This window comes from Diabrotica undecimpunctata, chromosome 2 (genome assembly GCF_040954645.1).
Source record: "Diabrotica undecimpunctata isolate CICGRU chromosome 2, icDiaUnde3, whole genome shotgun sequence".
Classification (NCBI taxonomy): domain Eukaryota; kingdom Metazoa; phylum Arthropoda; class Insecta; order Coleoptera; family Chrysomelidae; genus Diabrotica; species Diabrotica undecimpunctata.
In genome coordinates this window covers 104598183-104670271 of record NC_092804.1, presented here as the reverse complement: position 1 = coordinate 104670271, position 72089 = coordinate 104598183, and the positions used below count along the sequence as shown (strand labels likewise).

The window sequence follows — 72089 nt, the reverse complement described above, 5'->3', positions numbered from 1 at the left end:
AAAATCCTTTATAAAAAGGTATATAAAAAACCCAGTCGGGCTATGTTAAAAAGACAAAACGTTTTCGGAATAAGTATTCCATCATCAGTGTCAATATATTACATGAATGTAGCCACTAAATATGAGGGTAAAAACCCTTTAAAAATTAATATATGAAGTTTAGTTTACATTATGTCGTGTTTACAGATAGGATGGTAAAGTTACCGTTGGATTGGTAACATGGCGACATATGACTCTACATTAAGTTGCAAGTCCTGAGACGGTATGTCTACGAGGACTGTCTACGAGAGTTGCTTTAATAAAGTCCTCGTAGACATATCGTCTCAGGACTTGCAACTTAATGTAGAGTCATATGTCGCCATGTTACCAATCCAACGGTAACTTTACCATCCTATTTGTAAACACGACATAATGTAAACTAAACTTCATATATTAATTTTTAAAGGGTTTTTACCCTCATATTTAGTGGCTACATTCATGTAATATATTGACACTGATGATGGCATACTTATTCCGAAAACGTTTTGTCTTTTTAACATAGCCCGACTGGGTTTTTTATATACCTTTTTATAAACGATTTTATTGGAAGATAAAATAAAGACTTTTGCCCTACGGGTGTCTCGGTTAAGACATTCTTGGGCACTTATGTCTATAGCATGTATTTCTGCCTGGAAGATAGTTGGGGCGTTTCCAAGAGATTTAGATAGCCTGAAATTGGGCCCAGTAACTCTCACTCCTGCCCTTTCAGCTATCTTAGATCCATCCGTATACCATACGAGTGAACCTTCTTCCACTTTTGGTTCAATTTCTTCACCCATTTGGTGGTTTTTTATGACCACTTCAAAGGGTGTTTCAAAGTCGAATTTGACTGGCATAGCATCTGTCGGCATGTCCTTAGAATCCAATGGAATTTCTTCTAATATTTTCAGGTGGCCAACTAGATCTCCAGGTTTCATTATTTGTGTCTGTCGCAGTTTTAAGGCGGTAGTTACTGCCTCCCTCCTTATGCAGAACTGCAAGGGAGGAAGGTTCAGCATCACCTCTAGAGCTGCAGTGGGACATGTTGATATTGCCTCTGTGATTCCCAGACAAGCTAGCCTCTGCACTTTTTGCAGCTTGGCGTTAGCTGTTGTTTGTTGTGTTTTTGGACACCATACGAATGATGCGTATGTGACCCAGATATTTTACTTCCTTGGCATAGTCTAATGTGATGCCATTCATAGTTGGAGCTTGTAAATTGTATTTACGTCTCCTTGTGAAAGGTATCAAAGTCGTTTTACTGGGGTTGACACTTAGGCCCTCTTTTGAGTTTATTATTAGAAATCAAAGTAAAGTAACTAACTCGACAAATTAAAGTAACTAACTAATTTAATGTTTCCTTAATACCAACTACGTTGTCTTTGAAATAAAATTCAGCATCCAAATGATTAAAATTATGATCCTGGGTAATTTGGAAAATAACACATTTTATTACCTTTTTATTCTTACCAACAGTAGTAGGAGGATTAATCGATCTAACTCTTAACTCACAATCAGGTTCTTTTGTATGTAGATAAGGAACATCAAACTTTGCCATGCTAATAATGGCAAAGAAACAGAAAACATATGCACACAAGACAACAACCCTAAATAATATCAAGTGAATAAGGCACTCAACTTCCACTAAACTCTACCAAGTTCTGACCAATTACTTCTTGAAATTTGGCATATCGCAGAAACCTACTACATATATACTATACAGGACCGACACTTCGGAAATCGTTTTCGAAAGTGGAAATTGAACCGCCAATAAACTTATTTTAAACTTAAATTGTGTCTTATTTCCAATAGAAATAGTAAATGTATTAAGCTGTCACAAGAAAATAGCTTTAGAACAATATTTAACATGCATATAAGCAGACTTTACAGGAAAGCAACAGTTAAAGTTAAAATTCCTGAAAATTTAGAAACCAACGCGATACAAATTAGGGAAGAAATTGGAGACGAAGACACGATATCACCTTCCGTTATTTACACTTGCCTTAGAAAACTTAGAAAATAGTTTTAAAAACTAGAACAAAACGGTATAAACATAAAGGAAGGCTACATAAATAACTTGCGATTTGCAGGTGATATTGTAATAATTAGCACTTGCATAGAAACGTTGCAACAAATTTATTAACAAAATCAAAACAAGCATTAGAGAAAGTAGGACTAAAAATGAATATTGCGAATTCAATAATGAATAACTGAAAAAGTGAATATTACTTTTGATGATAAAAAGACTTATCTTTTGTGTTCTTGGGACATAAACTAAAGCAAGGTAAACAAAATAAAACTGTAGATATTATAAGAAAAACAAGAATAACCTGAGTAGGAGTAGGTAAGCTAAGCTTTAGTGTAAAATATTTAAAAATTCCATATCATTTAAAATAAAAGCCTTTTAACACATATATCTCTCCTATCATGACTTATGGAATGGAGACCATGACCCTTACTAGCCATTTTCTATATAGACTTAGAACAACGCAAAGAGCTATTGGGAGTATCATGGTAAATGTAAGCTTCATATGAGAAACAAAAATCTAAGAAGAAAACCCAAAGTAGAGGATGTCATCAAAGCTACCACAAATTTATAGCGAAAATGGACAGGGCATTTGGAAATAGAGAGCGAAGAGATATAGACAAAAAGACTTATACAATGGCTACGATGAGTATATTATTATAAAGGAGCCATGGAAAGAAAAAAATTACGGATTAACAACATTAAAGACAATGCAGATAAAAACTGGCACCAGATAGCTCAAGACAGGCGAATATATCAAAGATTGTTTTCTTCTGCTTTTGGTGCCTATCCGTTCTGCATGTTGGCGAATAATATGGCTATTCTTATTTTGCTGGCAGCTGTTCAGGATAGTCCAGTTGTAGACTTAAAACATTTTGTTAGGTTATAAAGTCAAAAAAGTCTTCTTCTCTTTGGTCTTTTTTTGCATACATCTTGGCCTGAAAAATGAGCTTTACCATGTCCTACCTCGGCTTATTTCTCGTAATATGGTCCAGATATTCTAACTTACGCTTGATTTACGATCGATATCGCGTTCCTTACTCCTTCTACATTTGTCATCCGATCCACCCATCAAATTAATTAAATAATATGTTACCAAAAATATCTCAAGAAATCAGTAAGCTTCTACATAAATATATCTTGTGCTATCCAGTCTTCTTTAAATGTTCGTTGTTTTAGAAGATTATCTCCAACTGTATTAATTATGTCGCTTTTATTTGTTCAGAGCAATCGTTTATGTTAACAGTATTTTTCTATCTAGTTTGGTGCAAATTATTATTAGTTTAAAGAGACCTTCCTTACACACGAGCATGCAAAAGCACAAAATACACAGGCTGATCGTTTCCAAAGATGCATGGTCTAAGGAAAAGGTGTAGCCTAAGCAATGACTTAGAGAGCTGGTGTACTCCAAATGATTATAGCCTTTATATAATACGGGGTGAGTACTATCGTACATTTTGGAAACTCGTGGGAATAAAGTAAACATGGAGACAAACAGAGATGGTTTGAAAGAAACAAATCAGTGACTTTTCTGAGTTTATAAATAAATTATATAAAGGGAACGAATAGAAAGGCGACCCCGGTGGTGGAGTCTCTCCCTGTGGAAATAGACCAGAGTGGTCTCGACAACATTTACAATTGTTAATAGAAAACGTAAAATAAGCAAATTGGCCGTAATACGACCGGTAAAAATTAATGGCTTACAAAAAGGAAAAAAAAGAAATAACACGCATACGGTATTTATTGATCTTTATCTAAAACTCATTATATACTCGTATATATATATATATATATATATATATATATATATATATATATATATATATATATATATATATATATATATATATATATATATATATAATATTTATATACATATATACCTTTTAAAAGTTGCACGCCTCATTCACAGTGAATCATCCCCGTGTATTAATTTTCAAGCACCCTACAAATTGACAGTGTATAAGTGAACTCACACCCCTCAAAATCAGTCCTACTTGTATCCCCAACTAAAACAAACACTTTTGTCCAGATGTCCATTTCAGCAAAACAACTTTCACTAATTTTGAGCTCTTTCCCTAATCCTCGACATTTCCCACGAATTTTGGCAGCCGCATAAAGGGTTGGTAGTATTGTGCACCTTTTCCTATATTTATACCTTTCTCAATTATTATTATAAGCATGGGCGGCGTATTTTGGAGACAAGATTTTATTTAATAATTTATTTTTTAAAACGGTTTCTATCTAACATTATCAAATATCTTAATTATATTAAGAAATATTTTTTATTTTTATTAATTTTTATTTTTGTTGTTGTCAAGTTGGTATTTAACAAAAAAGCAGTTTGTTGAATATTAAATTGTAAATTTTTAAAATATATTCGCAAAACAACGAAATTGCAGTCCGTGTGTTTTAAATACAGTCAATTTTAGATTAATTAATTAATTAATTAACATCCTGGAATAAGACTGCTATCCATAAACTTAACACCTTTTGGTGTAACAATAAAAGAGTATCTTCTTTCTATAATGAACAATGTATTTAAAATTGACATATACGTTAAGAGTAAAATATAATATGTTTAATTTAGTTCACTGAAACATACTAGGAACTTAATCGGTAGGACCGTATATCGTTAGGCCCTTCGTTACGCCTATCTGGTTTCTTCAACAAATAACGCGGTCGCTTATTAGACGCCGAACGCAGCGTGCAACCGTGCATTTTTTTTTCTAGATTCAACCGTTTGACCAAAAAACGATAATACATTTTGGTATGCAACAAGAAGTCTGTAAACTACGTGCAGTATAAAAATCTAAACGTAGACAGTCACAACTTTAGTAAACAGATGTTTTGGAACAATCGTATTTACTGTCACTGCGAAAATGTTTTGGATTCGTGAGTACCATATAATATGTTGACTATTTATTGACAAGCGAAGTGTAACAGTAATTTAGCTATCCAAATCTATGTCGAGAATTTGTGTTTATTGGAATATCAAAAACGTTGTTCATAGAGCATTTAGGGAACAACTTCTACATCCATACCACCAGCAAAAAGTATACAACAAGGTGATCTTCCTCAAAAATTAACATTTTACCTTAATAATTAACATTTTGTAGGTGGTTTCAAGATACACTGGCCAAAAAACTTAAATCCATCTAAATGTAAAGTGTAATGTGCGGATAAATGTTTCACGAGAAACGGTGTGTATAATTTTCATAATTGCCACATATGGGGTAACGAGACCAGAAAACCAAAAAACCAAAAAACCAGAATTTACCAGTGTATCACCCCTATACTCACGTATAGTTCACAGACGTGGACACTCACTAAGTCTAATATGGATAAAATAGTAAAAGCACAAAGAGCGATGGAAAGATTAATGCTCGGGGTGAGACTTACATATAGACAAAAAAACAAACAAATAGATTAGAAGCAAAACCAAAGTAAAAGACGCAAGGAGAACATCCTGTCAAATTAAAATGGAGCTTCGCAAGACCCAATGCCCGACTAAAGGATAAAAGATGGAACCTCGAAATACAACAATGGAGACTATGATTAGAAAAGAGAAACAGAAGAAGACTGCAAATGAGAGAGGCTGATGATATTAAGAAGATCGGAGTACACAACTGGAAGCAAGTGGCGCAAAATAGAAAACACTAGATTGATTTTGGGGAGGCCTATGTTCAAAGTTGGATTACTTAATGCTGAAGAAAAAGAACAAGATGGGGTAACGAGAAGCAATATTTAATAAGTAGGACAAATTTTCAACGATAATTAAGCATCAATTTAAGGGCTGGTATAATTAATAATCGTTTGATAGGACCATATGAATTACCCAGAACACTAAATGAGTAGGCCTACTATAATTTCTTAATGCAGTAGGCAAAATGTTTTGCCGGTACTCTTTGAAGACGTGCCTTTGCAAACACGTTGTGAAATGTGGTTTCTTTACGACGGAGCCCTGGCACATTTTACATGACCAGTTAAAAATTTTTTTGATATCAGTTATCCTCGTCGTTGGATTCATAGGAATGGACTCATTCTATGGCCACCACGAAGTCTCGAATACAATGTACTGGATATTTATATTTAGGGTCATCTGAAATCGTTAGAGGCTGAATTATGGGAACGAATTTTTGATGTTGCACAAACTATCCAACATAATTTAGTTAACTATACTATTAACTTACTTACTCGGAATACACATAAAATTTCGTGAAAATTTGTACATCTGTTTCAATGGAGTAAGGCGAATAACACTGTGACACCAGAATTTTATATTCTATAGATTATAAATATTGAAGAAACCTTTTGAATGTGACCCAAGTACTTTTTTCCTTATTGCTGTTCTGCGGCAAATTAGCTTGTTTCTTTATTGTTTTTACAAAGAGAAGCTCATTATATCCAAATAACTGCTGTATTTCGGCTAGTACCAATACCATAAAGAATAGACTTTTTAAAAAAAAAATTTTACTCAGCCGACCTAAACCGCAACCGCTGAGATTTTACACTTACTAACTTGACACTCTAACAACTGCACCTCCAAAGTAATAATGATCTATAGTGTGACAAGTGCATGCTATTAAAATTTCAACCCTTACTTTAAGGATAGTAAATTTGGGAGAAATTTTCTACACTGCAATATGTAATTTTAAAATCTAAATTTAAAATTGACGAGTGCCAGAATTTTTTTAAATATGCAGTATTATTATAAAACTGAGACAAAAAGATGGCTCAGAAATGAGTGACTTCTGAGTCAATTATTAAAAATATATAGATAAAGAGCAGAGGCGACCCCAGTCGGGGAGTCTGTCACCAAATACTTGTCAAGAAAGGTCCTACAGGTGAACTTTTAACGAAATAAGACAACTTCAGTAGAACTTACTATTTATATTAGAAACTTAGATGTCGCCTTGATACAAGAGCGCTGGGTATAGTAGACAAAAAAACATAAACAAAAATAAAAACAAAATTAAATAAATTCATATTCCCACAAAAATTAATTTTGGATACGCTAATGTATTTTACCCTTCAATTGTTATTACCTGTGCCCCTTTATGTTATTTAAAAGGATTTGAGGCATTGACAAAAATACTTTGTGTAGTGATGTTATCAAGAATGGAGTTTATCTTGAGAGATTATCGTTACTTCTTGTAGTTGCTGATAATGTTGGTCTTATAGAAGGATATTTCTAAGCGAGGTACGGAATTTTATCTAAAATGAAGACCAAAATTGTATTTGAGTTTAAATAGTTTGTGGACAGTTCCAACATCAATGTGATATTTGTTTATATTTGTCTGGTATTTGTTCAGTGCCTCTGTTCAACCTATTTCCTATAATTTCTAAGCAGTTTTTTTCAGTATTTATTTCCTTTTCATTGTAATATTTTCGGAGTTTTCAGATTAACGCAAGGCTCTAAACAGTTGACTCTAAACAGTTGATAATTTTTAAAATTTACAGCTTTGTGACCCTCAAAATGCCATTGAAGTTATATATCTAACAAAATTATATTTTGATAATGGATGGAAAACTATTAGGTAAATAATATACTTACGGCGCTAAGATATCGATATTAGAATTGAACAAATTATTTGAAGGCAATGCTTACGAAATAATGGGAGTTTCAAAAAGGAATGTCATAAATTAAATTACGCATTCTGAGGACAAAAATAAATTTATTGAATCTAACTTACCTTAGTACAAAAGTGTACACAAAAAAAGTTACAGCCCTTTGAAGTTACAAAATAAACATTGTTTTTTTGCATTATCTCCAAAACTACTTGACATCTCATAATAAAAATGAACACGTTACTTTCTTGTTCTAAAAGCATTTTTCATACCAACGAAACAACAAAATCTAAGCGCACAGAACAATTTTAAGGGGGATGGAGCCCTAAATCCCCCAAACTTTTGAGTATGTTAAAATCAAATGAATTTTGTGGCATGATTCGTTCAACACATTATTTTTAAAACTTTTTTGCCTCTTATCACTTATTCAAAAAACTAGTTTTTTTCTAGTTGGCCATAAAATTACAATTAGTTTCTACGGATACAATAATAACAAACAGTTCCATCAATAATAGTCAATAATTTGAAGCTATTATTTATTATGCGAAAAAGATTAATATTAAAAATTTTGATATTACAATGGCCTACACATTTCAGGAAATGGCAGATATGCATTTAACTCTGGGTAAGTTGGATCAGAATAAATTATGATTTCAATAAACTATCGGGAATATCGTAGGCGAATGTCAAGGAAATAGTGCAGCAGCCGCAAGCCGTTATGCACTAAAATACCCCAAACGAAATACACCCGATAGACGCTTATTTCTGACCATTAATCGTCATTTACGGGAAACGGGTACATTTCAACCGCAAGTGGCTGGCAATAGTAGTTGTCCAATAATGGATGAAACTGATGAAGACATTTTAGAAATCATTGAAGAAGTCCCTGGAACAAGTACAAGAGTAATAGCTACTCAACTAAATGTTGCTCACGTAAGGGTTTGGAGGCGTTGGAAGAATCAGCTGCTTAAACCCTATCACTTAACAACGGTTCAAGAGTGATTGGTTGAAGATTATGATAAAAGGATTGGATTTTGCGTTTGGTTGTTACTGGAAAACACTCGAAATGTTAGTTTTATTAGAAATATTTTGTTTACCGACGAGGCTACCTTCAGTAGAAATGAAATAACAAGCACATTTGGGTCGACGAAAATCTTCACGCCAAAAAAAACCGACTCATCACCAAAGGACTTTCAAAGTTATTGTTTGGGCAGGAATTGTGGATAACAATTTAATAGTCCCAGTATTTCTTCCCAACAATTTAAATGGTGATAATTATTTGCAGTTTTTGGCAAACGATTTAAAAGAGTATTTGGAAGAAGTGAATATTACAATAAGGCAAAACATTACAGTATTACAGTAATGAAGTCCGGGAATACCTTTGCAGGCAGTATCCTGGTCGGTGGATTGGAAGGGGTCGTGACGCACCTATTTCTTGGCCACCCAGAAGTCCAGGTTTTAACCCCATTGACTTTTTCTTTTTGGGGTTTATGAAAGAGAAAGTGTATTTTGTAACAATAGAGGACGAACAACAAGGGGTTAAAATAATTGAAGCTGAAAATCAATTTCGTCAGAAAAATATGATTTTTCAGCTCATTCGGTGTTCCTTATTAAAACATACCGAATGTGTATTGAAGAAAATGGGGTTCGTTTTAAACATTTATTGTAATATCATATTTATAGAGGTTATAAAAATTGTTTGTACTTATTAATTCATTTAAGCTGCTTATTTAGTTGCACGTAATTTTTTAAAGGTTAATGAAAAGGACCGTAACTCAATAAAAACTGTTTTTTTTTTATTGAAAATTAACGTGCTCGGCAACAAAGGCCACTTACACGAAAACGGTTACAAATGTAAAACTGTTACAATAAATTACAAGAATATGTTATAGAGTACATATTGTTAGAATACAATCAAAATTATATTTTATAATATAACTGAACGTCTCTGAGGAATTTTAGACTTGAGGTTATTTGATCCAAGTTATTGAGCATGTCTTTTAAATTACTTTTAAGGCAATAAAATAGTCTTTTTGCTGAATATTGATGACATTCGGTGAGAATATGGTTAACTGTTAGATGTGATTGACAGGTCTGACAAGTGGGTCGGTTGCTGGATGACATCAGGTATCCGTGTGTTAATCTTGTATGTCCTATTCGAAGTCTTCGTGTTACAATAGCATCTCGTCTGGACATACTGGCAGAGATCAAATCAAGGGGGCTATCGACTAACTCTTGGATATGATGTAATGCTGAGTTATTGGTGTCCCAGTCTTGTTGCCATCGGGTTCTTGCTCGTTTTTTAATGTCAGATTTTAAATCTTTACTAATTTGTATATTAACCGTATTATCAGATGATGTTAAGGCAAGTTTTGCATGGCTGTCTGCAAGTTCGTTGCCTGTGATACCAATATGGGATGGTAGCCAGATTAATGTAACTGTTATTTTTTGGGAAGCGATTAGTTGGTAACAATCAAGGATCTTTTGGACAATAGGATGATCAGTGAATATATTTTGGATAGATTGTACTGAGGCTAGTGAGTCTGTGCATATTGCAACTTGTTTATCAGGTAAAGAAATGGATTTGAAAGCCTGAAATATGCTAAATAGTTCGCAAGTGAAAACGCTACAAAACGAGGGGATACAAGATGATGTGATAAGGTTATCTGACGTGGTAACAGAACAGCCTACTCCTGTATCATTCTTTGAGGCATCAGTGTAAAGTACTATGTCGTATTTATTTGTAAATATAATTTCTTTAAAAGACTTTTTAATGAGTTCCCTGGGTGTTGTAAGTTTATCGAATCTTGTAAGAGATGTGTTAAACTGAGGGGTGATTATAGACCAAGGAGGATATGGAGGTAGGGGTCGTGGGATTGTTTGTGATAGAGAGATGTTATTAAGTAATTGTGTTAAAATTAGTGGAATGGGTTTTATTGATGGTGATTTAGAATAGTAATGCTGGTTGTTAGTTGATGAAGTAAGAAGAAGATAAACTGGATTGGAGGTATTGGATGAAACGGAGGCAGCATAGGAAAGTAATAATTGTTCACATCTAATCCAAAGTAAGGACTCATTGGCTTCGCAATATAGACTTTCTACGGGGCTAGATCGAAAGGCTCCTAAACAAATTCGTAAGGCTGTGTGATGTATCGAATTTAAAAGGTTAAGGTGTGTTTTAGAGGCAGAGATATATATGTAACAACCATAATCCAGTTTGGAACGAATGATAGACCTATATATCTTAAGCAGGGAGTTCACATCTGCGCCCCAATGATAGTTTGAAAGAGTTTTGATAATGTTAAGCCTCTTGTTTGCTTCACCTTTTATTTCTAGAATATGTTGTTTCCAGGTGAGTTGCGAATCAAACGTTACACCGAGAATTTTGCATTCGTTGACAACTTTAAGATTCGCTCTCTCAATCATATTATTAGGGGATTGGAAGGGTGATAGTCTACTAAATTTTATTATTTTTGATTTTGTATATGATAAAGACAGGCCTATGGAGCTTGTTTTTTTAACTAGTGTATCTACTGCGGATTGAATAAGCTTGGAAGTTGTAGAGATAGATCGTCCGTGGCAGTAAATTATCAGGTCATCTGCGTATAGGACATGCCTAATAGGGGATATTATATCAGAGCACAAGTCGCTTATTGCTAGGTTAAACAGAGTGGGGCTTAATATTGAACCTTGTGGTACGCCGTCAGTTTGATGGTGTAGTGATGAAAAAATGCCATTGACAGAGACTCTAAATGTTCGTGAAGTTAAGAAATTTTGTATAAAATTAAATATGTTACCCTTAATGTTATAATGAGAAAGATTCTTCAGTATAGCTTGCCTACTAATTGTATCAAATGCACCTTCAATGTCAAACACTGCTGCAATGACTTCTTGTCTCCTGTTGAAGGCATCGGAAATATGACTATGGAGAAGTATTAGATTGTCTTGAGTAGAGCGATTTCGTCGAAACCCTGACTGTTCTTTTGGAATTATATTATATTTGTTAAAAAACCACGTAAGACGTTTATTGATCATTTTTTCAAAGATTTTGCAGATGGTACATGTTAGAGATATTGGTCGATAAGCGCTGGGTGATGATCGTGATATGTTAGGCTTTTTAATGGGTATTACAACTGAGGTTTGCCACTGATTAGGAAACTTGTTAGATGACCAGATTAAGTTAAACATTTCAAGAAGTTTAAGATGACCTAAACTAGATAGTTTTTTTATAAAAATGTAAGGAATATCGTCGGGGCCGGAAGCAGTGTTCTTAAGAGTTTTAATAACCGAAGTAAGTTCTATGTAAGAGAATTGGGAATTTAAGTAATCGATATCTTTGACAGTTGCTGAAGAACTTGGAAAGGAAGCATCGACTACTAGCTCGATTTGAGAGCAATTTATTTTGCTTTTAAATTTTTTGTCGAAGTGACTGGCTAGGGTCTCACCAATTATCATTTAAAATTAGACTAGATATTTTAGTATTTTTATTGATTCCTTGAATTTGTCGTATTTTTTTCCAAAGATTAGTAGGACTGGTATTTTCATTGATAGAAGATACATAGTTTCTCCATGACGATTTTTTACTTTGTTTTATAATAAATCGCGACCTGGCTCTAGCTTTTTTTTATTCTGTGAGATTTTCTGGTGTTTTATTTTTTCGATAATCTCTAAGTGCCTCCTTATGTTGTTCTACGGAGATTTTGCAAGAATTATTCCACCACGGAACCCTTTTATGTTTGTGTGAAACAGAATTTTTGCCAATATGCAAATTGGCAGCTGAGAGTATCGTGTTTGTGACTAATGATAAATTGTAGTCAATATTGTTGGATAGTGTGAGAAAAGGTAAGGTGGTATCTGTTTTGGTAGTGTAGCTTAGCCAGTCGGCATTTTTGAGTTGCCAGTAGCTTCTGGATATAGTTTGTTTAGAGTTGGGGATATCAGTGGATATAAATATGGGGTAATGATTGCTATCGTAAAGATCATCAGCGACTTTCCAATTTAGTAAAGGTGCGGATTTTGGATCACTAAAGCTAAGATCTATAGAAGAAAATGTGCCTGATGAGAAATTCAAGTGTGTACTAGAGCCTGTATTTAGTAGACAGGAATCTGTACAATTAATTACATTTTCCACAGTTTTACCTTTGTTTGACGTGCTACTGGAACCCCACATAGGGTTGTGAGCGTTGAAATCGCCTACAAGAATGTAGGGAGAAGGGAGCTGATAAATGAGGTCAAGAAGTTCTATTTCCTTTAGAGAGTGATTGGGTGGAATGTATACGCTACAAATAGTAATCTTATTAGGACACCAAGTGGTTATGGCGATAGCCTCAAGTTCGGTGGTGAGAGGAAGGTGCGAAGAAAATAGTTCACTGGAAATAAAAATTGAAGTTCCACCACTGGCTCTGTTGCAGTCAGCTCGAATATAATGATATCCTTCAAAATTGTTTAGGACATTTAGTAATTTTTGAGTTAGTTTCTTGTAAGCATAAGATTTCAGGTTGTTCTTCGGTAGTTAATTGCTGGATTCTTTCTATGTGAGGAAAGAAACCATCGCAGTTCCATTGAATTATTTTGAATGTAATGTTTAAATGTGATAAGTGTGGGACCACTGTAAGGATTGTTGAGAGCATTGAGAAATAGGAGCGTTAGTTTCATCGTCAGATAGGTAATCGGATGATGCATTTAAATTGTCGGAGTCTTCAGGATTAAGCTGTCTTTTAATTTTTTTTTGCAATCTTGTTATTCGGTTTTTAAAGGATCTCTGTTGATTGCGAATGAAGAAGAGATAAATCATTAAGCAATCCCTGGATATTGGAAGTGAAATTGAGAGCTTCTCTAAGTGGGTCCGGTATGCCGTAGGTAATTTCTAGGAAAGCTATAAATTGGTTTTCAGTAAGAGTTAGTTCGGATAAATTATTTTTATAAATGGCTTGGACTGAATTATAAGAAACGGGTGTCAATTTATGTTCTTTTGTTTCAATTGTTTTACTTTTTTTCTTTTGCGGCTGGCTAAAAGAATAAGTGGTAGATTTTACAGATAAGGGGGAAGGCATTTGATTAATAGTTGGTTCTGGAGTAGGAACTGGAGAAAGTTGAGAAGGGGTGCCAGCATTACTGTCACTGGATATAGCCCGTTTCTGTCTCTGTACGGGAGGTGATGCTAACTGTGAAACTAAGGGGATGCTTTTTGCCACATTAGTTGTAGTTTCGGGGTAAGATGTGGATGGTGCATTGATTTGATTGGGAGTGCATTCGGGTATCGTTGTATTTGTGGGTATGGATACGGGGGTAGTAGGAGAGGGAAGATTCAGATTGGGCTACAGAAATTGGTTTATTGGTACAAGTTACAGCAGTATGACCATCTTGTTTACATAAAAAACATTATAATTTGTCAGTAGACACAAATATTCGATATGATGTGTAGTCATGAGTTATTAAGAGAGGTCTGGACTAAAAAGTTTTCTTTATCCGGAATAACGGACGCCACTCTTCGGAAGCTCATTATATGTGCATATTCATCACCTAGCGAGCCACATTTCACGAATGATACAGGAGAGACTATCTGTAAACCGATATCTTTTAAAGCTTCTTCGATAGTGCTGTGAGGTATCGTGGGAGATACATTTGATATAAGAATACGCTTAGCAGGTGTTATAAGTCTTCGGATAGGAACAACTGTTGAGTTAATAATGATACTTTGGTGGGCACTGAGAGGATCGTCGATTAGTTTAACAGAGTTTAAATAAATACAAATGCGGTTATTTGAGATTCGAGACGCAAAGATGATATTTTTTGGGGTAACGATGTCTCCTATAGCTTTTATGTAGTCAAATAGAACGACATTAGGAAGGGCATGTAAGATAATGGTTTGAATTTTATGAGTAAACGTAGGAGGTGGAGATTTAGATAAAGTGGCAGCAACATAAGACTTGGTATTATTGATCGTGTTATTTTGTGAGGACATTTGAGTAGTAGTTGAGGTCATTTTAGTGAGCGGTTCTGGATACCAAAACCACTACACATAAATTTTTATTATCAATGCAACAGATGTCCTAGTGGGACTCTGTGGATAAAAGGATTAAAAATAACAGTTACCTTAATTTTTTTTACGCCACTGGAAAGTCAAATTTACTAATGCACTTTTGAACCATTAAAGTTAAAATGTTTCGGTGAAATTGTCACATATCGGTCTTTACTCGTCGGCTGCTTAAATTGGAATGGAATAGGATTTTGATTTTGCCACTATTCACTATTTACTCGTTCAGACTTTACGAATAATCATTTAAATATTTAAATTTTAAGGAAAAACTTTGAAATGCGTCTATACACTTTGACAGTTGTTTGACGTTTTTTTTTTTAAACTGTTTTTTAAAAATAGTGATAAGAGGCAAAAAAAAATTTAAAAATAATGTGTTAAACTAATGATGCCACACAATTTATTTGATTTGAACGTACTCAAAAGTTTGGGGGGATTTAGGGCTGCACACCCCCTTAAAATTTTTCTATGCCCCCTTAGATGTTGTTGTTTCTTTTTTATGAAAAATTCTTTCAAATCAAGAAAGTAACGTGTCCATTTTTATTACAAAATGTCTAGTAGTTTAGGAGATAATGCAAAAAAAACAATTTTTATTTTGTAACTTCAAAAGGCTGTAACTTTTTTTGTGTACACCTTTGTACTAAGGTAAGTTGGATTCAATCAATTTATTTTTGTCCCCGAAATGCGTGATTTAATTTATGACATACCTTTTTGAAACACTCTGTATATTATGTACATCGAACAATCATCATCACTTTATCTATTTCTTACACGAGTTCTGCTGGTTTAATTACATGTCTCTATAAGGTCATACCATGCGGTATTAAATATATACTTACCTAAGCAAACCGTTTCTATGTTGAGTCATACCAATAGGATATAAAACAGAGCTTATAAAACAAAGAGATTCGTTTTTTTGTTATTACCGTAAACTTGATATTAACAAAATTAATATGTTTGACAGTAGATTTTTATTCATCCAATACAAAAATCCAAACATATGAATTTGAATAACTGGAAAAAGTTTCTCATTTAAAAATTTTGGAAACCTTTAAGAAACTTTTTTAAATATTTTTAAAAAATTTCAAATAATCATAGGTAAAACAGATTTGCATAAAATTTAGGGTATTTTATAAAATACCCTTTTATACGTCATTATAAAATACCTGGTAAATGTAAAAATTGTAAGAGAAACCTTAAGACCACTGAGTGTGAGAAAAACCAAGCATTAATCATACATCAAAAACAGAGACTTCGACAGATCCCAGATACACAACATGCCTAGGAACATACGCACAGAGTACAGTGAAAAGATACAGCAACAGTTATGAAAGAAACACATTGCAAAACTAGAAAAATCGAAGAATCAGCCCTCATTTTATTTAATGAAGAAAAATGTGAAGCAATATTAAAAGCAATGTAATTGAAGACGAGTCGAACGAAGAAAAAACCATCAAACATATTACAGAAATAGTTCAAAATGTAAAGGATAAGCACTTAAAGGCAGATAGATTATTGAAGAAAAAGTCATGGATGTTACATGAGATCCTGAAACTAACGGACGAGAGAAGAGAAGCCAAAAATGACCCAGACAAATATAAAACCATAAATATATTAATAAGAACGAAAATCAGAGAAGCGAAAAAAAAAGAAACAAGGGAAAGATGCGAAGAAATTGAGACTCTGCTGTCAAAGTACCATAGTCACAATGTACATAGGAAAGTTAAAGAACTCACAGGGGGACTAAGACGAAGGCAGAAAGGAAATATAACTGATTCTGACGGACACATCATCTTGCACAAACAGAGTAAAATAAGAACGTAAAAAGAATATCTAGAAAAACTATTTGAAGACCAAAGAGATAACACCTTTGAGCTAGAAGACGAGGTAAATGATGGATCAAGAATATTACAGCAGAAAGTTTACTCCGCAATAACACAGTTAAAGCAATAACACAGTAACACACTATGGAGAAATACCAACAGAATGGCTAAAATATGAGTTTATTGCACTTCCAAAAAAAGACACACACACGCAGTGATCAACCCTGCCCCTAGGAACATGTGTATACTAATGTAAGAATGGGATCCACATGTCCGAAGATCAAACCGGTCATACTTCGCTAGTCGAAGTGGTACCTATCTGACCCCCAGGCTTTTCCACCACCCCTCCTCATCGTGTGACTTACGTGAGGAGGCTTATGATCTGAAATTTACTTAAGATGCCCTGGGTAATAGGACATCCTCGGTTTTTAGTGAATGTGGTTATGCCACCTAACTGTAGGGATAGCCACATCTAGGCTTTTCTCCCTATTTACTTTACTGACTCTATTGATTTTACTCTAGCTTTACGTCGGGACTTGAGTCCCTAAAAAAAGAAAAAAGAGCGTGTGTTCCGACCATAGAGCCATCAGCCTGAGCTGATGACTCTATGTCCGGAAAAGAGTGTGTGCTCGGTCACTCAGCCACCGATTTGGCAAAATAAATTTTGTTCTCCTCGCCGGCTGAGCACCCGAGAGGGGTCCGGCCACCAAGCCCATGTATGCCGCACATGACCTCAGTGCTCGGATTTCGCGAGTAGATCTTTCATTCGATCTGCCTTAAGGGCCGAGTCCGCGGAGCGGTATATAGAAGGCCTGACGGGCCCCTTCTATGTTTGCTATATAGGGTAAATTTACGTGAAATGGTTTAATGAAAAGTATGAATATATCAATATGAATTTACGTAATTTAATCAGAAAACATATTTTTTTTTTTTTGTGGACTTCCTTGTGGCTTCGGGACTATAAAATGCCTGGGCAACAATTCTTTCCTTTTTTCCTTAATCCTATTTGTGTGCGTGTATTGGGGTGTGCATTCCCAAGTGTATAATGCTCTCACACACCCCGGTGTATATTGGACTTATAATTACCTAAAAACCTAAAAAGAAAAGCGTACCCTCTCGCCAGAGTTTTTTTGGTGTGTTTTCTGAATGACTGCATTTCTTTGTTCGTTCTTCTTGCAACCATCTCATTCTTTATTTATTCGTTCGGGTTCTGTTGTTTTGGTCTTCTATGTACCGTCCTTATGTTTTCATTGTAGTTAGTCAGCTCTCTTAACATTCTGCTTGGGTGGTTTCTTAGTCCGTTGAAAATTTCATATGCTCTCTCGTCTAGTGTGCGTAGGATTCTTGTTTGTCCTGAGTCTCTATATACGTATCTCAAGGGTACGTACCTTGGTATCTTGAGGGCATCTCTGACTATTTGATTCTGAGTGGTCTGTATCTTTTTCCTGTTTGTTTTACAGGTGTGTCCCCACGCTGCGGATGCATATGTTAGGACTGGCAGGATAATACTATTCGCAACCCTAATTTTGGTTTTAAATCGTAGTTTACTTTTCCTCCCTATAAGTGTTGAGAGCTGACTTTTCAACGCTTTGGCTTTTAGTACTTGCTGATTGATGTGCTCAGTGAACGTTAGCTTCTTGTCTAGATGTACCCCTAGGTATTTAGCCTGGTTGGTCCAGTCTACTGGAGTGTTTTCGATTGTAATTTTGCTATTTGGTACACTTCTTCTGTGACTAAACATTACAGCCTGTGTTTTGTCCATCCATCCGTGTTCCATCTTTGGAATCTGTTTAGTGCTCTTTGCAGATGATTAGCTGCATGATCCGGGTTTCTCCAGCTAACAGCTATTGCTGTGTCGTCAGCGTAGAGACGCAACAGAGAGCCTGGCTCTTTTGGCGTGTCGGCCGTACAGATGGTGTACAGGTAAGGCGACAGCACCGCTCCCTGAGGCACACCCGCCTCCAGGGTCCCGACTTCGGATAGGGTTGCCCCTATTCGAACTCTGAACCTTCTGTTGGCAAGATATGACGCAAGGAGGCATGTCATCGCCTCACTGTAACCAAATTCATTCATTTTTATAGATGAGTCCATGGTGCCAGACTCTGTCGAAGGCTTTGCTGACGTCCAGAAAAGCTGTAGCTGTGTACGTTTTTTCATTAAATCCTTTGGTGATAAATTCTGTAAGTCGTAGTACCTGTAATTCACAGGAGTGTTTGCTTCTGAACCCGAATTGAGTCTCTGGTATGGTTCCTAGCATTTGTAATTCTTCATTGAGTCTTTTTAGTATGACTCTTTCCGCTATCTTGCTTATAGATGATAATAAGCTAATAGGTCTGTAATTTTGCGGAAATGTGCCATTTTTACCAGGTTTTGCAATCATTATTACGTGTGCCTCTTTCCACCTATCTGGGAAATATCGTAGTTTTAGCATGCTGTTTATTATGTTAGTGATATAAACAACAGCTTTTGTTGGTAGATTTTTCAGCGCCCTATTTGTGATGTTGTCGGGTCCTGGGGCTTTTTTGGTATTTGTCATTTTTAAAAGTTCCTTTATTTCTTCGGGAGATGTATGTGTAATACCTATTCTGCCCTTTTTCCTTCTAATTCTTCTCGCTGCTCTTTCTACCTCTTCCTCAAAGTCTATGTCATCGTCGGGGTGTTCGTTGTTTCTACACGCCCTTTCTAATTCGTCCTTCATGACTTCGGCTTTGTCGATTTCCGTATGGACAATCCCGTTTACTCCGTGTAGGGGAGGTATGGGTTTCTTGTCCTTTCGGAGGATTTTAGATAACTTCCAGAAGACGGATTTGTTAGGATTTAGCTCATCGATATAGGAGTCCCAGCTTTCATTTCTATGATTTTGAAGTTGTTTTTTTACTTCCCTGTCTAGCTCATTTGCAATCCTTCTGTCTTCTACTGTTCTTGTGCGGTAGGCCCTTCTTCTTTTCCGGTTTTTCTCTTTGATTAGGTTTTGAAGTTCTATACTTATATCCCTGAATCTTCCTCCTTTTTGTCTTGTGATTGTTTCGGTTTTGGAGCTGGCATCGATAGCATTGTTTATTACTTGTTCTAGTTTTATTACACTATCTTCTAGTTCTGTAATATTATTAATTGTTGGGATGTTACCGATGTTCTCGCTCACAATTCTTCTGAAGTTTGGCCAACTTGTCTTCTTTCTGTTGTGGGGCTGCAAATAGTTCAATTCTATTGCGCCCAGGGTCAGGACGATTAGGTTATGTGTCGAATCGCCTTCATTTAGAGAGTGTATCTCGTATTGTTGACCCACGTTGTGTAGGATTGCAATGTCAAGATACGTAGGGAGTTCTCCGTGGAAACATGTCGGTTCTGTTGGTCCGATGACATATGTGTTCGGTCTGTTCTCGAGATGGTTGCAGAGATATCTTCCGTTTCGGTTGGTCGTCATGTCAAACCAATTGGGAGATCTAGCATTTAGGTCTCCAATAATTATAGTTGGCTCTTCTGAGTTCAGTATTAGGCTCAAATCTTCGTTGAAAATCGGATCATGTGGTCTGACGTAAGCTGACACTATTTTTAGTGTTTCGTTGTTGGCCTTAAGTCGAATAATTGTGGCTTCCATTGTCACCAGTCCGTCTGGTGATGGGATGTGCTCGTGTTTAAGTCCCTTTTTGACTAATATAGCTGTTCCTTCTGATAATGCTCTATGATCCGTTCTATAGATATCGTAGCCTGGAAATTTTGTTTTTTTCCTTTCCACTAGTTTGGTTTCTTGAAGGGCTACGATATCGAGCTCTAATCTGTTTATTATTTCATCCAAAAGGTTGATCTTTTTGAATATTCTGCCGGAATTCCATGACCCAATGCGTAGATTTTCGTTTTGGTTTGCTAACATTTACGGACGGCTTCTCCAAATGCAGTCATCATTTTTGTTGATTTGTCCATCATGGATATCATTTCCATCATTTTGTTATTATACTCTGTATGGAAGTTTGCGATAAGGATAGCTGCGTCCTGTACCGACACTTCTTGTGGTTGTGCTGGAGCTTCTGTGGTGGTTTCAGCGGATTTTTTCGCTGCCTGTGCGTAGCTGACTCCTTTGTTGATTGGAGCGCTGTTTATGGGTCTTCCTACCGGTCTTGTTGGGGCAGGTGTTTTCTTTTTGGGGTCCTTAGAGCATCCTCTATAATTTGCTGTGTGCGCTTCACCACAGTTTGCACATTTAAGGTCGGTTTCCCGGCTTTTCTCACAGTCGTTACTGATGTGGTTTTCTCCGCATTTTACACATCTGGATCCGCAATGGCAAGCCTTTGAGCTGTGATAGAACCCTTGACAGTTATCACACTGTAGGGTGTCTTTTGTGATTTTGAATTCATCCTCCACATAGATGCGCATGTAGCATATATCAGATATTTTTTTGATTTTTGCAACGTCTTCCTCTTTGAGGGTGACGATGAAATGTGGCAGTACTTTTTTATCAGCTTTTTTGGAGATCATATTGATCACCCTTGTTGCTTCTATTCCTTTATTATATAGTTCGTCTTTAATTGCTACTGTGCTAGTAGTAGCAGATAGCCCTTTTATAATGACTCTTTTTAGTTTATCGCTATCTATGGGATATGCGATGAATTCTACTTTTGGAGTGTGTTCTTCTAGGATGTGTACCATTCCTAGGTAATCTTTTCTAGTTTTTGTGTTAATAACAATCGATCTGCCTGATCGTGCAAACTTATTGACTGATATTATGCCTTGGTTGGCTGATCTCTGCAGGATTTTTTGGTGTTCTCCTACAGTTTTTAGGATTATCGCCGGTGGTTTCGGCTCTTTTACTATTGGCTCTTTTACTGTAGGCTTCTCGCTTGTTTGCGGTGAGTCTTTTGGTACGTCGTTTTCTTTTTCAACTTGGCTATTTTTGATCAAGTTATTTTGGGCAGTTTTCTTTTTCTGGCTTCTTTCATGAGCCTCTTTCGCAGCCTTGTTAAATTCGATTTCTTTCCGCTGATTTATTATCTGCGTCTGCTTTTCGGCGACGCTTATTTTTGTTTTCACACTACTGTCTGATTTCTCAGTAGTGGTGCCTGTCTTTTTTCCTTTTTTGTTTTGAACTTGTGTCCAACCTGCAGGTTCTTTGGTTGTTATGATTCTTTCCGGCTCTTTAGGCTTGCCCTTGCTGCCGGATGGCTTTGCGGGGGGAGGTGAACCGATTCCTAGTTCAACTAGCTTTACAACGTCGTTATCGAGGGAGGCTTTCCACGGGTCGATCTCCATTATTGACTCTTCTTTCTCCTTGGCTGCTGTTAATGCCATTATATGTTGTACAAGTTTTTGTATCTCCTTGTCCTTTTTCTTATTTTCGTTTCTCAGCTCAGTCATCTGAGCGAGAAGGTCTTGGATTTGTTTATTCGCCTTTTCCTCGCGGATACGGCTTTCTTCTTTTAGGGATTTAATCTGTTCCGTCAGTACATTGACTGACCTTAAAAGCTCATTGGCCTTTTCCCTTTCCGCCATTTCTCTGGCCTTTTTCTTTACTTCTTCGTCTTCCGGAGAGTCTTCTTTGGGCCTTAGCCTTTTCATTTTCTTGCCGATTTCGGGCTCGGCTTTATTTTTGGAGACGTTGTCCACGACGGGTGGTGTCTCTACTACAGTTGGGGACGGGGCTTCGCGCGATTCTGCGGCTAGGCTCGGCTCTTCGTCGATGGCGTCCATCGTATTAACATCGTCATCGGTGTCGATTTCGCTTTTTTCTTCCTCCGACTCGGGCAGATAGGAGTCATCGTCAGAAGATATCACGATTTCTATGTCATTGATCGCGGGATTAGTCGATTTAATAAATTTATTATACAGCTCGATCGAGCTGTCAACAGAGGGGTTTGATGATTTGGCTAAATCATTCTCTTCTTCTTCTTGTGTTGTCACCTGCGTGACAGCACTTTCTGGGGGGGGGGGGGAATATCACTTATATTGCCGTAAGACAGTGAACAAATAGTTCATAAGAAAATTCTACTTAGACGACTCTGTTTTTTTTTTCCACCGACTGACCGCTGTCAGTACGGCTTACTGGGTGTCGTCCTAGCTACCTCGCGGTAGTTCACTCCCTGTATACACAGTGAGGGATCCTCTTCCTGTTTCTCACACCTCAGGAGCAGGGGCCGTTTCTGTCCGACCTTGTCAAATGTCAAGGCCTTACAGTGTCATCCCTGACGACACACTGAGGTGATCCCGAATTCTTCGCAAATGCAAAGCTATTATAGCCTCCGCGAGGAGCCTATAAAAACAGCTCCTCGACGGTTTAACTAGTAACAACCTCGCATCCGCTTTTCGCTAATATGTAGGACAAGTGCCTATGCCACACTCGGTGTCTTACCCACCGGGAGCTGAAAAGCTCCGTTGACAATAGGTCAGTGGCCCCCACCTAAGCACGCTTCTCTCGTGAGCACGTCCGTACTGTTCGGCTGCTCGAGTCGAACTAAAAAAATGCGAAGATTACCGTACTATAATAACCCTCATGAGTCATCTCCTAAAATTGTTCGTAAAGATAACTTATAAGAGAATCTACAAGCTGTGTGAAAGCCAAATTTTCCTCAACCAGTTCGGATTCATAAATCCTATTGGTACTAGAGAGGCTTTGTTCTCAGTACAGTACAAGAAAGCGTTTGATCGAGTACGCTAAAGCATGCCAAGATGATGAAAATACTAAAAGAAAACAGCAAATCTCAGAGTTAAAGGTGAACACACTGACTGTGAAAATCATGCGTGGAGTGAGGCAAGGCTATATTTTGTCTCCTCTAATCTTCAATCTGTACTCTGTACGCTGCAAATAAGATAAAGATTGCCAATGATGATCACCAACATTCGTAACGGATAGGCACATCAAGAAAAAGAAGAAATATTAAAAGAAGTTAGCAAAAGATTATACCAACACTAATGGGTTATTAGAGGCTCAGAGATACATCATCTACAATTACCTACATAAACACGCACAAATAAGAATTTGATAACAATCCGAGGGTAAAACTTCACACAATCTTTCATATCACAACTAGTCACCTACAATATTGAGGCCAAATACGTTAACCTTTCAAACCGGCTGAAACAAAGCGCCAATTAATAAACAGTTACGGGTTAAATGAATTTGAAAAATTATTTCCGGATTAGAGATTGAAACGTCAAAATAAATGTTTTTACAAATTACACAAAAGTGTAATTTTTATTCCAGTCAGTTGTGGTTTAATCCCATACAAACACAATTTTTAATTTAAACATGCGAGAAGAACATACAGTTTCAAAACTTCCCCAATCTTTAGATTTGTTTATTTCTCACGGAGCTGTACAAATGAACGCACCAGTCAGTTCATTTGGCTTGTTATTCTATTTTGTATCAGTCTCTCTCTAAAAAACCAATAAATTAACTTTATTATTAATTTCTAACTCCTCTGTCACATGTATAATACATATTATTTCAACTCCTCAAAATGGTTTCTATCCTTTGCTTCCTGGGTTATTTTTTTTTAAGACTGGAAAAAGTATGCATTTCTGCATTTTATATTTTTTATTACAGTTTGATGATTTTATTTTCTTGAGTATATTTTTAATTTTTTATTCACAAATATTTGAAGTATTTATTGGCTTATTACGTTAAGTAAATTTTTGTAATAAAGTATTTTCGGATAAGATATTACACAAGTATATTTTACTTTCTTATTTGAAATAATATGATATTAATATCCCTGCAACAGTTTTGATTCAAATCAGAGATTGGCTTATATACAAACACCGAGTTTTTGTCTTTCTCAAATATTTATGGACGTAATCCAAAGATTGAAAAAATCACTACATACTTTACAAAATTATCAATTTGTCATCAATAAATTCTCCAAGAGAAACCCATATATTCTTTTCATCAAGAATATTAATCTTTCGTAATACAAATCACTTTTTGCGTAGGCATCACAACAAATTTTGCACGATCGCAGCCTAATCTTTATCGACACGATTACTTTCTTGGCGTCTGTATTTCATTATTCCTGTTATTTTTTTACTTTGTCTGTATGTGCGGCCTCTTTAAGTAAGCTGGATCACATTTAGACTGCGGTCAACCGGTGTAATTTATTCATAAATTCGGAACATTTATTATGAAAACGAACCGTTTGAATTATTGAAAATAATCTACGTAAACAGAGCGATTTATTATGCACAGCAAATCTGAATATAGATAAGTTAAATGACATATTATTATTATTCATTTTTTGTTTTTTAAACAAAATTATATGAAGCATTAAATTAAAATAACAATATTGTTATTACGTTGAATTTTAAATTATTTCTTTTAAACTTTTACTTACTATTACTACGTACAAATGTCTTTATTGGGACCATTGAGTATTAGTCCCATTATGCAATCTTAACTATAGAGTCTTAACTATACGGATATTTATCTCTTCTTTAATAATTTTAGGCCCAATGAAGTCATTCCCTAGAGTTCGATCAGAAAATTAAGGAACGGTATCGAAACAAAAAATATAGAGGTTAAAAGAAAAGACGGGGATGCATGTAGCCTCCATTGTTATTTAACATTTACAACAAAGCTATGTTTAACGAAGCATTATGAGGGAAAGAATACTGTATAAAAACTAACGGAAAAATGACATCATCAGATTCACAGCCTCTAGCCTTTTTTTAGGTGACAGTATAGAATCACTAAAACACTTAATAAATACAGCAAAATCATACAGTATTCAATACGGACTGAAAATGACCGTGAAAAAAACCAAGATCATGATCGTTACAAAGAGACATACACTAAGGTGACTATTAATCTAAAGAAAATAAATACGAATTGCGTACCCGAATCTCATTCTGGCCAGGAATTTAAATTGAAAACAAACATTTGTAAAATTAATTAAGCTGTGGATTAAGAGCTATGTATTATGTATTCTTTACCTTTTTAGATCGAAATTTAAGCTGGATATTAAAAATAGAATATAAAGTAAGATATAATCATTTGAAATGTGTTGATACAGATGGATAATAAAGAATGGATTCAACGAGTTACAAATGCGGAAGTAAAACAAGCATAGACCGAAAAAGAGGATCTCGTCGCTAAAAAACCTTCAAGATTGGTATAATCGCAGATCAGTTGATCTTTCTAGAGCGACTACCAATAAGAAATGAATAGCTATAGTAATATCCAACCTTCGGTAAAGTAAAGAATTGAAATAAGAAGAAGACTTTTAAATGACACTAAAAGTTAAGATAATTTTCTTCCTTAATTGTCATTTGCGTGGCCATATCAATAAATTTTTTATATCCAATGATTATTTTACCTATTATGAGCATAACCAATCAATTAGGTGCCACTAGTAAGTTTTTAGTACAGTATAATTCCAATATAGCTTTTAGTTGTAATTATCAAGCTTAAATATGAGGATTTTTGGAATGACACTAGTAGTAGTAAGGATAATAGTACTTTTTATCTCTTGATTCCAAGAGTACTTTTCATCTTTTTATTCCAAGAACAAGACGTAACCAGACCCATAAGTTCTCTTCTGGTTATGTTTACCGTCCTTGTTGTCCGTTCTTCAGATTCATTGTCGGAGGATATTTAACCACGAGATACGACGGCGTCCCGCTCGTCTGCTGCCAAATACTTTACCCGGTATAACGAGTTGAAGAATTCGACATTTTTTTTCTTTCCGAATCACATGGCCGAGGTACTCAAGCTTACGTTGTTTCACTGAATTAAGCACTTCTTTTTCTTTTGGTCCTCAACGTTGGTGACATGGTCCACACACGATATTTTTAGTATCCCCCTGTAGATCCACATCTCGAAGGTATTAATCCGCTTTTCTGTGGCTTGCGTCAGTGTCCAGGCTTCAAATCCACTCCACACTGAAAGAATGTAGCACATCGTTATCTGCATCTTGATTCCCAAACTGAAATTACTGTAGCACAGCAAGGATCTTAACTTGATAAATGTAGACCGTGCTATTTCAATTCTGGATCTAATCTCTTGAGCGTAGACCCATTGTGAGTTGAGGGTAGTTCCGAGGTAGGTGAATCTGTCGACTCTCTGTATCTTTTCACTTCCTGCTATTAGTGCTCCGGGATCTAAATTTGCACGGCTGACAACCATGAATTTAGTTTTCTTAATATTAAGGTCTAGTCCGTATGTTTCGCTCACAGTTCTCACTCGGTGCTCACAGTTCTCACTACAGTTTTCTAAAAAAACGGATTAAAAAGGTAAATTTTATTCTAGCGAAGGGAGATCTTTAGTAGTTGTGACTTCAACTTAGACTTATTTCTGAGATCTGAGTTAGGGCTCTTACTGAAGAGGTGGAAAATTAAAGCTAAATCTTACGTCCACAACCGATGACAAAATATTTTGGCAAATCGTCAGTAATATGTGAAGAAGCTAACGTAGTTTTTACTTACTTGTTTATATTTAGATATTACTGGATACAATATGGCCTTACTATCTAACATATATCCAAAACAGATGACTCGGCTTTACGCTTAGTTTTATAGTAATGTTATGTAATAGTAAATGTAATTGTGAAATGATCTTCTAAAAACAATTACATAATAAAAATAAACCAAACATGTTTAACATGTCAGTCCTCTCAAAATTGCCTTTGTTAATCTCGTAAATGTAATGGGTGCATTACTTGCACTATAAGGCATACCTGTAAATTTCCAAAATATGATTTTCTATCGATATGATTGTTTCATGCGAACTCCACCAGTATCCGCCAGTATCCACTCTATATCCTTTCTATACCTCCATATATCCATACCTAAAGATCGAAGCATAGAGAACAAACACAACCACGAATAGCTAATGTATCGTCCACTCTGGAAAAAGGATAAGTACACGGTTTTATTACTGCATTGAAATGGATATTCGTTAAAGTGAAACACATTAAACTATTCTTGTTTACAGGAGCTACAAGTAAGTTGCACTAACTATTTAATGATTTAATAATCTGTAGTTTACCTATATCTGTAACTTTTTTCGCTTCGTTACGTTGTACAAACGGAATTCCTCTCGTTTGTCTTCTAATCGGCTAAGCATAATATACTATTTTAATTGTGTGGGGAAAGAGGCAACTAATTTATGGAAATCGAGAAATATACTTAGCATCGGTACTTGCACCGTAAAGTCTCTAAACACAAGAGAGCAGGTCAAACCTCTGAATGTGATAGCAATGTCTGAGTTGGCAATGTAATAATATCAGAAATGAAAATGAAGACTTTCTGACGGACCTGGAGACCTTCTGATGGACCTCTGCAGCATAAACGAAATACGTATTAATAATACATTTTTCCCTTTCACAGAACAATACAAACACACTTTCAAAAACAGTAAAGAACAAAGATCTATGATAGACTATATTCTGGCGAACAGAGAGTTACAGCCCTCTTAAATCTTGGATATAAGAGCACTAATATCAGCAGAAATAGGAAGCAATCATGAATTGGTATTGTGCAAAGTCCGAATGAAAACACATATATGTGATAACAAAACACCACAATACACCACAAAGATAAAAGTCAAAAGCTTACAGGATGACTTCACAAGATATCTATTCTAAAAAAGAATAACCGAAAAAAGCAGAAACACATATATCACAGACAGTGATAGAGTCGAAGAAAGCAGGGAAAAAAGTAAGTCTAATATCTTAGCCAAGGAAGTTCTTGGTGAAAGAAATTTTTTTTTTCCAAGTAAAGACTTGCAATCTGTCCTGTTTGGACAATAATTAAATTTGATAATTTAAATCTTTTTGATAACTTAAGATCGTCCTCGATGTTTCCTTTGTTGTTGATTACTGTTCCTAAGTATTTGTATGAATTTGTCTGTATTATTTTTTGTTGGTCTATCATTATTTCTATTTGATCTTCCGTCCCTTGTTTCCTTGATATTCTCATTTTCTAAGTCTTTTCTTTGTTTACGTTTAAGTTGTATTTGCTTGCTTCTAGGTTCCATTTCTTTAAGTTGTATTTCAGTTGTTGTGCAGTTTCCGCAATTTATACTATGTCGTCTGCAAATATACACATCTCAGCGTTTATCGTTTGCATTCTGTTCCAACCGATGCAGTATTTCTTGAATGTTTTCTTACATTCTTTTAGTATCTCATCTATTATATTTATGAATAGCACTGGGCTGAGACTTTGTCTAACTCCTTGAGTTGTTTTAAATGGTTCTGACTGTATATTTAACATTCTTACTGTATTTGTTGTTTTCATGTATATACTCTTTGTTGCTTCTATCAGTTCTTCACTTACTTGCTTCTTCTCTAGGCTTTCCCATATATCTTTTCTTTTGACTGAGTCGAATGCTTTTTACATGTCTATAAAGTTAAGATATATTTCTTTATTTTTCTTTAAGGCTTTTTCTATTACTTGTTGCATGGTGAATATATGGTCTTGTGTGTTGTGTCCTTTTCTGAATCCACTTTGTACGTCCTCTAATTTATGTTCTATTTCTTTTCTGAATTTTCTTTCTATTATGGTTTCGTGTACTTTGCTGCTACACATAGTGGTGATAAACCTCTATAGTTCTTACAGTCTCTTGTGTTTCCTTTCTTATATATAGGTATAATTACTGCATTTGTCCATTCTCTGGGTATTATTTTTTTTTTCTTCCATATTAGATTATATATTTATAACAATTTTTCTTGTGCTTTTACTCCTATATATTTCATCATTTCTGGTGCTACTTCATCGCTTCCAGGTGCTTTTCCAATCTTTATCTTTCTTATTGCTTTTTCCAGTTCTTCTTTTTCTATAGTATCTGGATTTTCCGTGTTTCTCATGGATGAAGATGGATTTTTCGTGTTTCTCTCTTGTTGTGGCTTTCCTTCTCCATTGTATTATCGTTCATTATTTGTTTCAGTTTCGTTTCTTTGTTGCTTCTTAGGTTTTTCAGTGTTCTGTAAAATAATTTTACGTTTTCTGTGCTGTTTTCTTTCATTTTTCCCCGAATTTTTTCTTTTTCTCTTTCTTAACTATCTCTTTAACTTTTGTTCTTTATCTCTTATAATTTTCCTATTTTTGTTGTGTTTTGGCTTGTATGTATTCTTTTCATAATTTCTTCTTTCCTTTTATTTCTCTTTTCACTTCATCGTTCCACCAAGATGTTCGTTTTCCTCTGTTGTTATTTATTGTAGTTCCACATATTAACTTAACTGTTTTTATTATCGCACTTTTAAATTTTCTCCATTTTTCTTCTATTGTTTGTGTTATTTCATGTTAATTGTCTATCTCTTTCTCTAGCCCTTCTGAGTATCTTATTTTCGTTGTTTCTTCCCTTAGTTTATAAATTTTTATTATTTCTTTGTGTTTTTTGTTTATTTTCTCATTTCTTTTTATTTCTTTTCTTTTGCTTTTGAATGTGGTTTCTAGTAGATAGTGGTCACTACAAATTTCATAACTCCTTTTTACCCTTCCGTCGCTTATCCAGTTCTTTTCTGTTTTTTGCACTATAGTATAGTCTATAATTGATTGTTCGTCTCTTGATTTGACTTCTCTTTTGATCTTGTGTATTCCTTTATGTTGGAAGTGTGTGTTCATAATTATCAGGTTATTGTCTAGACAGAATTCGAGTAGTAATTTTCCATTTTTGTTTATTTTTTCCTTCCCATAAGGTCCGATGACATTGTTCCATTTTTCTGTTTTTGTCCCCACTCTAATGTTCATGTCTCTTTGTGATTAGAATTTTCTCTGTACAATTATTTACCACTTCTTGTAATTTGTCCCAGAACTCATTCTTTTGTTTTTTCTTGCGTCTTCATCTGGTCCATAGCATATGATTAGGTTTGTATTGGTTTCCTCTGTATCCATATCTACGTCTACTCTTAGTATAAGTTCGTTATAATATATACATTTTTTTACTTTGTTGATACTGTCCTTCTTTATCATGCACGCTACTCCTGCTTGAGCTTTCTTGGTTGCTTCCACTCCACTGTATATTAGTAACATTCCGTTTTCTAATATTATTGATCCTTTTCATTTTTTCTTTGTCTCTGTTATAGCTACTATTCCAATGCTCTTATCTCTAATTTCTTCCCCAGTTCTATTTCCTTCCCATTTATACCGCTCATGTTCCATGATGCCATTTTCAAAATTTGTTTTGTTCTTTTCTGTGTTTAAGTTGTACTTCAATTTGTTTTTCCTCCCGTTTGTGTTATTATCTTTAGATCTGCTCATGTCCCTGTTCTGTGAATGTTTTGTTGTGTTTTCTTCAGATAGTTTTTTGAACAAGTTGATTCTGTATTGTATGTTACTTTTTCTATCCGGCTTGTTTTTTAATTCCATTTCCACTTAATGCCTTCAATAACTATGAACTCATATCCAATTTTTGTCCTTTTTCCATTAGTCTTTTCATCTGCTGCTATCTTCTTAAGGTTTTCTTGTATTTCTATCTCTTTTAATGTTAGGTCACATTCTATATATACTCTATATTGCTTATAGTTCATTAGTTTACCTAAGACGAAGTGACTTAACTCATCACTGCACAACTTTCCTGTTCTATCGCAATTATAATGAAAACTGAAGCTAACAACTCTCTGTCGCAGTACTTTCTGAAGTCTCCCAAGTTTACTTATTAAGAATACTCTTAGACATTTTAACAATTTATGCGTACAAACTTTAAATTCATATACCGTGCTTCTATATGAAAGTAGTAATACACCATATTTTAATAAAATAAAATTATCAAAGTGAATATTTTGTAAACTATAATAAACTTATTCTTATCAAAGAAATTGGAACGATGAGAAATAAAGATATTACGCAAGACATATAGAGGGACAAAAAAAAGTGACGGCGTATGGAGAAGAAGAACAAATAAGGAAGTGATGGAGCTCTATAACCAACTAAGCATTATACAAAAAGTAAAAACACAAAAAGCACGTTGAATTGGAACATGTTTACAGGACGTCCAGAAACAGACATAAGAAAAAATATTAACAGAAGGACCGAGTGGAGAGTGCAGACGAGGAAGACCTAAAAAGAAGTGGTTAGAAGAGGTTAAAACCAATGTAAGAAAACCAAAAATATCCGACTGGTAGAAAAAGATGAAAAACAGAGATGAGTCAAAAAATAATATATATAATATATATTATATAAGTTAATATTGTTATATATAATATATAAGCTTATTCTACACCAAAAAATTCAATATTTGATCAGCTTAAATAAAGAAATATAGATTCCTAAATGAAAAGGATTCTGGGAGAAAATTGCTTTAAATTGCGTTGAACATGATATGTTTTTATACTACTAATATATTTATATTTCTCAAATTTAAAACTAGGTAATTGTAAACTGCTTATACTGTTTAAATTTGCTCTTCAAATATAATACCCTGTAGACAGGTTTTTACTCGACCTCTCTCGTGGTGCTTATATTGTCCGAGAAATGGAAATTTGCATTACAAAATTATGTATTTATGTTGGCAAGTAATAAATGATAAAGATTTGTTTGTATAATAATGCTCGGATTTATTTACATTTGTAGAACGATTTCTTCACAAGTAATTTATTAACATGGTGCATATGAGTATATAAATAATATTCAACGCTAGATCTGGTTCGCCAGTATACGAGATATATACGGGAATGGGCAATAAAAATGAGTATTCTGTTAATAATGTTTTTTGGATTAAATAGTAGTTAATAATTTGATAAACGTTCGATAACATAGTTTATTTTTTGACATACCCCAATGTAGACACAAAATTTGTACAGTTATTTTTTATTTACCTTTTTACTATACCAATAAACATAATATGCAGTATTAAGGGAAAAATGTATTTATAGCTATTGTTAAAAGCGTAGTCACCATCTTGAATAACGTAATATGTGTGTCTTGATATTACCAATGTTAGACCTTTCCAATTTTAAAAAATATCTTGGAAAAACTAAGTAAAAATAATATTCAACACAGTTTTGATTAACGAATATTACTTCTATATAGATAAAAAGCTAAACAGCTCGTCGCAAAACAATGAGAATGCAAAAAAAGATATTACTAATATCTAATGGTTTAAGAACACATTGAAGCATACATATAGAAACACACAAGCAGGTACATTCACATCTCATCTCAAACTAGATATTTAATTAAGATTTATAGATATGTAATGTTTTTTAAGAGCCTTTATATAAAATTTCATTTATTCATTACCAATTCCCAAAACATAATAATAATACTCCAGTAAATTTAGATGATCTAAATGTTGAACTAAAAGAAGTCATGATGGACGCTGCAGGTGCAGGCATAAAATGTTGCAAAAGTGATGTTATGTTTTTTGCTGATAAAAGTTGTATTTGGACACATTTAAATATTTAAAATTTTTTTAAAAGATTTGTAGTATTCTAAGTTTACAAATAATTTTTTAAATTAAACATATTATTTGTTTCTTTTTTAGCATATGATCTTTGGGTTATATTATTTGTAATAAATATATCACATATCAAATTAAGTCATATTCCACCACAAAATAAACAAATAGTACCAAAACAAAAATTGAGAAAATATTTTAATACACCAAACTTATTTAATTTTTTGTTGTTCTACCATTTTAATAGTTTTTCTTACCCTTCCGAAGAAAAAATGTAAGTTGTTGTGTTTGCGCCTCCATTTGTTTACCACGCTATCTCTGCAAGGGCCATATATCAATCGAAGGATTTTAGGTTCCCACATCAGCAATTTATTTACTTCTGCACCTACGTAATTGACAAAAGTGAAAAAGATCGTTGCTTCCCGAGCAGCCATGTCTAGTTTGATTTTAGGATAAATTTTTCAGATGACATATTCTAAGACCAAGCTAAACAACAATGCGGACAGCGGATCTCCGTGTCTCAGTCCAGAATCAGAAAACATTTGATTTTTTACCTCCTATTCTAACTTGTGTAAAGGAGTTACTTACACACATTTGCATTACCGCAACTTGTTTTTTAGGTATACCTAGCCCAACCATTGCATTGCATAGTGTTGACGAATCATAAGCCTGTTTGAAATCCATAAGGCTTTTATGTACATCTTGATTATACTTCCAATACTTTTCAAGCATTTGTGTAATATAATAGTAAATATTTGATCAATAGTCAATTCTACAGATCTGAAGCCATATTGGTAGTAACAAACAATGTAGGACAACTTATTAGTCCAAAAAAAGAGACTACAATATTAAAGGGGTTTTATTATTTCATATGGTCAATAGACTCCCAAATATAAAAAATAACAGAATGCTGCAATTTAAAGGAGTGCATTTAAAAAAAAGGAGAGATCATTTAAAAGTCTGCGTTACTACAGGTAGAGTAAAACTATTCCAAATTAAATTCGCTATCAAAGTGTCACGTTTGAAAGTCAAAAATATTTTTTTTTGACAAAAATATATTCAAAAAACGGACCAAGAAAAACATGAAAAGGGACGATTTTTCTTTTTCGTCCCATAATTTTTTTCCATGGAGGTATACTAGGCCCTGCTTTACAAAAAAAAAACTTCTATTCTTTCTCTTCAAAATAACGTTTGAAAAAAGTCTTTAGGATTCACAGTATTAGAGATACAATTTTTCAAATTCGCCACTCACACCATTTTTGGGCCATTTTCGCTATTTTTTCGCGAACATTGTTGTATATTTTTAATATACATATACATATAATTATTGGTACATTTACTAAAAAAAAATCAATGTCCTTTAAAATAATGTACTGTAGAAGATCTGGGACTAATTTTAAGCAAGATACGGTTCTTCAAAGTTTTGTACTTTTGACGATTTTTGCTTTTACGGATATTTTTTAAATTTCTCTCTACTTTTTTTCTTGTACATTTAGGTATATAGGTTACTTAATAAGAAAGAAAGCTTATTTTCTGTTTTTTTTAATAGCCCAGTATAAAATATAATAGGACTACCGGTAACTAAGATATGGTTCGACAAAATTTTATGGTTGCAACGATTTTTACTACTTGTACTCCTCGTATGTTAACTTGAGAAAGGACCACTACAGGAGCAATGCGACCAACTTGTAGCATTAAAGTTAGTAGACCCTGATGGTTTCCAGAGCAACAATTAACAATAACAACGGAGGAAGTTACACTATCTTAGGAAAGGAATACCAAACGTTAAAACGTTTCAAACAAATGGAAAAGGTTAATGCAAGTGAATAATAAAAGTAAAATGTAAAAATGGAATAGCATGTCTCGCAAAACAGAAAACCAAAGAAGGCATATTGATGGAAGGCAACCATCGAGTTAGAATCTATGGAGAAGCTATGAACATATTAACGTGTGTATTAAAAACGGCGTCAGTAGGTGTGGCTAACGATCATACCAATATGGCGGTGGGATCAGGGCCTGACTTAATAATATTAAAACTACTATACAAATATGCCGACTTATTCAGATGATTTAATCATTATCTAAAAAGTGCAATACATTTTTAATAAACTATGATTTATTTATCCCGCGGTAAACATTAAAAATACGACATATTATACATAAAGATAAATTAATACAGTCAAATAACAAGTTGTATCTGAAAGAGATAATAATATAAATAATATTTTAAAGGGTAAAATGAATATACGGTATGAAATAAAAAAATTCGTTTGTTTTAAAGCTTATATATCTGATAACTACAAATTAACTGACACTTAAAAATGTAGTTCAATTAACAAAGTTATAAAAGTTATTAAAAAATAAAATTGAATCTGCTGATTACCACAATGGATATACTGTGTAGAAATAAAAATAATTATGCTGCAGTAGTTAATGAGATATTTAGGATGAAGATATTTGAGTATTCTCAAGAATAGAACGATCTACCTTAATTATAAAGTTTTTTATGTATACTTTTAATTTATTTTCTGAAGTATGGGCCATTACTTTGTTTAGATATTTGTATACTGACCTGTGGAACGTTAATCCTGAAGATTTTTTATTAACATTGCTTCTGCTACTGCAACTACGTTGAGAAAAAGAAACCATTATTATGCACACATCTCAATATAATATTACAGTTTTTATAAAAGTATTATAAAACTAAAAATATTCGACAACAACAAACGTAAACAATCATACACGACCTATCAAAACGATCATAACAATATGGCCGAAGTGAGGTCGTTTTTAGTCACGTGATGCCCTCTCCATAGATTCTAACTAGATGAAGGCAACTGTATATACGTATTTCTGACTATTGGTCCTCTTCAGCACGGTGCAGACAAGTTAGAAAAGGAGCATGTTAACTTGGGAAAAAATCTCTACTGAAGCAATGCTATTAATTTATGGCATTAGAGTTAGAAGACCCTGATGGTTTCCAGGGCACCAACTAGTAATAATCACAAAGGAAGCTGCACTACCTTAGGGAAGAATGTCAAACGTTGAAACGTTTAAACAAATAGAAAAGGTTAATACGACTGTAATGCCAATGAATGAAAGTAAAAATGTAATGGCATGTCCCGCAAATCGGGAAACGTTGATTATATATATATATATATATATATATATATATATATATATATATATATATATATATATATATATATATATATATATATATATATATATATATATATACGTATTTCTGACTATTCGTCGTATTTAGTACGGTGCAGCCAAGTAGAATAGGAGTCACAAATTGGTCGCATTGCTCCTGTAGTGAACCTTTCCGAACTTAACATGCTCCTTTTCTTAAAATAAATAAAAATTAATATGGATAAATAGTTATAGATACCAAACAAATCAAATTAACATTATGAAAAATTTTATAAAGGAATTGTTTTCAAATCTAAGTGCAGACCATCATAACAAGCCCTGACTCTCATTTTCAATGATATATTAACACTGGAAAAATAGTTAGAGAAAGGTTAAGATCAGAATTTATGGTACTATCAAAAAAACGAACACCAAAAGGTAAAGTAATTACACAACAAGCCTTATGAGTTACTTTGTTTAACCTTTTTTTTTATATCATACATTTAATATTCTACAAAACTTTCTTCTTAGGTTGCCTGTCCGTTCCGAACGTTGGTGATCATTCTGGCTATGATGACTTTGTTGGTTGCTATACAAAATAGCTGTGTTGAGGTCTTTCCATACCATGCTCTCAGGTTAGCAAGCCAGGATATTCTTCTTCGTCCTGGGGCGTTTTTTGCTTCAATTTTACCTTGCAAAATGCATTGAAGTAGCTCATATCTGCCTTTATTTCTCATTATATGTCCCAAGTACTGCAGCTTACGGCCCTTTACGATGATGACCGAATCCGCGGTTGTGTTCATCCTCCGTAGTACTTTTTCATTGATGACTTTGTTTGTCCAATAGTATCTTCAAGATCCTTCTGTACAACCACAAAACCTGCGAAAATTAAATATCACCAACGCAATTTGGTTTTATGCATGATCTGGAAGAAGGGATGCCCAATTCAGCATACAAGTGCTATTCAAAAGATGTAGAGATATAAACTGTAGTGTATATGTCTGCTTCGTTGATTATCAAAAGGCATTTTACCAAGTTTTCACAAAAAAAAATGATAGATACAAGTTAAATGAAATGATGCAAGATAGTGGAATTGACGTCAAATATCTGCGTAGAATTAGAAATACATACTGGAATCAATCAGCTTCTGTTAAAAGTCAACAAAGACAAAACAGAGGAAGTGAAAATTCTGCTAGATGTTTAACATTGTCATTCATGCTTCTTTGGCATTTCTTAGATTTGTTCAAATAAATGCGTAATTTCTTTATACTTTTACATTTGTTACTTAAATATTAAGTTGTTCCTTAAGTATTTCAGTGACTTCTATTTGTGCTACTACATGATTGTGATCTAGCTTCATGTAAGGGCCATAGTAAGTTTTTTACTTTTTACACTATGAGTACTGTTTTTTTTTATGCTAACATATAGTCAACTCACTTTTTAAAATAGGTTAAAATGAAAACAAAGCTTACTTTTCACCCGCTTATGTGTTCTGCTCCAAAAACACACATTGGATATCGAAAATCAGGGTCTACAAAATTATTATCAAACAAATAGTATGTTATGGATGCAAGACATGAGTGATGACAGAAGACACAAAATGAAAGCTGAAGGCCTCTAAAAGAAAAATTCTAAGAAAGATCTTTGGACTTATTAATGAAAACGGAGTATGATGATCTAGGTACAACAATGAACTTTATTAGAATTTGGTAAACTTGAGAGACTTTGATAGGCTGGTCATGTAGTGAAAATGAAGACTTAAAAGATTGCCAAAAAGAGCACTACATGTCAGCGCGGGACCGGCAAGGTAGGAGGCATAGTTTTTCAGGAAGTCAAGGCTGGATTTGGCCTGTGGCGCAACTGAAGATAAAGTTTCCTTATTGCTTCCTTATTCCTTTTTCCCTATTTCCTTAATCGTCTTTGTGTCAATGACACTCTGCTGTTTGCTGTCATATTCACGACCATAAAATTTTTTAATCCTCGTTCATTATCACTTTTGTCCAGCCAGCTGCCGCTGCCCGATTTTGTAGCAATGCCTGCAGCAAATTCTTACTAAATTATCCTGCAGGGCGTTGTTGTTACCAGGATGCGGCATGTAGAGCTATAAGTAAAAGTTGACTGCCATGTGCGGACCAGTTACTTGAAACCACCTTTAATCTATGACGCTTAGGAAGCCCGTCTCAAACAACAGGTACTATGTCCACAACGCACCCCATCGGATTTAAATTCAAGATTATTATTTCTTCATGAATATTTTTTTTCTTTCTGCTGATTCCTCTCTGTAAGTTTCTGTTATTTCTAGGAACTTTTTGTGTAAGTCTAATGATTGACCTGTGCTGCTTTAATCCCATTATATTTAACTTTTTTTCTTTTCCTGTTGTGATTTTTTCCATTGGCTGATTGTTGATTGTTTTTCAGTTGTTTATGTCTTTTTTTTAGTTTTTTTATCTCTTCTCTTCTATATATATATATATATATATATATATATATATATATATATATATATATATATATATATATATATATATATATATATATATATTAGGGATTCTACAGTATTCACTACCTTCCCTCGCTCAATCGTTTCCATCTCTCTCTGTTGTTCCATTCTCCATCGTTTAGTCCTCTCTTACTCATGGCGTCGTCTACTTCGTTCCTCCAGGATTTTCGGGGTCGTCCTCTTTTCCTCCTTCCTATGGGTCTCCATTCGGTTATTCTCTTTATCCATCTGCTGTCGCTAGTTCTTCTTACATGTCCATACCACTTTAGTCTTTTTTGTTCTATATATGTTAGTATGTCTGTTTCTATTGATATTCTTTGCTTTATTTCGTTATTACTTCTCCTATCCATTCTTGTTACTCTGCAGCATCTTCGCAGGCATTCCATCTCTGTTGCTACTATCTTACTGCTGTTTTTCTTGTTTATGATCCAATTTTCAGCTCCATATGTCATAATACTTCGCACTAATGTTTTATAAATCGCGTTTTTGTCTTCATATTTTGGTGTCTATCCCACGATACTGAGTTAAGTTGTCGGATTGCTGTTCTTCTTTGTCCTAATCTTTGTGTAATTTCTTCCTCTGTTGTTGCCTTTTTCGTGATTATAAACCCCAACTATTTAAATTTATTTTTTCATTTGATTGTTACGTTGTCATCAATCTGTAGATCTTCTATGTCTTCTTCACTTGTAGATAGGTACTCTGTTTTCGCAAGGTTAATATCTAGGCCAGCCTTGGTATATTCTTCTTGTAGTTTCTTCATCATGTAGCTGAGGTCGTCTTGGTCTTGTGCAATCACTACTTGATCGCCTGCAAAACTTAACGTATATAGGTATTCGTTCCGTACCGGTACTCCCATGCCTTCGCATTTTCTTTTCCATGTAGTCAAGGCTTTCTCTAAGTATATTTTGAATAGGGTTGGAGATCTGAAACAACCCTGCAGGAGCCCTTTTGTTGTGGTGAAGTCTCCTATGATTCTTGTTCCCATTTTAATGGACACTTTAATTTTCTTTATACAGAGCTTTTGTAGCTTCTATGAGTTCCGTCTGTATTTCTGATTTGTACATTGCTTCTCATAGTTTTGACCTTGGTACAGAGTCATACGCCTTTCTCAGGTCCACAAATGCCAAGTGTATATCTCTATTTTTTGCTTTTTTCTTTTCCAACAGTTGTTCCAGTGTGTATATATGGTCTATGCATGATCTTCCTGCCGTGAAGCCTGCCTGATCCTCCCCGATTTTGCCTTTTATCGCTTGCTCTATCTTTTCTCGCAGTATCTTCCCATATAATCTTCCTATTGATGATATTACGCTGATTCCTCTGTAGTTTTCGCATCGTTTTCTATCTCCTTTCTTAAATATAAATGTCATATATGCCGCCGTCCATTCCTTTGGGAGCTGTTCTCCATTTATGGCTTTCTGAAATATTCATTGTGTCATTCGGTGTAATTTTTTTGATCCGTATTTTATAAGCTCAGGTGAGATGCCTCCAGGTCCCGGTGCTTTCTTATTTTTGATTGCTTTTATGGCCGTTCTCATTTCCCTACCTGTTATTTCTATTTCTTGTTGTGGGAATCTGCTTCGTCTTCGCCTGTTTTCTTTTCCAATTAATTGTGGTCTTTGTTCTGTTAATAGTTCCTTGTAGTAGTCCTTCCATTCTTTGTCCTGTATATTTCCCAATTTAATTTTTTCTTTTGAGTTTTGTTTCAATCCTCTCAGTACTTTCCATGACTCCGAAGTTCTTGTACCTCCTATATATGTTTCAATATTTAAGCAGATTCTTCCCCATTCTTCATTCTTTTGCTGTGTTATTTGTTTTTTCACTTCTCTATCTTTTTCTCTGTATTCTTTATAAACTTCATCGTTGTTTGTAGTCAGCCATTTTTGTATAGTTGCTTTTTTTCTTCAATTATTCTTTTTGTTGGTTTATTTATTTCATAATAATGCTGTTTATTTGTTATATGTTCTTTTTCCCCAAGGGCTTCGAATGCTGCTTGCTTTATACTCGCCTTTATATTCTCGTATATTTCTTCGATGTTGCCGTATCTAAATTCTGTTAATTTTTGGTCTAGACGTTGTTGGTATAGTTCTCTTATTGATTGTTCTTGGAGTAGTTCTATATTGTATTGTTTTTCTCTTATAATGTTCAACGGTTCTTCCGTAGACGGGGTCTTGTTATGTTTCCAATTAATGCCCCTTTTTGCTGTCAGTAGTCTATGGTCCGTTCCACATTCTGCTCCTCTTTTGACTCGCACATCTTTGATCTTTATTGTGGTATCTTGTTTGATTATTACGTAGTCTATTATCGATTTCAGCTTTCGTGTTTCTTGCGTCCATGGATATCTCTTCATTTATTAATTTGTAAATACCATCATTTGACTATGATTTCATATTGTCTATATCCATTGATAATAGTTATAGTTATGGCTCCCTTGATAATTTTGTTTATTTTCTGGGCTGCTTTTTGCCTTAAAGCTTAAATTAAAATTGTTTTTGATTTTAAAGTATTAAAATAAGCTAAAATATTTATACCTATATTTGCAATGAATTATCAAAATATATAATAAGTGAAACGTAAAACATGATAAGTAGCTTTAGAACTATGTTAAACATACTAAACAATGTTTTTAAACTAATAAAGGCTATTCTGGAAAGCCATATCATTTATATAAAATAGTTTAATCTACACTTGACCTATAATTTTTAATATAATATGTATAAATAATTCAGAATAATACTATAGTGTACAATAAATTGTAAATCATTCGTTCGTTTTTAGTACTTACTTTAACTATTATTCCTAATATTAACATTTCAACTAGACATTAATTAAAAATTCTCCAATTCATTTACTCCTCTATTGTTATGCATACATATGCATCAAAATAATTGCTTTAATTAAGAGGTTAAATTACGTCATTAGAATATTTCAAACGGCAGAAGGGAAAGTTTTATTGCCCTTTCAATTCTGATAAGGACCGTGTAGATGGGACCATTTGTTTCTTTAAATACACTTCGAAATTTCTCAGCAAAACTTTAAGATAAGTATAAGATTGCCATTGTTGGAAACCTGTCACAAAACAGAAGGTATGTATTTTATATTTAAAAAGAGGTGACCTGGTTTCGGTATTTTTGTTTTATTCTTAAGTAAAATATATTTTTTATATATTAACATGTTGCTTCTTGTATGTGTTGGGATATATTGCAGTAAACATTGATGTTAAATTAGAGAAAGTTAACATGAAATAAAATTATTGATAAATAAATGTAGTAAATATTGCTTGCGAGATTGCTTAATAACATATTGTCCATCAAACTAAATGCTTTTTTGGAGCATCACCAAACATGTTCTTTTTAATTACAATTATCGTTTTCAGGAGTAGAGTTTTAATTAAAAACTATGCAAAAGCAATTGACGATTAATACCATTTATTAGAACAACACAATACGTTTAGAAAAGTATTACCTGTTTTACGAAATCCATTAATCACTTGTAGATCACGCTTATTTTAGACCTTATTGCATTGGTAGGGGAGTAATACACTAAAAGTACTATTAAATAAAAATATTACTTGAGTCAGAATATTGAGAAAAATAAACCCGAATACTAGTTAGTATATTACAAAAATCTGTTTGTCACATTAAGTAGTAGAATCATGGAGTATATATATATATATATATATATATATATATATATATATATATATATATATAAATATATATATATATATATGTATATATATGTACATATTATATATATATACACACATATATATATATATATATATATATATATATATATATATATATATATATATATATGTATATCAATAGAATTTAACTAGTGAATGCGGAAAGAATTTAAAAAAATAATAACTTAACTGATCCAAAATAAATGTAAAGAATTCCAAACATAAATCGAAAAATAATTAGTAAAACAAAATAGTCCTCCTCGAACATTAAAAAGACGCAGAATTAATCTGACTTGACAGTGTAAAGTGTGACATTGGTTTTGTGACATTGTATATTGTGGTATAGATAGTATTCATTTTCATGTTGGAAAAATGTTGAATTGTCTCAATTCTGCCTCAATTCAACATTCTTCCAACATGAAAATGAATACTATTCTCAGATTTCTGGAGTGGCCATGGGTTCACGCATCTCAGCATCAATGGCAAACTTAGTAATAAAAATATTAGAAACAACAGTCATCTCTAAATTAAAGTAAAACCTACATTTCTACAAACGATATGTTGATGACTGCTTACTCTGCATTCCGGATCATGAAATCGATTATACTTTTAAATGTTCAATAATTACCATAATAACATTCAGTTTACTTATGAACTAGAAGAAAACAATAAAATTAGTTTTCTTGATTTAAGTTTAGAATATAACAACACTAATCGAATGATAACAACTAACTGGTTTACAAAAGATGTTTGGTCCGGAAGATATCTAAATTTTAATACCAACGCACCCATAGCCCACAAAAGAGGTGTTGTGTTCAGTCTTACTGACAGAGCAATTAAACTATCTAGTCCACAGTACCATTCCACAAATTTGAGAAAAGTTAAAGATATTTTAGAAAAAAATAATTATCCACCAGAATTTTACAACCCTTTTTAAAAAAATAGAAATTATATTATCAAAAATCAATCCAATTCCAATACCATACCAAAACATACCCAAACCATACCTAGCAATAATAATAATAATAATGTTACCAACTCCAACAAATCCTATATATCATTACCATACATTATTAGATTTTCTGAACAACTGTCAAAAATGTTTCCAAAGTATAATGTTAATATTGGACCTAAATCATCAAAAACATATTTTGGAAAATATTTTTTAAAACTTAAACCTAAAGTTAATAAAGACCATCAATCAAACGTTATTTATAAAATAAACTGTAAAGACTGCAACTCAACATATATTGGACAAACACACCAATACCTACATAAAGGAATTGTTGCACACAAATATAGTGTACAAACCAAGGCAATAAACACAATAGCCCTAGCCAAATATTCTCTAGAAAATATCCATTCTTTTGATTTTGAAAATGTACAGATTTTGGAAAAAGAACAAAATTACAACAAATGATGCATATTGGAGTTGACTCACATAAAAAAAAGATCCAAATGCCATAATTATAAGACTGACATCAAAGATCTTTCCAATATGTATCATAATTTAATAAATTGAGTTGTTTTTTTAAATGCACTATGGGAAATATTTAAAATACGACCCTGAACATTTAAAATATCGGCCAGATGTGATCTGTCAATGTCAGATACCAATTTTTAACCCATGTTAAACATTTTAAAAAAGTGTAAACATGAAATTTAATTGTAAAATGGAATGTTTAAAGTTTAATAAAGTGATTATTGACATTGAAAATGGCAAATTTGCCGAAACGTTTGAGCAAAATTTAAATAGTTTTAATTACATCAGACCGACAAACCCAGGAATTTAAAAAGTTTCTATTTAAACATTCACGATCAGAAAATAACAAACTAAGGTAAAGTGTAACTGCAAGCAAACTTCTGTCAAATTAATAATAACTTTCGAAAGTCCAATTTTTTAGTTTTTTTTAAAGCAGTGAAAAATATTTCAAACAAACCAACGTGACAAAATATTGAGGACAATAAAATAATAACATTTACTTTAATTCAATTCTTTATAACTATTTTAACAGTAATTGCCGGAATTTCTAGCACACCAAATATCAACTACGACAGGATGGCCCTCTCCCCTCACCCATTAATATGGAATTACAAATGCTTGACATACCAAGACCCATTAAGGGGAATTTGCTCTTGATGTGGTCTTGTCGGTATGAGGTCAAAATCTGGACTTTATGAAACACATCGGAATGTAATCTGAGAAGTTAAGGAGTTAACATTCTTAGCCGGATAAACGTCCGCTGTTACAGTGCGCCAGTTATTGAGCCTAGAAAGGCATTTCTAATTATTATAATATGGGAATATTACCCAAAAATAAGCTATTCGCTTCACAGAATCGTTAGCAATCATCAATGTTGAAATTTCGTTTTAGGACGATTTTTACACGACAAGCACTGTTGTGCTAATTTTTAATTATTTAGTCAAATTTATTTAGAGTACTAATTTAGTACAGTTATCAATTTAATAGATATCTAAAATAAGCTAAGCATTGTATCATTATTATAGAAGCTGTTTTAAGCATTTTTAATATAATTACTACTACTGCTTCACTGGTTATCCTATTTTTTTAGTCCTACACTGGTAGTGTTGTTATTTTAGAAGATCTCTACAGAGATGTGTTTTTTTTCTATAATTTTATCGTTACCGTGCACATCTCAGACCACGACTTAGGGTTAAATTAACATCTGAATACTACCTAGTTTTTGTTTTTTTTTTCTTAAGATTAATTAGCATTGACGCAAACATGGATCTATTATGATCTATCTATTATATTCTTTGTTAATTTAAGTTACACTTAATTTTTTCAGATATACCCAATTAACTACAACGTACAGGCACACCATCATATTGTTCAACAAAACCTAAACTTAGTGCTATTATTGGCTTCTTCATTGTCGTTAATAGATCAGTCGGTTATCTTGATATTAATGATTGATAATAATAGTAACATCTTACGGCATTTTTGCCAGGGAGATCCTTTCGGACAGGTTCCGGCGCCATTTGCATCTTGAACCCCGTTCCAAGTAGCTAGTGTCAATGCACATACTAGCCTAGGAGCCTAGATTAATAATTAATGAAAATAAAGTTAAATCACTCACGCATATTATTATGTATCAATAATACTATCATTAAAAGTTGGGTAACTAATTTGATTGGTAGAGAAACATCACTGTAATTTTTCCAACTCTAAAACATCCACATTTAGTTGTCTTTCATCATAAGTATAATTATATTGCAATGTCGACCTTACAGATATCTACTTTATTAAGTTGATCCTTAAATTCGTTAAATATCCTTGTTGAAAATGATGTAGATGTTGAAAATTTTTTCACGAAGTACTGCCAAATTGATAGGTTTTGTTATATAACAGCTTTTTCGTAAATTTTAAAATATTGTTTTAGATACTTGTGTATAAAAATGGTAAAAATCGCTAAACGTCTGTTTTTTTAACACCTTTCCTAGAAACTGACTTAAGTTACTGCAATATACAAAAAAAAGCTACACTTTTCACCTTTAAAACAAATTTTGATTTTTGTCGATCGGACAAAAGATATCGAATTTTTACTGCCGATCTGATAAAAATTTTTATTTTAAATTGATGTCGCTTGCGTACATGATTTTGAAAATCACCGGTTGCTTCTAGCGTTGTTTCTGAAAAAACGATTCACTCTACATAAAAAGTAATAATAAACATTTTTGTTTAAATTATCTTATTTACATACATCTCTCTTTTTTATTGAAAACTTTTTTTCTACGGCGTACCTACATATTGGTAAATCGATTTTTTCCGTACTTCTCACTCTACTAGGGAGGATATTCGGGAGAAGCCTTGGAGTTAAAGTAGTAAACCTTTTTTTGCATCTTTTTTGGTCCCAAAATTTAAATTCTCATCCAAATTGAGCCTGTTCCTATCATTATTTATGTCTGCCTGCCGTTAAATTCTATGTTAGAGGATGAAAAATAAAATGCGCGTGGGCTGGTTATCTGGCAACAAAAGAACTGGTCTTCTGGAAACAAAAGAATAAAAAAAAAGATGATTCTAGAATGAAAAACAAGGAATGTACAAAGTAACCAAGGATAACCAACATATGGACCGACCATTTGAAGAGTACACATAACAAGTAAAAACTAGGATAAATCAAAAGTAAAGAAACCTGCAAAAAACTTAACAGAAAAATTAAGTACGGCGGCGAACACGAATCGCACGATCATGATGATAAAATTTAATAAAACATGTTTTAAATACATATTTTTTAATTATTAAAAGTAAAAATTGGGGTCCAGCGCCGATATCAAATAAGCCGAGACGCTTTTTGATTGATCCTGACAAATTGTGAATTTTACATAGTAATAACAATCGTAAAATGCTTACACCGTACCATCATATAGTGTTATAGTGTTTAATTTATTTTGCATCGAAGAAATAAGATCTGTGAGTACATATTATATTATTATTAAAGCAATCATCAAAGGTAATTACCAAAACCTAAAGCGGAACAGATTCGTATTTAGGATAATTAAATAGTAATTAAAAATGGAATTTGATGTTACTGAGAATAACGATGAATTATCTCAATCTACTTCACAACCACCTTTACCTTACTCAGCTGCAGCCAGTAAACAAAAAGAACCAATCTATCTATCCAAACTACAAGCAATAGCTTTTAATTCTCTTAATGTCAAATTAGAAGAATACTTGTTAGTGATAGGCACTCTAGTTAGTTCTAAACATATTCTTTTTTCATCAAGAATCACCACAATCGTATCTGTATTTATTTCTCAAACAAACAAATCGTAGATGATTTTTTGTTTCAAACAATGGAGGTTTCATTACTGTAAACAATATAAAAATTTAAGTCCGTAGACTAATTACTCCATTAACTATCGAATTTTCTTAACCCTAGAATCTATGTTTCCATTGCAAACAATATAGCCACATTTCCAGTAGTTGCTCAGGAACTGTACATAACTCAGATACAGCTATCCCAACTACTACATCTTCAAACAGAAATATATCTACTACAGTATCTTCAGCAGCAACGACTGTTATTACACCTTCTATATCGAGTACCTCTACAAATATATCAAATACCTCAACGTCATCTTCAAAAACATCATCTACAACCCACTTAATAACGTACGATACATCGACTACAGTTAATACAATATTAGTACTGTCTAAAACAAATATTGCCACGTCACCAACCATATTATCCCACACAAGCATTACTAAACAGTTTTTAATTTCCAGTCTACACAATAATTCTGTCTCTCTTAATGAAAATTAAGACTGTCCGGCACCACAAGAATTTAGCATATCTTTCTTTCTTTCTTTCTTTCTCCCCTTTCATTTACTGTTGTTTTGCTTCATAAATTTTTCTTGTTATTCTAATTGGATTGCATCCTCATCAGATGCCCATACCAGTTCATTTGTCTCTTTGATATTTTGTTCATTATCGGTTCCTGGTTGGCCATTCTCCTAATAGTCTCGTTGCTCAATCTATCCCATTTTGTCTTTCCAACTATCCTTCTTAGATGTCTCATCTCCATTGCGTTTATCCTGCTCTTATGTTTTTCCAGAATTGTCCAGTTTTCACTTGCATAGAGCACAGTCGTTATCACTATTGTGTTATATATTTTTATTCTTGTTTCTCGTGCAAGTTCTGTTTTTCTTATTATTGGGGCTAACACATAATATAACTTGTTTGATTTCTTTGCTCTATTTGTTATTTCCCAGTCTATTTTTCCGTCATTAGTTAGGGTAAGAGCACCAGTTATTGGCCTCTTAAGGAGAGCACGTCGATATATCTATGAAATGTTTTGTCACTTTGGCCTATTGTAACTATTTTTAACACCATGGAATTTTATTATTATTTCTACATATTGCAAAATTTTATTACGTTAATATTTCATGTGTGAAAATATTTTATATGTGTTCTTTTGTAAACGTGCAAATGAACCAGTTATTGGCCACTCTGTTCCAGTTATTGACACCATATGTGTTAGTGATTGGCCATCATTTTTTAAAGAGATATTTTACCAAATAATTCGTAAGTTAAAATAGATAGATAGGTAGGTGTTTGGGTAAGCAAGGATTTTGTGATGAATGTGGACACAAAAAAAACACATGTCAAAGTAAACTTTTATTTTTTAGTTTGGCAAGATTCGCATATACTTGATCTGTATCGCCATAGAATCTTGTTATGCAAGTTACATGATATGTTCTAAGGCACATTTGGCATCTAATGCCTTCTTTACACTCTGTAATATTTAGTACACATAGATAACACGCACCTTTAGTAACTTTTTGTTTTTTAAAATGTGATGGAATGTTTGATACCAAGTTTTTATTTTTAAATGATCTGTATTATCATCAAATAATTTCCGTTTGGGTACAATTTTTTTCTCAGGGCTTGGAGATTTAGTGTGGGCGAGAAATATTTGCGGAGATAATCTCAAATTCACTTCTGGTGTAGGTGAATACTTGAAAATGTCAATATTATCTTGGTTATTCTCTCTATTTTTTTTCCATTTTTTCATTTTCTATTTTTCTTCTATCTGATGAAGTTAGAACAAATGGAAGCTTTTGAGTTTCCTTCTTTCCTTTTCATGCTGGAGTATCTGACCATATTAAGTAAGTCGCAATCGATTTATTTGTAGCATTTACAGATATATTTTCAGAAATGTTTAGGGATTTCTTGGGTTTTTTGGTTTTTTGACCTTCTTTAACCGTTTTCGTCAAACTTGATTCAGCTTGATTTGTATATTCTTGTATTCTTTGCATGTTGAAAATTTCATTCTCAGGTACCATCAAGGTTTCGTTCTCGATTTCAGGAATGTTTACAATTTCAGTATCATCTATTATTACAAGTATATCATTTATATCGAAAATTACTTCACTTGTGTCTAAAAATTTTACTTCTTCGTCTAAAATATTTTCTTGTTAGTCGTTTGTAGAAATTTCTACCGATGATTTTTCTGTAAATGCTGAAACGATTTGTTTCAATATTTGGTAATCAGATTGAGTTTTACAATTATTTCGACATAGCTCTTTAATTTTGTCATTGCCAACTATTTCACAATATGTGCTCATCCAGATTATCTTCAGTTTCAAACTCTTTCCCATGATATTTTGAATAGTCAAGAGCAGAAGAATTCCAAGGAAATATACCGCCTGCCCTAAATCCACTTCTGATAACATCTGGATTTAACCTATCTATAGCAGATTTTAAAACAGGGGCAAACTGTACTTTCGTTAACACTTTTTGGGGGTTGTCTCTCCTAAACTGAAGCACAGCTTTGTTCCAAAAAGATTTTAGAGGCTTAAATGCAGCCACATCCGCTGGTTGCAATAATCTCGTGGCATTAGGATATAAAGCTACTAAAATAATTTTTAAATCTGTACAAAGTTGACTTGTCTGTACAGTTAAATGGGTTTTATGCCCATCAACAAAACGTATCACCGGACGTGTAATATTATTTCGATCTAAATAAGGGTTAAATATATTTCCAATATATTCATAAAAGTTTGTGTTGTCCATCCAACCATTTTCAGTTAAACCAATACCCCACGAATTCGGCACAGCACTTAGTATATCATTTGGCAATCTTTTATGGGAATAAATTATCATAGGAGGTAAAATATTGCCTATTGCAGAAAATATAAACATAACTGTTAAGTTAACCTTTGGGTTATGTTCAATTTCATAGACGTTTCTGGAACCCTTCATAGCCAAAACCTTTTTATTTTTGGGACATAGATAAAAACATGTCTCGTCACCATTGAAGATTCTTGTTGGGTCTTGAAGAACGTCTGAAAGTCCTTTTTTATTTAGATAAGATTTTATGTTGTCAAACCATTTGGTAATATCCCTTTGGTTAATGTTTGAACTTGCTGATGTTACTCCCTCTGAAGTCCTTAGCGAAATGTTGGGATTGCGCTTTAGAAATGCTGATAGCCATGTTCTACCTGGTCTATTTTCAACAAATGGATTAACTCTAGGGTTACTCTCTAAAAATGATTTAACACAGTCCTTAATGTCGTCAACACGAACAGGAAATCCTCTATTTTGACAATGAAAAATCCAGAGTTTCAGTTATTCCTCTTCATCCTTCGAAAGAAATAGATCTGGTCCATGGGTTATCTTGTAATGAAATTTTTTACTTTTCCGGTAACCTATAGTGGCTCTGGGAATATTAAAAATTCTTGAGGCTTCTCGCTCACTCATACCATTTTTAATTAACTCTAACGCTTTTTTAACATCGTCTTCGGAATACTTTTTTTTATAATTGTTTTCAGTTTTAGATCGTTTTGGCATATTTTCTAAAACAATTTATAATAACTAGTTATTGGCCACATATAAAACACTAGTTATTAACATATGTCAATCACTAGATTCTCACAAAATCTAATGTTTCAGTTATTGGCCATCTAGGCCAATAACTGATACATTGATAATTTCATGCATTAGTAGTTGGCCACCTTAAAATTTACGTTATTTGTATAAATAACGTTATATTCGTTATGCAGTTTGGAACAGGACATACACTATATTCTCACAAAAACATAAAATATAAAGTAGAAAGTAAATTGCAGTATATAGTACTTACCGACCATCACAAGTTTCTATAGGTAAATAACAAAATTTTGGTTGCAAACTAGCGGCACAGAACAGTGTCTCATTCAACATCGAATACTGACTAAAATTTAATGGTTACCTTGAAACTAGATGTGTCATACTCTAGAAGACATGTTGCCAAACTTAAAAAAAGTAGTTAGAATTAACAAAATACCAACATTTTCCTAATTCTAATCAAAACATATTAGTAGGCCAATAACTAGCACATGGCCAACAACTGGTGCATTTACCCTATATATACTTCCCAGGTATTCGTAAGTTGTTACTATTTCCAATTCTGAGTTTTTACATTTTATCTTGATTTGATTATCTTCCTTATCTCCTTTGCCGCTTATTATCATTATCTTACTTTTTTCCTCGTTTATCTCCATTTTAAGTTCTTCTATTTCTTCTACCCATATATCCATTAGTTTCTGCATTTTATTCTCAGAATCTGCTATTAGTACTATGTCGTCTGCATACATTAAGGAATCTATTGTTACCGGTTGTAATCTGCGGTAACCTATTATTGTCTGTAGTTGATTAGTTCTGACTCTATTGTTTCTTATCACTTTGTTCATTACTATTATGAATAGCAAATGGCTGAGACTATCTCCTTGTTCAATACCTCTCTTCCAATTAAATGCTTCCGATCTTTCCCCTGTTATTTGTACCCTTCCTTTTACCTCTTTGTAAGTACTTTAGAATTTAGCATATCAAACGAGAAAAATACATCAAAATCATCCTCCAACCATCCAATCCAATCCTCCAATCATCCAAACTATATCTGAAGCAATAACATCCCTCATTAAGACATCAACTAGTGACAATGTATTTTCAAAGCCAACCCAGAAATAAAAAAGAATAAAAACAAAAACATCGACAGTCTCTTTGAAATCCATAATTCAATGAATTAAAGAATTATTCGATTCCGAAAAACAAATATTAACCTTCGAAGAAACAGTTAATTCATTTGAAAACATTCAAGGAGCTAAATATGTTATCAGTGTTACAAATAAATATACCTCAGACACTCAAGCATTTATACAACTCTTATTCAAAATCCACTCATGTATATCCCAGCGTCCACTAAAATTGAAATGTACAAAGATAAAAAAGAAACTGACAAAACAACTCGAACGAAAACTTAAATACGAAGGTGAAGAACTCGACACGGATACGTTGAGTGAGTTATTCCAGGAATTTAACATTTAATTAAAACAAAATAAACATTCAATTTATTATAATGGAATATAAATGGGTTTTATATCCATTATGAAATGCTAAAAATTTTAGTTAATGATTTTTCACCTGCTATTATACATTTAATAACTTTTCAACTTTTTATAAAAATAGAAACTATCAGGAAAAAGCAAGTGGTGGAGTGGTTATTTATGTTAATAATAAATACCCTTGAAGCACAAACGATTCCCATCGAAGCTGTAGCCGTCTCAGTTAAAGCTTCCCAATGCATTAATGTATGCTGTATTTGTGTTCCCCCAAAGGCAGTCCTCTCAGGCACTCATCTCACAAATACCTATGCCCAGGCTAATATTAGGAGATTTTAATAGTCACAACCCAACGTGGGGCTCAACGAATTTTTATACCAAAGGCAGACTAATCGAAGAACTGTTAACAACAGAAAACTTAAACATTGTCTATGGTGGACGACCATTTAGATATAATCTACATAATGGTGCAATATCGGTAATCGATCTATCGATTTGTGACCCAAGTCTTTCAATCGCACTCAACTGGGATCCTTTACACTTTTTATATGGGAGCTACCATAACCCAATAAAAGTATCTGTATTTTCTGATAGCATTACCTCTCAGTACCAACCGTCCGAAAATGTAACCTGAAAAACGCTAACTGGAATAAATACGCTGAGGCCATAGAAATAAACATAGAATCACTAGACACCAGTTTTGACAACACTGATATAAACGAAACTCTAAATATGTTTACTAATATTATTATATACGCGGCAGAAACACATATTAGGAAAAACAAAAATATTAAGGAAACACAGACCTCTACCATGGTGGAACACAGAATGTCAAAACGCAATCAAGCAATATAAAGTATCTTTGAACAAAATTAAAAAACATAATAACGCAACTAACATCATTGAATACAAAAAACAGAGAGCATATGCTAGATATATAACAAAAACTGCTCGAAAAACCAATTGGAGGAATTTTGTCTTAAATATGAATAGTTCAACAACTTTATCTACAGTCTGGCGCAATATTCGCAAAATATCAGGAAAAACAAATTTTATCAAATACCTTTTTACTCAGAATACTAATTTAATAACAAAACCCAATTCCAATTTATAGTCACTCTTTATATGTCATCTGTCCATCTCATTGGGAGTCGACCTCTATTTTTGTTAGCTTGTATTCTGGGTCTCCATTCCAAAATTATTTTTGTCCACCGGTCATCAACTGATCTTGCTACATGACCTGCCCAGTTCCACTTTAGTGTTGTTATCCTTTCAATAACGTCTGCTACTATTGATCGTTTGCCTATAGTAGCATTGGGTATTCTATCACGTAGAGAAATCCCTAACATTATTCTCTCCATTGCCCTTTCCGCAACTTGTAGTTTACTCACTGTTGTTAGTGTGTGTGTTAAGGTTTCTGCGCCGTAGGTCATCACTGGCAAAATACACATAAATCACGAGGCAGAAACACATACAGGGAAAAACAAAAATATTAAGGAAACACAGACCTCTACCATGGTGGAACACAGAATGTCAAAACGCAATCAAGCAACATAAAGTATTTCTCAACAAAATTAAAAATACATAATAATGCAACTAACATCATTGAATAGTACAAAAAACAGAGAGCATATTATGCTAGATATATAACAAAATCTGCTCTAAAAACCAACTGGAGGAAATTTGTCTTAAATATAAATAGTTCAACAACTTTATCTACAGTCTGGCGCAATATTCGTGAAATCTCAGAAAAAAAAACTAATTTTATTAAGTACCTTCTATTGCTCCTATTACTAATAGGTAATAACAAAACATAATGAAATTGCCAATGCTTTTGCTACATATTTCGTACGACCTGATAATATTCCTTTTATATTCTTGAAAAAATGCCAGACAGCGCTAAATGCTTTATTCTAAAAATTTTTAATAGAATATGGTTAAATACCTAATGTCTTTTGAACTTCCTGGATCAACTTAATAATTATACCTATTCTCAAACCTAACAATGCACGAACTAAAATTTCTTCATATAGCTCTCACTCACCAATGTAATGTGCAAAGTCATGAATGTTGGAAGAAAATCACCTTCTGGTAAACGAGCAAACTGGATTTGGACAAAACCGAACTACTACTGATAATCGTTATGATATTTTCAGAACACTTCATATCTGGAATTTTAGAGGTTAGGTATATCATTAAATACATTTCAAATTTTCTTAAACAACGAAATTTTCAAGTAAGTAAGGGGTAACAAATGGCACCCCTTACGGATCTGTAATAATTGCAGCGATATTTTTAGTTGCCATGAATAATATTATACCATCAAAATTTAGCTTGGTTCGTGGCAGATTATATGCAGATGATCTGGTGTTAACCTCTTCAGGGAAAAATGTATTCTCAGTTCAGCATCACATACAAACCGCACTTCACGAACTCGAAAACTGGTCAAACAAAACAGGATTTCAGTTTTCACTCAGCAAATTAACGTGCTTCTTATTTACAAAGAAATATGATCCAATTAAACCACAGTGATTATATAACCAAATCTTAAATTACGCCAATGAAATTAGTTTTTTAGGAATGATCTTCGATACGAAACTATCATGGAATAAACATATAATGCAAATTAATAAAAAAACATGCCAAAATGGAATCAATATTTTGAAAACTCTTTCTAATAAAACTATGGAGCGGACTATAACTGCTTAATCCATGTTTATAAAATCCTTATAAGATCTAAAATAAACTAGGGTTCCACGGTATATGTATCTGCCAAAGATTCTATATTACATCACCTAGCTTTTATTCAAACTACGACATTAAGAATAGCTACAGGAGCATTTCGGACTAGTCCAACAGAAAGTTTGAGAGCAGAAACTAGAGAGACACCGCTTAAATAAGAAGAATGCATTTAACTCTCACATATGCATTTGCCGCTAATTCTAGTCCAAACTAGATACAACATATTCACTGATCGTTTTAAAAACTTATATATACTAAAAATAGGAATAACCACCTAAACAGTTAGGCAAACTCTTATGGCTTTACAAAATCCGATACCAAATGCCTATTCCAACTTCATAGGAATTCCTCCTCCTTGAAAAATAAGCATTTTTTAGTCAGACATATTCTTAAATATATTTAGAAAGAACAATACTCCCGACTCCTTAATAAAAAATACCTTCATCAAAAAACAAAATTTTCTAACTTCTATCACGCCACTAAATTATCTACCGGTGTTAAGACAGCTGCCGTTACTTTAAATATTACACTTAAGTATAAACTACCATCCTTAAGCTGCATACATATGAACGAGCTATGTGCCATCTACCAAGCTCTCACTCATATTAACTCCGGTAATATATCCTAAGCTCTTATAATTACCGATTCCTTCAGTTCTATCAATACCATTAACCAACTTTACACAACATATCCAATTGCTCTCCTTATTAAAAATAACTAGCTACCATACAAAGCAGTAACCATACTGTACAATTTCTATGGAATCCCTAAGATATTGGACTTCAAGGAAACGAAGAAGCGGACTGTATTGCCCAACAAGCAAGAAACAGTAACACCGCGAGTGAGGTGAGCTAAATGAGAAAATTTGTGAAGTGAAAACATGTCAAAACCGTGGAAATGTCAAATTTCCAACAGGGCTCATCAAGTCGTTCTTACTCGACTTCGTTTAGGACATACCCGACTTACCCACGGGTCATACTATATAATCGTATAATTGGCCACACTAGTCCTACTTTATGTGACAATTGTAATGTTCCACTCAGTGTTAGGCATATACTTGTAGAGTGTCCAAGATACCAGTTGCAAGACAAACCAACCACATCATCGGATCAAAAAGTGAAATCTTGGGAAAAAAATGTAAAATTGAACAATTAGTAAAATTTCTTAAACACATTAATGTACTTAACAAAATTAAATGTTTATAAGTCAAATATCTCATGTATATGTTTATACCCCAATACCCCAATACACCAATACCCCTTAATAAAAAATTAATACTTGTAAATAAAACTACTATAGGCATAATGTATGCATATTTTGCCTTTTTGTTAGTCCCTATAATCCGATGTCTACATTATAAAATTGGCCGATTCAACATATTTGTTTAGAATTTTCTTAGCGCTAGGGAGAGTAGTAGTTTATTATGTGTAAAAACTATTTAATACAAGCAGCCTTACATCTACAAAGTATCTACTATAAACTTTTGTATGTTTACAAAATTTTGAAACTAGACTATATAACAAATACTTTATGTGTATTGTCCTGACCATTACTCCTTATATGAAAATTGACACACGATCGGTGGATTATATTTACCCACCTAGACATACCTATTGTGAAGTTAGTTCTAATAATGTTCGATTAAAACAAAAAATAGTTCGAAATTGGTTGAAAGAGGAGAAGTCGTCAGTATTTCAATTATTGACTGCGTAGTTTATTTACACTGTTTATTACACCAAAGAAGAGCAATACTTTTGCACATAAAAAGAGTAAAGTAATATATCAGAAAACAATACTATTGACGTAATGACCGCCAAATCCAATTTACTGAAAGAGATATCACAAAATGATTTTTACCCCAAGGTGGAAATAACATCATTCAAACATACCTTAGTGATCTGGAAAACATAAAAAAGAGAAAAAGAAGAAAAACGCTGGAACAGAATATCACCGCGTTGTTGACCTTCTTTTCCTTCAATATTTGATTTCACTTATAGGGCAATATATAATAAAATTTCTTTGCTTGCGACTTTCCATTATATCCCAATGTGACATTTTACCAGACACTACATAGGTCGGGAGCTACCAAATAATGGTGCATAACTCCTATAAAAAACAAATTATCAATCATCGTTTAAACAAAAAAGTAATAGATAAAATAATATTTTTGACGTTTAACTAAAATACAAAAATTTATACAAATAAAAATAACAAAATAGGCATAATTTTTAAAAGAAACCACACAACAAAACCTTTCCGAAATTCAATTCTATGCAAGGGTGATGACAATATTTTATTGAATCAAAATTTTTATTGTTTAATTGAAAAAGGGTAACCTATTTTATAAAAATATATCAATTCAAATTCAGTAAAATTGTTAACTCGAAGTGTTAATTCCAATGCAAATTCAGTAAAATGTATACAGAATATTCAGATACATAAAGCTATAAGTACCGAAACACTAACTTCCTGTGATATTTTTCATATTAGCACGTTGAACGCCGCGCGAATCATATACGATTCACGCCAATTTTACTTACAGGCCGCGCGAATCACAATTGCTTCGCATGTATTGCACCGCCACTCTTAGGTGATTCGCGCTGCAATGATAAGTATATGGAAGTTTGAAGTTAGTAGCCCCCTCAACAAATATTTTTGATTAGCACGGCCCTGCAAGTAATAAAACGTACTCGAGATTGCCTAACATTATGGTTGTTCATTTCTGCTCTTTTACACCAATATGGACTCTAGATAATATGGTAAATAAAAGGTAATAGACACATTAGTTTTACATAATGCTTTATTTCTTCAACAATATAAGAAACTGTTCACTAGGAGAATAATATAATAACACCGAAATAGTGTTTGTTTGTATAGGAAGAAGTATCGCATTATAAAACGCCTATATAGTACAATTGTGGATATTGGTGTGAAACAACTTACACAATAGAATTTGTCACATTGAACAAATTTCCATCTAGTTTGCATTGCTTTGGAAGTCGCGTACTTTCTGTTGAACTATTCGGACAAATTCTTATAGCAATATACGCATCTGCGACGATTCTTTGTTTCAACTTCTTCCAAAATAGGCTTTTCCCCAGACGAAGATCTTTCCTTGGGTTTTATTTGCAGTAAATCTTTTGCTATTTCTTCTCTGAACTGAGTTATGGTAATATTATAGCCTGTTACTTTTTTATATAATATGAATGCGTTTGGAACTGTTGATCCAAGGAGAATTTCAATGGCCATTTTCCGATACCACTTTATAGTTCTTCTAAGACATAAAGGATAAGCCTTTATTTGGTCGAATAAATCTATAAAACTTTTGTTTTTATTGTAGTCGATGACAACTTTTGGCTTTTCTTTCACATTTCTTGATGATACTGGTAGCATTATTTCCATATGTTTTGTTGACAACATCAGAACCTCGCGTTTATCACACCACTTTATTACTACAACTCCTAAGTCACTTTCTGCACCAATTACCTGCCTCTTTTTTAGCTTTTTTTCAATATTATTTTTTGGATTTCCCTTTTGATTTCTTCGCAAGGTTTAAACAAGGCGTGTTTGTCGTTCTAATAATTTATATGCTATTTTAATACTCGTGTAATAGTTGTTACAAATACAGTACGACCGCAGTAAAGAAGCCCGTCACATAGTCCTAAAACAACCGAACTGAGAACACTAAGTACACTATTAGTTTTCTCAGTACCACAATAGATTTTAAAGGCATAAGTGTACCCATCTTCTATACACAATTTAAAGAATTTTACACCAAACTTATGCCGTTTATTTTTGATAAATTGTAGGAAAGATAGTCGACCACTATACAAATGTTACCAGACGGCGTTATAGAGTTTAGAAATTTTTGTCGGATGTGATCTATGAGCGGTTTTATCTTATACAATCTTGTGGAAATATATGAATTTTCGTTATCAGTAAAATGCCAATTATTCAGAAGAAGTTCAAATCTGTTTCTTGACATGACTTGTTTTATTTCATTTAAGTATAGCACATTAGAAGACCAATAAGAAGATTTTCCGCAATATCAGAGTTTATTTTTAAATTATTAGCAAGAAGCGGCAATGTTTTCAAATTGTTACCTGTGATTGCACTCCACTGTAAATTTCTAGAACTCGTATCTCGAACAAGTATCTCATCTGACGGCAAATCGCTGCTCCAATGTAATTTATTTATAACACCCTCAATTATTTCATCGACGTGAGAAGAATGACTTGTACTTGGACCTAACTCGACAACTTGCCTGTAGCTTTCATTTACCAACCGCTGTTGGTTTCTTTCTTTCTACTTTCGAAGCCAAAAAATGTCTTTTTTTGTACGACGTACTTTTTTTTCTTCCTTACAGACGAGTAATGTTCAGAAGAAAAGGTATCACTATCACTATTTACATAACTTTCCGATGAATATCCGAATGTTTCTTCATCTGATAAAATTTCGTTCATCATTTTTTTAAGTTGAATTTGTTTTTTTTTCGTATCCGTCCATTTTAGATGCACAATTTAGTACACTTATTTGGACAACGAAGCGAAATGTACTGAATTCTTGTAATATAAAGCTATGATTAATCGACTACGAGCGACAAGTTGATTCCTGTCGGCGTGGATCACGGGTGGGTTGCGCGACCTCGAAGAGAGATTTGGTACTGGGGGCCGCGTGGTGCATACTTGCTTCGCGGTTTAAAGTACGATTTGAAAAAAAAAATATTGATGTAACATGTTTATGTATGGAATATTCATGAATATAAATATGTTTTGAGTAAAAAATATTCTCGGCCCCGAAAATCATTTATATTATATACATTACGGCGTTCAACGTGTTAGATCGAAAACATACAGCCACAAAACCACGTACGGTTATTGTGACTGGTCATCAAGCTGATTGTATGGTTAGTTCTTGGTATTGTTTTTAATATGTAAATATTTTATAAAATATTATTTTATTATAGGGTAGAGTACCATAATGCATGCAAATGTTTAATAAATTCAATCTTTATAAAATTAGAACATATATGTATTTATAATTTATTCTTTATTGGGTATTATTTTGGGTCCATAATTATTGGAGTTAAATTAAAATTTACTATATGCTATGTAAAAATATAAAATCTATGGTTTCTATTATCTAAAATCTAAAGATTTGACATCAAAATCTGAGGTGTACACCATTCATTACAAGTACAAATTAAGACTGCAATGTAAGACTGCAAATATAAAATACAGATACATGCTAGGTTGTAAGAAAAAAGTTACTACTTCATAACTTTTTATATTATAAAGAATATGTGACCTTTAATGCATTTAATTAATAGTCATATATAGATGAAAATAGTATATTTGATGATGTATATTATTCACCAAAGATGAACTAAATCATACGTGTGAATAATGACCATTATAAGTAAATAAAATACTATATTAAATTTTATACACGACTTTTGGGTCTCGCTCATTTAGAAGGTATTTTTCTATTACTCTCGCTTTTATATCCTCGTCTTTTCTTTAACTTGGTTTAGATCTGCCCCTTCCCAGATCTTCTGGGCAGTGTCCAGTTTATTACCTTTTTTGGGATTCTACTGGCATCCATTGTTTATTCTTGCCCGTACCATCTTAGTTGGTTGATCTGATGTCCTCTGTTATTCTATGTTTAGCACCCATGATTTCTTGAATTTTTCTTATTTTTGTACTCTGTCTGGTCTTGATTTATTGGCCTCTCTCTTCCAATAATTCATTTCTGTTGCTTCCAAAGTCTTTAAGAGATTCTGCCTCAGTGATCACATTTTGCTTCCATACGTACCATTCCATATCTCTCGAAATTGTTTTATCCACAGTATGCTGTTTATTTGCCAAATGCCTTATCTTCTTTGGTTATTTCTGTGTTTGGTCTCTTCATTTAAATTGCCGTCATTGCTTATGTGTACACATGAATAGACATTTATAAATTTTACAGTGATTTATTTGTTGGTGTTGCTCTTCCAAAATTAGATTTTGTTATTCTCTTGCTATACACATATATTCTGTTTTTGACATTTCTAAATAAGTTTGTGTATCATATATTTTGGATCTTCGTAGTCCTGAATCAAGATTCTTTGGTTATTGGCAAAGCATAGTGTGTAAAAAGTAATGTTATTTAGAGGGATTCCAATACCACTACATTTCCTTTTCCAGATCTTCAGCGCTTGCTTCAAGTAGATCTTAAACATAGTCCGGGACAAACAGCATCACTTGATATATCTTTATTTTACTCGTATTACTTTTATGGAGTTCTTTTACTGCCTTGATTAAAGTTATATTGATTTTTAGTTTTTTCTTAAACTTTCCATATTTTTGGTTGTAGAAAACTGTCATATACTTTTCGAAGATCTACGTATAGGGAGTGTATTGTTTGATTTCGTGCTTTTTTTATAAGTTGGGTAACTATAAAAAAATAATCAAAAGTAGATTTACCCACTTATGTTCTTTGACCTTCATGTCACTGTATTCTCTTCCTATTCTCTTTTTCAATAATTGTAGCTAAACTCTCTAGATAGTGCCTAACACTGCTATTCCTCGGTAGTTGTCACATTAGCTCTCTTTTTATGTATGGTTAATATAACAAAAATTATCCACTCTTCCGGTATATTCTCTCCATTTTTACATTTTTAATACATGCTAGGTAACTGCCTGTATAGTTTGTTGGATTCGAATTTTAATACCTTAGGTAGGGTATTACCTGGACCTGATGATTTTAGATTTTTCAACATTTAATATACTTGTTTTACTTCTCTATTATCAATACTAAGTGTGGATCCTATTGTATTTACTTATACATAAGAATGTGTTTTTGGTGTTTACAGGTATTCTCTCTTTTCCTACATCAGTAGTTTTTTAAAGTATTCGTCCCACTTACGTAGGCTAATAGGAGAGATAATATCTTAAGTCCTTTCTTTTCGAATAGATATAAATACTTTCCAGCTTTCGTTGGGTACTTCTGCTACCTCCACGCTAAGTGATAATTCTAGAGCAGCTCTTCTCCCAGTATTCGTTTTTTTGGTTATTGCCTTTTGTACTTCCCTTTGAACTGTTTTGTGTTCGTATTTACTTTAATCTGTTTCGAAATGTGTTGTATTTATCACGTTTGATGTTTATTTTCTCTTCGATTTCTTTATCCCACTAATAAGGCTTTCTTTGTGCTGTCGTTTCATATTTGTACATGTCTTGTACCTTGTTAGGTTATTACAAAAATATTGTTAATATCTAAATTAATATTTTAATTATTTGTAGAAATATTGTTATTGTTTTCATAAGAATTTAGGGATTTATACTAATTTTAATACTAAACTTGCCATATTGTTCGCCAACCTCAACAGAGAAGGCACTTAGGAGGAGGAGGATGGGATTTATGCAGGTTTGAGCAACTGCTGACGATTTCCATCCACTATAGCGCCTGGCGTTTCAGAGCAGTTACGTCATTGCCTACATCCACGAGTAGAGTTGCAGAAGATCTAGGAAAACTATTTCCAGAATATTTTTGTAAATTTATTATTTTTAAGAAGGTAGCATTATTTTTTCCGATTTCTCTAAATTTATTAATAGTATTTTTTTGGGAAGTGTGTTTACTGTTCTAATAGTTAATAAATAGGAAATCACTTGTAATATAATTATAACAGCTACTTATGTATTTTTTCTATATGTCATTAACATTATCAGTAACTGTAAATTTTCGAGACATTTTTGTCTTCAGGTTTTAGGCATATTAATTAAATAAAAGGATTCAAGGTCTTACAGATCATTAATTTTCATACCATGCATCTCACTACCCCGACAATCACCCAATCACCTCTGCACATTATTAGTGCAACCTAAAAAAAACCTCAATGTAATATTGTTTAGAAAAACTTTTATTAATCACACTTTAGTTACAACGTAGTTGTCAACAATTCGTCGATATTATTTCTAAGCATTCAATAATGGGTCCATCGTATCAAGAATTTGTATTGTGCAGGATTTGTATTAGGTAAAATACATCAATATGGCAGATTCTGTGAATGATTTTATATTTTTTTCCTTTTTCCAGTTTAAAAGTGTTTTATATACCATCTTATACAATTTTATTAATTTTTCTGGTTATAAATTCATTAATGCAATTTCAGTAGTTTCTTTTACTTCTAGTGGAATTTTAAGACATTTTATTTTCTAAACCTATTTCATTTTCATTTGGTAACCATTTTTTTTTGTTTTTAGGAAAACTTTACATTAATTATTGTGCATTTAAAATTTTATATTCTAGTTAAAGTAAATAATTTGACTTTTGAATGAAGCTATTGCTTAATGATAAAACGGGTGAAAATTACAATCGTTACAATGCTTTATTTAATATAAGAAGAGTAGTGATAATATTTTAACGCGTGAGCGAAGCGAGCGCGTTAATGTTCGAGATTGTTAATCGCCATTTTAATTCACGAGTTCGTTACAAAACTTTTCTGTCGACCGTACTGTTTAGAAATAAAGATATCTTAGTTCAAATATTTATTTACTTAACGATAAACAACAATTTTGTCAGCTTTTATTGACTTTATTCAAAGTTTCCTTAGTGGTAGTTTTATTATAGTAAACATTAATATTTGAAATGGTGCAATTACTGAAATTAAAGGAAGATATTGATAAATGATTATCTGCTGTATAGCATTTTGACAAATTTATATTTAAGTCTTCTTGGACCTCTGTAAATTCTGTGATAGAAGAAGTTAAATTCTGATGGAGTTAAATTAAACTCTTCGTCAATATCCATCCTTTGATTTTTCAAATACACAGAATTCTAAACAACAAAGTAAATAATGACATACAATGGCAGATAGTACTAACAGCGGCTACTTCATTTTAAATTAATTTTTTAGTTTGAACATAAATATGTATATGTTTGGTTTCCTACACCACAGGTCACTGCCAATCAGAGCGTTTAATTAATTTATGCAAGCAATGTATGTTGTGTTGCCTATAATAAAATCGTTCATTAATAGAAAATCATTCATTAATAGGGGTCATTAATCAATGATTTTGAGGGTGTTAAAATGGATCATAAATGGACGGTCGACGGAAAAAAGTATTAAATAACGATTATTAATTACTAATAGTTCATAAGTTATATCATTTTATTTTAAAAAATGAATCAAAATAAGTTTATTTTAAAAACAGTCGTCAAAAAACCGTATGTATAAATAATACATTAGCTGTCATAATTACACTATTAAATTGGCTTATTTTATTGTAAATTGGTTACTGTTAATTTTGCAAAAGCTCTTCTACATAAGCTTCATTATTCTATTTTAATTCTATTAAATATAATAGAATATATTTAAATAACTACATCTTTGAAGGTAACTACTGTTTCTCCACACACGTAATAAGGAAGATTCTATTGTGAAATATTTTAAGAGTGTAAGGGTACTTGCTCCAAAGTTCTTGATTTATAGCATTGGATTATTAAAATAATATATAACAAGATAAATGTAAGACCAAATACTTACGAATTATGAGGTGTTTTTAGTGGTTTTTTTCTCATAATTTACTATGGAATCACTAACAGGAGAATTTTACTGCCATCATGGCATGTGGTTGTTTTTTTAAAAACGAATCACATTCTATAATTGTTCTGACGGGTATTCTCAAGTTAAAGTTGATGTCATGTAATTGAATGAACTATCTGACACTAAAGTTGACCCAGGAACGCAACTCAGCAATATTGGCAATATCATTTTATAGTCGTCTACTTTAAAATGTATAATATTATATGACTTAATTTTCAATATGACTGAGTTAGATGAAATTAAATTATAAGAAGAATTTTTCAAAAAGTAACAAAAAACAAAATTTGTTTAATTTATTTATGTTGTATAAGGATGATGTTATTTTATGTCACGAAAAGTAAAACTTGATCAAAATAGTATAAAAATAACAAGATTTTTTGCAACAAAACAGACTATAATGAATATTCTTTAACTAGCATATCTAAAAGAAATTCTTGCATTGGAGGAGTTCGGTTTGACAAGTTTTTGTTGTACTCATTGATGTTTAAAATTGCATCGTCCTATTTTATTATTAGTTACCCTTTAATTAATTAATTATTACATTAAGTAAAGCAGCTCCTGTTTATACTTTACAAGGAAGTAAGCGAAGCTTTACATCAGCGAAGTCGGTGTTGTCGGTACAAATGAATACAAAATACTTAAGCTTTTAGGTACAGATTAGGTAGAGATTAATATATTTACAGTTTTTTAATTAAAAAATAATAATGTTTTGTCAGATTGGAATATATACTTAAATTCATCTACTAAAACTTTTGTCGCCAAGCTCCTGGAACATTTTATTTTTGTGTGACGTTACAAAAGAAAGGTTACGTAATTTAGCCGGCGGCAAAGTAGGTCCTTTATAAAGAGAAAAGTAGCATCCCTTAATTCCAGCCCTTTGTCATATCCTTCACATATGTCACTTTCTTTTTTTTTGCGTTCGCCTTCGCATTTTCCTACTTTGTATCCATCGCCATCGACAGAAAGAGTTCTTTGTAGGGAACCGTTCAGGACATAAATTGATATAAAGCGAAGGCACAAATTTATCGTAAATAAAAATGTTTTTAAGGAAGTTCCATATGGAAGACACTCTTATTTGGAAAAATCAGAAATTATGTCTTACTTAACAACTTTTTTTGAGTATCGAAAATCAATATAGTATAATATCAATTTACGTTAAACGTTAGTTCAGTTTAATAATGTAGGTAACTAACAGATGATTGTGGAAACATATCTAACAGCGGAATTCGTTCAACTATAACTGAAAACTATGTTGCAACAAGGAGTTATGTTGTGTGCTGTTGTAAATTTTACAGAAGAAATAAAGTATGAATAATTTACCTAATATATAACAAACCGTTTATTTTTTTTAACTTAATTCAATTGTCTAACAATAATTCACTGAAAACTTTTGTTTTCTACACTTCCACAAATGTATTTTAAATTATTATCACTACAGCTAATTAGTCAGAGTGCTTTTCTCAAGTGATCTTTTTTGGTATATGTTTACACTAATAGTCTTTAACTGCCTAAGTTGAGGAGGGGAGAACTGTTTGTTATTCAGAATTATGTCTATATTTTTAAATTGATTAATTTCCATAGATTTTAATCAAGATAACTAGTAGAATCTGTTTTCTAATTATTGAAAGACCTTTTATGTGCTGATACACATTTAATAAAAGTTCTACCAGCTTGACCGATGTAAGTGGTTGATAGATTGAAGTTCGAATGCACCACTGTGTAAGTGATTTTTTTCATCCCTTGTTGCTCTTAACATATTTGCCTAAGTTGTTGTTTGTTCTAAAAGCTGGTGTTATTCCTTTCTTTTTTATGTGTTTGGCAATTTTTGTTGATATTTTGCCTGTATATGTAATCGAGCAGAAAGTACTGGATTTTTCTCTGGTGGAGCAAATACTAATTCCATGGCTTTCTTATGTAGTTGTTGGTTTAAAATTTTATTTATTGTGTGTTGGTTGTACTTATTGTTTACTGCTATTTGCTTAATAATATTCAGTTCTATCTCGAAGTTGTTTTTTGATATGGGAATTTCTATTAATTTATGTTGCTATGATGCTATGGTTGGCTGCCAATTTATGTTTTGTAGGATGGGATGATGAATTGTGTTTAGTCAGTAAGGGTAGATTTATAAAATACAGAAAACGTAGCTGTCGTTATACTCTTTACGGGGTTAAAGGGTTTCATAATAGATCAACAGGAAGCCGCAACTCTTTACCAAATAAAACTTTTGCTGGCGTTTTGCCTGTCGACTCATAGACGGAACTTCTATATACAAGAAGGATAAGCTGAATATAGTTATCCCAGTTATCGTAATGTTTATTGACAACAATTCGAAGGTGTTAACGTAAAGTTCGGTTGAATCTCTCCACAATTCAATCCGATTGGGTTTGCAATGGTGTGGTTCTGAACTTCACAACTCCCAGAATCTCACACATTTTCTCGAACAGATAATGTACGGCAAAACGGACCAGCCATGTTCACAGTGGCCCTTTCTAAGGAAACTTCGACCAAATGTGGCCTCATTAGGCCTTGGCTTTCCTTCTCGGAACTTTACTAGTCGCACATTCTGTAAATTTGAGGCAACACTTCTCAACATCCGAGCGAAATCTCATTTAATAGAATCGATCTCGGACTGTTTTGCTAGAGTCTTGTTTATTCCCAAGTGGCCTCTGGATAGGTCGTTTACTTAGCGTATCCATATTATGATGTTGAGTACCTTTATGATGTTCAATATCAAAATCATACCTCCGTAACTCAGTTTTTCCAGTCATCGAGCACCTTCTCCTTCGGAGTTCATGAATTTGAGAATCCATTAAAGAGAGCCGTGATCGGTCCGAATATAGAACTTCCATCCATATAAGAACGTTGCTAGCATCAGTGTCGACTATGAAAATTGCCTTGAAAGATGGTGATGACAGTATTGGTGCAACGGTGAGGGAGTCTTTTAGTCTATCAAAAGCTTTCTGGCACTGTTCATTCCAGTGAAACTGTTGGTCTGCTTCCCTTAACTTATGGAAAGGTTTTGTAATTTCAGCAAATCCTCTTATGAAGCAACGATGGTATGAACATAAGCAAAAAAGGGTAATTATTGATGCTTTACAGGGACTGGCCAACTTTTAAAGGTTTTTATTTTCTCAGGATCGGTGTCGAATTGATCGCTTTTGGAATAACTGACATTTCTGGGGATTCAATTTTAGATTCGCACTTCTCAATCATTTCATGACAACTGTCTCATCCATCTCAACTCTCTCATCCATCGGGCCATTTCGATTTCTGAACCTGACAACCTTAGAGAAGAACTTGGCCATCTGCAAAAAACCCTTGTCGCCAACGGTTACTCCAAGTCCACAATTCAAAATATTACACACCGACATCTACATCCCCCTTTACACCCTAGGACGACAAATTCAGAATCTTCGGGTAATACTCCTGTGGCTTTTCTTCCGTATATTCGAAGTGTCACTGATAGGATTGGCAAAATTCTTCGCAAAGAAGGTATCAGGACTACTTTTCGACCACCCAAGAAAATCTCACAATATCTACCGTCTCCTAAACTGGTCGTTCCGTCAAAACTCGGATTCAAGAGCATCAAAGATGCATTCGATCAGGTCTTCTCCCATTCTGCAGTTGCAGAACACTGCCAAGAAACCGGTCATTCCATATTGTTCGAAAAAACCCATATTATTTCATCTGGAATCTCAGTCTAGAGCAGCCGTCCGGTCCCGCTACCACGATGCAGCCACATGATTGGCCAGCGCGCGCTTCTTGACGTTCGCGCCACGGAGTGTGCCGATACGTCCCGACACGACAGGTCACCGCGACTATAAATAGAGCGGTAGCGGAGTAATCGTCGCATCGTCGGATTCACTCCCCGCCTCTCGACGCGTTAGTGTTCTGAGCTGTTGGACGTGAATCCCTGTCCTGGCATTTGGTTTTCACCTCTGGCTGCGTTAAGTAGTTGAGTTACTGTGACCAAATGCCCATCTTGGTAGTTAGTATTCGCCTCTGGTTGCGTTGAGTAACTGAGTTACCGTTGCTAACTACCCATCTTCCTGTCCTTTGTTTTCTTTTTCTTTTTTATTCTCCTGAAGAAGCTACATACAATTGTAGCGAAACGTCGAGATGAACCCACTTTTGGGTCACTCACAAATGACACGGTCCAAACCCGGAAGACGAATAAACTATAATTCTGACTCTGGCCGTGGAAGCCTACGATTTCATTTCATTTCATGACACTTCGTCATCTCATGATATTTCTAGTTTAAGGTTGATTTTAAACATAATATAATAACTTTGTGTCATTTTGTGTCCTTGTTTGATGTTTTTGAGTGTATAATAAATGTCTTTATATTGTTGTATGCCGTTGTATAATATATTTTTAGCATCTCTTCTAAATATTTCAAATCTAAGATTAATATTTCTTTAAGGTAAAAAGCAAAGGTTGCAACAACGATATAGAAAAAAAAGAGAGATGGATGGCAACCGTAAATACGTCTTTTGAACTTGTGTCAAAAATTTCTTTATCACTACGTTGCAGTCGAGTCAGATTAGGTAATATTAACGTAGAAATCACTACATATACACATTAAAAATTAGTTTGAACATATCTAAAAAGATCCTGATAATTTCTTTTGGTAAGAAAGTTTTTAGTTCTACATATTTTATTAATATATTTTTTATATCAGAATTTGTGTCTTTTTAGTTTACTATATAATTTGTCTTAGGCTTCAACAGGAATAAATGTTGTTTCATCTTTTCGCTAGTCAATTTGGTTTTAACTATTTTTTATAATGTTCATATTTACAGTTGATGAATATATAATTAGATGATTCAAATTTTGCCAAAGACGTCTAACGATAAGAAGTGTCTTATAAAAATATTTCAAAAAATTGCAGAAAACCACCTCTTTCAATATTGGAAAGCTTTAATTTATTCTTTTGATGTTTAAATAAAACAAAGATCATGATGACATTTTTGGTAATTTTTTATATTATACGATTCTATGCTTTATAGCCATCAATTATTTTTTAAGGTAAGATATGATGTTAAAAAAAATAAAATTTTCTCTTAAATTTACTTAAATAAGATAATTATAAAAATCCAAATATAGAAACTTGAATAGTAATAAGAATATATTTTACACAAAAATTGAAAATTCAGACATAATACAGACTAAAGATAAATAAAACCTATTACTAAACAACAAGCAGACGTGTAGAAAAAACATTATTCGTAAGGAAAAAGTAAAAATAAAATATTTTAAAAATCGGTTGATATATAATTTTAGTTAACTTATGTATATCTATAATGTTGTAGAAAATAGTGAAAAAGGTACCTCATTTTTTAAATAAACATAAACTCATATACAACAAAATATTTTGTTAATAGTTAACATTTTGTGTATAGAAATCTCTTTAGATGCATCTTTTTTGTCAAAACGTAGTGTTGCGCTAGTATGTTAAAAAAAGTAACTACGACAAACAAACAATGACAATGAAACAATATTTCCTTGAGTGAATCACACTGCCGAAAACCTCTTGACCTCACGTACTCTGCAACGCTTATTCGCGGAGTTCTCCTCATATTTTCACTAGATGTATTCTTCATTTTCAACATAAATCTCTTTAAAAATGCCGTAAGTCAACTACCAGTGGCAGTCAAAGGAAGTCACCGAATGAGGGTAAAAATAATATAACTAACTGCAATAAACTAATCGGCCAAAAATTAAAAGGCACTTATAGACGTGTCTGTCGGATTTTAGCACTTAATCTATTACATAAATGATCTAGTTGTTGGAATAAAATGTAATCATATTATTTAATGGTTTACAAAAATTAAACTATCAAAATCACAGACCTAAATCTCAAAAAAAAAATAAACGCTAAACAGTTTCTAAAAAATTTAAAAACGGTAAAAGTTTTAATAAATTAATAATGTCATAATATTAGTTAAAATAAAACAACTGACAAAATTTAATACATGTAAAAAATTAATACTATTGGCAAGATAATGTTCTGGTACAAACTCGAGAGTACCCAAATAGGTTATCTTTCAGCTAAAAATTAGTTTGAATATATATATTTATATATTTATACAAATAATTATTGATGTCAATTATCATAAGCTTTTTTACATTTTACACCATTGACTAGTACATGTCTTTTTGAGGTAACACATTTATATTGACTTGTCTATGGATTTTTGGTTTTTCATATTGTGCTTTTTAGATGAACTGATGATGCTTTCTGATTAGAGAGCAAAACGTCTTCAATAAATAGATGAAGTAGCCACCTTCTTTGTCTTTTTTTTTCTATGTATATATATGTTCGGAATTCTATGTATATATATGTTATATATTGATATATATATATATATATATATATATATATATATATATATATATATATATATATGTTCGGAAATATTTCCGCGGTTAGTACGATTAAACCTAGAGCTAAGATTAATATTACCTATTATAAAAATTAATATTAAACTCACCAGTCTTCCGGGTTGAACCGCGTCGATATCCATTGGGCCAAGCTTTCGACATCCTCTTTAATGTCTTCTTCGGGGCTTTCGAGGTCTCAGTCTCCCGAGCCCCAAGACACTACTACACTCACTAGTCATTGTACTAAAACGGTTTAAACAAAATTGACAAAACAAAATTCAGTGCGTTTGAATCATAAGACGATTTAGATAGGAAACTGATTAGAAAAACAAAAATAATCATCTCGCTATCTCTATTTTCAAAAAAGAAATGTACATTCAAACATTACGTGATTTTCTTCTCTCCAAAATCAACGCACCACCTTAACTGTACCATAATTTTTAAGCTATTTTTCTTTTGAATCCCTAGTTGGATTTCGTTGATATTTTTCCGCATTGCAGATCTATTTCTATGTAATTACTGTTTTTTGGAAAATGTCAACGGTTTACCCATATATGGGATGTAAAAATAAAGTTGTTTTTTTTATCTTATTCTGCAACACCATGAGGAATTTGTTAAAAGTAAACGCTACAATATTCTTTCTAGATAGCTTCATTTTTTTTTCATTTTCGTACAATATCATCGATATTTTTATTATTAAAAAAGAAAAGTACGTTCAAAGCATAACGTGATTTTATTGATTTGTACTACTCATTAATGGAAGCAGTTAGTTGGCTATGAAAAATTAATCAACTTGACAGAACAGTTTAATACTGCCAATATTGTTCACAATTCAATACATTGTTTTGCTATTTTGCGTATGTTAGTAAATTGACATGGATTGTATTTCAAGATATCTGAGCCGAGATGAATGTGTTCTGGCAATTACTTTAGCTCATGGAGGGTTAAGTTATCGCTCAATAGGTTTGAGGTTAAGAGGATCTTATACTGCAACATCACGAGTCATTAAACGTTCTTGAGAAACAAATGACAATACGAGACGGAGTGAACAAGGAAGGGTAAGACTCACAATACAATGAAAAGATCAGTTTATCTCAGGCTTCGTGCTATAACAGAACATTTTGTCACAATGCGACATTTACAAATACAAGTTGTAGATGTTCATAATATTCAAATTAGTAGAAATACCATACAAAGGCGTCTTGCTGAACCGATTTGCAAGTAAGGATATCAGTCAGAGCACCAGCTTTAAACGTAAATCATCGAAGAAGTAGATTAGAATTTGCCAGAGAGCACCTTTTCTGGAATGTTGATGACTGAGAGCACGTGTTGTTCACTGATGAATCGACGTATTGCTTATATAGCTCAGATAGACATGTGAGAGTTATTTGACGGCCAAGAGAACGTTACG

General features: G+C 33.1%; 1 protein-coding gene across 1 annotated transcript; it reads right to left on the bottom strand.

Moving 5' to 3' along the window:
• Positions 1–49197: 49197 nt before the first annotated feature.
• LOC140433841 (uncharacterized) lies at positions 49198–59176 on the bottom strand. Its single transcript, XM_072521817.1, has 2 exons — positions 58996–59176; positions 49198–50132 (listed from the first exon to the last, which is right to left on the bottom strand). Exons 1-2 carry the CDS (start codon positions 59174–59176, stop codon positions 49198–49200), a joined length of 1116 nt encoding a protein of 371 aa, XP_072377918.1.
• Positions 59177–72089: the final 12913 nt, after the last annotated feature.

What these genes read in the sequence shown, in the direction of transcription:
- LOC140433841 (XM_072521817.1), bottom strand. Translation starts at nt 59,176, where the DNA reads ATGATGAACGAAATTTTATCAGATGAAGAAACATTCGGATATTCATCG. An exon ending in AAAGAAAGAAACCAACAGCG is followed by an intron (nt 50,133 to 58,995) that starts GTTGGTAAATGA and finishes AATCATTTTTAG; the next exon opens with AGAGTAACCCTAGAGTTAAT.